Raw genomic sequence first — 72,089 nt, 5'->3', positions numbered from 1 at the left:
GTAACTTCATAAGTTATATAAATGTCCAATCACTAGGTTATACATCTGAAACTAATATAATATTGTATGTCAACTGTAATTGAAAAATAGAACATTAGTTTTTTAAAACATCACTGATCACTACTGAATGGTTAAATCCAATGATAAGTGTAAACCTTAATGTATTTGGCAGCAGCATTTAATTAGATTAATCACAACCGACCTTGGCTCCCAAACACCACACTCTCCTGGTTTCCTCCTACCCTAGGGGCTAATCCTTTGCAATTTCCTTTGCTAGTTACTCCCCTGCCTCCCTGACATCCAAATGTTAGAGTACCCCCAGGGCAAAGTCTTTGAATCGCTTCTCATCCTCACCCCCCCCCCCCCCCGCCCCTTCTCATTTCATCATTCTCTCTCACATACACATAACCTACTATATTTTTCCATGTATAAGATGCTATTTTTTTCCAAAATTGTGAGACTGAAAATTGAAGGGTGTCTTATACACAGAAGTCAGCCAAGGAGGGAGGGGGCGGGTGTGTAGCTGCCCATACCTTGTCAAACAGGCTTCCTTCAATCACGAGCCTTATTGTTACTGACAGTCAGCTGATGCCGTAATTGGAGGTGGAGGTGGAGAGTGCACAGATGCAACAGGGACCAGAGCATTCTGAGCCCATAAAGATGTCAAAAAATAAAAAGATAAATACCAGTAAGCGATTGTCTTACTCTGTAAAATTCAAACTGAATGTAATCAGCTGTGCAAAGGAGCGTGGAAATAGAGCTGCAGAGAGACAATTTGGACCTCCTCCCACTGCGTGTAGGATCAGACAGTAGAGAAAACAGGAAGAACAACTTAAGATGCCAAAAAAGAAGAAGGTCTTAAGAGGAAAAACAGCAAAATGTTTAAAATATTGATTTCTTCATTTTGAGTTGGAAAAGTGGGGGGCGTCTTATACACAGAAAAATGCAGTATATCAAAGCCACTGATATTGTCAACCTGGTACTGTTTGGTCATTAGAACTATCCCCATTTTAGAGAAGGGGAAACTGAGCTTCAGAAATGTTACATACTCTAAAGTCACACAAGTTATTAGTGGCAGAACTGGGATTTGTGCTAGCATTAGAATTTTTAAATGGCAAATTTCCTCAATTCTGGTCCTCAAGGTTTCAAAAAAATTGAGGTATAATTTCAAGAATGCTTTTGATACAGACAAAAACAAACAAATAATTTCTAATAGTTTTTTCCCAACTATACAATCCAATAACTTAATATTATACCCATAAACCAAAATAGTATGTAATAGAATTTCTCATTCAGTTTTATAATCTTTGAGTTGGTCTATGTAATTTTTTAAATTGGGGTCTTTTTACTATTTTTGTTTTATAATCTTTTCAATTCAAAAAGTATCATAACATTTTATTCATTATAATAAAAGTACCCTAGTTAAAATTAAACTTCAATTTTTTTGGAAATCTTCTTGAGTACTAGAAGTAAGGAAATTTGCCATTTTTAAACTACAAGCAGTTTTTCTGTTTCTCTGAAAACAGAGGATTAAATTCAGTGAAGGGAAGAAAAAATAATTTTCCTCCATTCTCTTACGTTTTAGGCCAAGACTTCCTGTAATGAAAAGACAAATTTAAAAAAAAAAGAGTTTTAATTATATACACGAGATCTCCATAAAGATATGAGAATTAAAAGGCAGCCAGGCAATTACATACCACCCTGAGCCAAAGACAGGGATAGGAATCTAGAGCTTCAAAGTGAGGGAAGGTAATTCACAGGAAGGTGAGGAGAGGAAATGTATGGTAAACAAAGCTTGCCCTGCCATGTAGATAAGTCTTTCCCATGAAAAAGTAATCTCTGGTAACAATTCTTCCTGGTGCAGGCCCCAACTTATGTACATCTCCCTTCTTAAATCTCCAGTTTCAGAGCTTCTCCTGTGTCTGCAGTTTCTCAAAATAATTATGCCAAAGAAGCATAGTTAGAGGTATCCCATATGCTACCCTACATCACCTTTAACACACTGATTGTTTGGGCAAAACCACACTTTCATTTTGCAAAGAGGCAAAGATCCATTTTGTCAAAGAAAATATTGACAAAATGAAAAGAATATTGCTGGAAAACTGACGACACTTCATCTAATCTGATTTCATCACTGTCCCAAGGCTGACTTGAGGAAAGTGGTATTTTGGGAGACCCTCAGAAAAATCCTGACAACTTTCAACATCTAATATTTCTTTTCTGAGAGAGAGATGAAATTAGCAGACTATGGTTATTATCTTCAGTTATAGCAATACTTGTGAGCTTCTTTTCCAAATAATATTCTACACTTAAGGATGAGAAAACTAGCACCCCAAAATGGCTAACTCAAGGGCCTTTCAGTCACCACAAGAGGAGGGAAGGAGCCAGCAAAAGACTGTGAGTCAATCCCAATTCCTCCTTACGGTGTCTGCATCCTGAGGTCAGATTCCTTCTTCCCCAGACCCCTAGATGCAGCTGTACAGGAGACCTAGTCCTGCTCTACAGAGAGCTCAACTTCCAGGCCAAACACCCTCACTGGGTGATTTTTCTTTAATTAAATCTTTATTGTTGAAAGTATTACATGTGTCCCCTTCATTCCCCATTGACCTCTTCTAGCCCACCCCACCCCCTACTCCAGGCCTTCACCACCCTGTGTCCATGGGCTATGCATATATGCATACAGGTTCTTTGGCTGACTTCTCTCAATGCACCCACCCTCCCCTGTCTTCCCTCTGAGATTTCACATTCTGTTCCAATGCTTCTGTGTCTCTGGATCTATTTTGTTCCTCAGTTTATTTTGTTCATTAGATTGCACCTATGAGTGACAGCATATGATACTTGTCTTTCTCTGACTGGATTATTTCACTTAGCATAATACTCTCCAGTTCCCTCCATGCTGTCTTAAAGGGTAAGAGGATCTTTCTTTTTTATTGTTGTATAGTATTCCATTGTGTAAATGTACCACAGCTTTTTATCCACTCCTTTACTGATGGGCACTTGGGCTGTTTCCAGATCTTAGCTATTGTAAATTGTGCTGCTATGAACATAGGGGTGCATACTTTCTTTCTAATTGGTGCTTCAGGTTTCTTAGGATATATTCCTAGAAGTGGGATCAAATGGCAGTTCCATTTCTAATTTTTTAAGGGAAATCCAAATTGTTTTCCATAATGGCTTCATCAGTCTACATTGCCACGAGCAGTGTACTAGGGTTCTCTTTCCGCCACATCCTTGCCAGCACTTGTTATTTGTTGATGGTAGTCATTCTGACAGGTATGAAGTGGTACCTCATTGTCATTTTAATTTGCATCTCTCTGATGATCAGTGACTATGAGCATTTTTTCATGTCTCTTGGCCATCTGTATGTCCACTTTGAAGAAGTGTCTATTTATGTCTTTTGCCCATTTTTTAATTGGATTGTCTTCCTTTTGTTAAATTGTATGAGCTCCTTATATATTTTGGATATTAAACCTTTATCAGATGTATCAATATGTACTCCCATATCGTGGGCTCCTTTTTCATTTTGTTGATGGTTTCTTTTGCTGTGCAGAAGCTTTTTATTTTAATATAGATTCATTTGTTTATTATCTCCTTAATTTCCTTTGCCCTAAGAGATGTATATGTAAACATATCGCTATGAGAGATGTCTGAGATTTTGCTGTCTATGGTTTCTTCTAGGATTTTTATGGTTTCACCAGTTACATTTAAGTCTTTGCTCCATTTTGAGTTTATTCTTATGGTGTAAGTTGGTGGTCTAGTTTCATTCTTTTGCATGCAACTGTCCAATTTTTCGAACACAATTTGAATCGTGTCCAGCATGGTCAGTAGTGAACCTGAGGGGGTGGGGCACTGAAGGATTAAAGAAAACAGACAAGACAATATAGCTGGGGCCAGGTGGGACACTGTTCTCAGATGGAGAGACAGTGACAAAGCCTGTAAACCGAGTCTTTATTTTATAGTCAGATCCCACGAGGAAAAGCAAGAGCATGGTCAAGATCAGGGGTCCTCAAACTACAGCCTGCGGGCCACATGCAAATACAAATATTGTATTTGTTCCCGTTTTGTTTTTTTACTTCAAAATAAGATATGTGCAGTGTGCATAGGAATTTGTTCATAGTTTTTTTTTAAAACTATAGTCCGGCCTTCCAACAGTCTGAGGGACAGTGAACTGGCCCCCTGTTTAAAAGTTTGAGGACGCCTGGTCAAGATGTTTAAAATGTTCTCACAAATTTCAAATCTACTTAATTACATGCACCTGAGAACTCTGTCAAGCTTTGTTTTAGCAGGACTTGCTGCACCTCCTGAAGCCTACATCACTCAGCCACCTGGGACCACAGGTTTGGACCATAAGGTCAAGCTACAACCATAGCCTTTGGCTATAATTGTGCTGGGAGGGCTTTGCCATCCAAGATGGGACCTGCACGTGGCTTTGCCAAGAGACAATCATGCCCTCTCATTAGTCTGAGGCTTGAACCTGTCCAAACGCTGTAGCCACTCTCCACAGCAATTTATTGAAGATTGCCTCCTTTGTCATAGATTAATTGAGAGTAATGGCTAGGGTCAATTTCTGGGATCTCTGTTCTAGTCCATTGATCTATATGCCTGTTCTTATGTCAGTACCAGGCAGTTTTGAGTACAAAGGCTTTGTAGTATAACTTGATATCCGATATTATGATCCAACTTTGTTCTTTCTCAAGATTGCTGCAGTTATTTGAGGTCTTTTTGGTTCCATGTACATTTTTGGAGCGTTTGTGGTAGATCTGTGAAATATGTTGCTGGTATTTTACAAGAGATTGCATTGAATCTGTAGATTGCTTTGGATAGTATGGACATTTTAATGATGTTAATTCTACCAATCTATGAACACGGTATATTCTTCCACTTGCTTATATCTTCCTCGTCACTTTTTTTCAGTGTCCTGTAGTTTTCTGAGTACAAGTCTTTTACCGCCTTAGTTAAGTTTATTCCTAAGTATCTTAATTTTATTATTGCAGTAGTAAATGGTATTATTTGTTTAGTTTCTTTTTCTGAGAATTCATTATTAGTGTATAAAAATGTCATCAATTTCTGGGTGTCATTTATTGATTTGTTGAGAAATACTAGTAAATGACATAGAAACTAAAAAAAAAAAAAATACAAAAGATCAATGAAACCAAGAGCTGGTTCTTTGAGAAGATAAATAAGATAGGCAAACCTTTAACCAGACTCATCAAGAAAAAAAAAAGAGGGCCCAAATAAATAAAATCAGAACTGACACCACAGAAATACAAAGGATTATAAAAAGAAATACTGTAACAACTATATGCCAACAAATTGTACAACCTGGGCAAATGGATAAATTCCTAGAAACATATAATCTTCTAAAACTGAATCAGAAAAAATCAGAAAATCTGAATAGACCAGGGGTGGGCAACCCCCGCACGCGTGCCAAACATGGCACGCCAGTAACTTTTGCTGGCACGCGAAACCCTCTCTTAAATCTTCCATTTACAATTTTTGTGAACATTTGAATGACTTAAATGTTAAATTACAAGGAACTGGCAAGACACTTGATGTTATGTTTGGTTACATTAAGGCTTTTGAAAAGAAACTGGAAGTCTTTAAGAGGGATGTGGATGGTGAGAGATTTAGATATTTCCCAAACCTCAAGAGGCACATTAAAGACCTCCCAAAAGATGACAGAACAGACTGTCAAAGCCTTCAAAAGCTGTTTTTAAACATTATCGAGTCAACTATTGAGCAGTTCTTCTCAAGATTTGCGAAATTCAGAGAACTGGAAGAGAGAGCAAAATTCATGAGGTTTCCAGACAGCATGAAACTGGAGGAACTAAACTTACAAATGTTTTCATGGATAGACATGGCTGACTTTGAAATGCAGCTGATTGAATTTCAGAGTAGCTCAATTTGGAAGCAGAAATTTATTGACCTTAGAATTGACTTGAAAAAAAGCGATTAGAGACAGGAGTACCAGAGAGAAGTGTCAAAAACGAACTATTGAGGATTTGGAATGCCATTCCAGAAAATTTTTTCTGTTTAAAAAACTTTGCAACAGCGTTACTCTCCATGTTTTCATCCACATACGCTTGTGAATCTTTGTTCTTAGTGATGAATTTTGTTAAGTCTCATAATAGGAGTAGCCTGACGGATGAAAGTAGTAGCTCATGTATATCTCTGAAGGTCACGAAATATAAACCTGATGTAAAATCTCTGTCATCAGTGATGCAGCAGCAAAAGCCCCACTGATAATATCAAACGGAGTCATAAAGTTTTCTGTCAGACTATCAGTGTACATGTATACATTAAAAAATAAATGTATTTTTCATCACCATATACTGTGTTTTTGTCGCTCAAATGAATTTTATTATTTCTTCAAGGTTCTTCACATACGTACACCTTAAGAGATATCAAGTAGGCGTAACATGTTCTCAAAAAATTAGGGTTGGCACGCAGAAGAATTTTGAGTCAGAGATTTTGCTGGTTTTGGCACGCACTCACAAAAAGGTTGCCCACCCCTGGAATAGACCAATTACAACTAAAGATAATCATAAAATAAAAAAAACTCCCAGCAAATAAAAGTCCTGGACTGCAGGGCTTTACAGGCGACTTTTACCAAACATTCAAAGAACTAACATCTATCCTTCTCAAACTACTCCAAAAAATTCAAGAGGAGAGAAAACTTCCAAGCTCTTTTTACAAGGCCAGCGTTATCCTAATTCCAAAGCCAGAAAAAGGCACTATGAAGAAAGAAAATTATAGGCCAATATTCCTGATGAACATAGATGCTAAACTGCTCAACAAAATATTAGCAAACCAGATACAACAATACATTAAAAATATCATACAACATGATCAAGTGGGATTTATTCCAGAGATGCAAGGTTGGTACAATATTCACAAATTTCTAAACATGATACACACATAAACAAACTGAAGGATAAAATTCATACGATCATATCAATAGATGCAGAAAAGGCATTCGATAAAATCCAAAACCCACTTATGAGTTAAAAAGAAAAAAAAAAACTCACAGCAAAGTGGGAATAGAAGGAACACCTCAACATATAAAAGGCCATATATGACAAACCCACAGCCAACATCATACTCATTGGGCAAAAACTAAAAGAGCTTCCTTTAACATCAGGAACAAGACCAGGATGTCCGCTTTCACTATTCTTATTCAACATAGTATTGGAAGTCCTATCCACAGTAATCAGACAAGAAGAAGAAATAAAAGGCATCCAAATTGAAAAGGAGAAAGTAAAACTGTCATTATTCATAGATGACATTACATTGTATACAGAAAACCTAAAAAACTCCACCAAAGAACTACTAGATCTAATAAATGAATTCAGCAAAGTAGTAGGTTACAAAATTAATATTCATAAATCAGTGGCATTTTTATACACCAATAATAAACTATCAGAAAGAGAAATTAAGAAAACAATTCCCACCCTGGCCCATGTGGTTCAATTGGTTGGAGCATCTTCCTGTACATCAAAAGGTTGCAGGTTCAATTCCTAGTGAGGGCACATACCTAGGTTTTGGGTTCAATCCCCAGTCAGAGAGAATACATGAAGGCAATTGATTGATGTTCCTCTCTCTGTATCTCTCTCTCTCTCTCTCTCTCTCTCTCTCTCTCTCTCTCTGTCTCTTTCTCTGTGTGTATGTGTCTTTGTCCCCCTTCCCCTCTCTCTAAAGTCAATGAGATGTACTCATGTGAGTATTTTAAAAAGAAAACAATCCCATTTACTATTGTAACAACAAAATAAGTAAGGTACCTAGGAATAAAATTTAACCAAGGAGATAAAAGACCTGTACTTGAAAAAGTGTAAGATACTGAAAAAAAAAAAAAACTGAAGGAGACACGAATGACTGGAAGCATATACCGTGTTCATGGACAGGAAAAAATAACATCATTAAAATGTCCATTCTACCCAAAGTAATCTACAGGTTCTAGGCAATTCCTAGTATAATACCAATGACATATCTCACAAACCTATAACAAATATTGCAAAACTTGATATGAAACCACAACAGACTCAGCAATCTTGAGAAAGAAAAACAATGTTGGAGTTATCAGAATACCTGATATCAAACTATATTACAAGGCCACTGTAATCAAAACTGCATGGTATTGGCACAAGAACAGGCATAAAGATCAATGGGACAGAATAGATAGCACAGAAATGAACCCACATCTTTATGGTCAATTAATATTTGATAAAGGAGGCAAGAACATACAATGGAGTACAGATAGTCTCTTCAATAAATGGTGTTGAAAAAATTAGAAAGATACATGCAAAAAAATGAAACTAGACCACCAACTTACACCATACACAAATATAAACTCAAAATGGATTAAAGACTTAAATATAAGTCACAAAACCATAAAAATCCTAGAAGAAAACATAGGCAATAAAATTTCAGACATTTCTCCTATTTTTATTGATATATCTCCTTGGCCAAGAGAAAGAAAAGAAAAAATAAATAAATAAATGGGATTACATCAAACCAAAAAGTTTTGCACAGCAAAGGAAACCATCAACAAAATGAAAATACAACCTACTAATTGGGAGAACATATCTGCCAATGATATATCTGACAAGGAGTTAATATCCAAAATTTATAAAGAATTCATACTACTCAACACCAAAACTTAATCCAATTAAAAATGGGCAAAGGACTTGAATAGACACTTCTCCAAAGAAGACATACAGATGGTCAACAGACATATGATATGATGCTCAGTGTCATTAATCATCACAGAGATCCAATTAAAACCACAATATCACCTCACACCTGCCAGAATGACTATCATCAATAAGTCAACAAACAACAAGTGTTGGCGAGGATGTGGAAAAAAGGGAACACTCATGCCCATTGGTGGGAATGCAGACTGGTGCTATTGCAATGAAAAATAGTGGGATCCTCAAAAAATTAAAAATGGAACTGCCTTATGACCCAGTGATTCCACTTATGGGTATTTATCCGAAGGAACTCAAAACAATAATTCAAAAGAATACATGCACTTCAATGTTCATTGCAGCGTTATTTACAATAGCCAAGATATAGAAGTAACCCATGTGCCCATCAATACAGGAGTGGGTAAAAAAAGATGTGAAAAATATAAACAATGGAATATTACTCAGCCATAAAAATAAATCTTACCATTTGTGACAGCATGGATGGACCTAGAGGTTATTATGCTAAATGACATAAGTCAGAAGAAGACAAATACCACATGAGTTCACTTATATGTGGAATCTAAAAAACAGTATTTACAAACACACACAATTGAAACAGACTCATAGATACAGAGAACAGACTGATGGTTGCCAGAGAGAGGTTGGGGTGGGAGACTGGGTGAAAAAGGTGAAGGAATGAAGAAGTACACATTGGCCTGGCTGGTGTGGCTCAGTGGTTGAGCATCGACCCATGCACCAGGAGGTCATGGTTCCATTCCAGGTCAAGTCACATGCCTGGGTTATGGGCTTGATCCCCAGTTGGGAGTGTGCAGGAGGCAGCCAATCAATATTGATGTTTCTCATCAATGTTTCTATCTCTCTCCTCTCCCTTTCTTCCTAAAATCAATAAAAAAAATTAAAAATCTGTCTCTAACTTGCTTCTATTAAAAAAAAAAAAGTACAAATTGGCCTGGCCAGCATGGCTCTGTGGTTAAGTGTCAACCTATTGTTTTTTGTTTGTTGTTTTTTAATATGTTTTTTGAGCATCAACCTATGAACCAGGAGATCATGGTTCAATTCCCGGTCAGGGCACATGCCCAAGTTGCAGGCTCAATACCTAGTAGGAGACGTGCAGGAGGCAACCAATCAATGATTCTCTCTCATCATTGATGTTTCTATCTCTCCCTCTGCCTTCCTCTCTGAAATCAATAAAAATATATATATATTTTAAAGTAAGTACAAATTGGTAGTTACAAAATAGTCACAGAGATATAAAGTACAGCATAGGGAATATAGTAATATAATAATAGCTATGTATGATGCCAAGGTTCGTACTGGAAATATTGGGGGAACACTTTGTACAGTATATGATTGTCTAACCACTATTTGGTACATCTGAAACTAATACAAAATAATATTAAATATGAACTGTAACTTAAAAATAAAATTTTTTTAAATATATATAATTGTAATCCCCGCATAAAAGAAAAACAAAAGAATGTGGTATAAGATCAAAGAACAATGGAATTAAAAGCCCAGAACAACCCAATCTCTATATATGAAAACATGATATGTGATAGAAGTGGTAACACAAATCAGTAGGAAAGGATGGATTATTTATCAAATAGAGCTGGAAAATTGCATGCTCTATGAAAAACAATAAACTTGGTTCCTTACCTCATATAGTCTCCAGATGTAGATTCGAGATCAATTAAAAGCCAAAACATGAAATGCAAAATTAAAATACAAAGCTAATAAAAGGTTAGAAAGGAGAATATCTTCATGATCTTGAGAAAGAGTACGATCTCTCATGCAATATTCTCAAAGAACAAACCTTAAGGAGGAAAACTGACAACTGTTACAATAATAAAATTAAAAATCCCTGTTGCCGAAACCGGTTTGGCTCAGTGGATAGAGCGTCGGCCTGCGGACAGAAAGGTCCCAGGTTCGATTCCGGTCAAGGGCATGTACCTGGGTTGCGGGCACATCCCCAGTGGGAGATGTGCAGGAGGCAGCTGATCGATGTTTCTCTCTCATCGATGTTTCTAACTCTCTATCTCTCTCCCTTCCTCTCTGTAAAAAATCAATAAAATATATTAAAAAATAAAAATAAAAATCCCTGTTTAAGAAAGTCAGCACACAAAAAGTCAACAGATGGGTAACAGACCTGGGCCAAACAATTGAAGTAAAAATCATTGCCCTGGCCGGTTTGGCTCGGTGGATGGAGCATCGGCCTGTGGACTCAGGGGTCCCGGGTTCAATTCCAGTCAAAGGCATATACCTTGGTTGCGGGCACATCCCCAGTGGGGAGTGTGCAGAAGGCAGCTGATCAATGTTTCTCTCTCATCGATGTTTCTAACTCTCTATCCCTTTCCCTTCCTCTCTGTAAAAAATCAATAAAAATATATTTTTTTTTAAATCATAAAAAAGACAAAAAGTCCCATAGAAAAAAGGACAAAGGATACAAACAAACAATTTACAAGAGAAGAAGCAGAATTGCAGTACATGTAAAGACATCCTCAAACTGACACACCTTCAGAGAAATGCAAATTTAATAAGAAAATACTGTTTTCTGCATACAAAATGGCAAAAATTATAAATTCATGTAATTCCAAGCACTGACACAGATCTAGGATAATGGTACTATTGTATGTCTGATCGTAATTTAAACTGCTGCACTCATTTTGAAGAACGTTTTGTCAGTACTTAGGGAATTAATATAGAGCTATCCAATTACCTGGAAATCCAACTCCTTGCCATATAATTCCAAGAAAACTCTTGACAGGCCCAGGACACATGTGCAAAGATATTGATGGCAATATTGGTTGTGGTACCAATAAGTAAAATGAGGAAAGTGCCTACAAAGAAATGTTTTAAAGAAGTGAAATTTAGCCCAGTTGGCATGGCTCAGTGGGTGAGCATCGACCTATGAACCAGGAGGTCACAGTTCAATTCCCAGTCAGGGCAAGATTGCAGGCTTGATCCCTGGTGTGGGGCCTGCAGGAGGCAGCCGATCAATGATTTTCTCTCATCATTGATGTTTCTATCTCTCCCTCTCCCTTCCTCTCTGAAATCAATAAAAATATTTTTTTTAAAAAGAAGTGGTATTTAGTAAGTTATATACCTATTTAGTGATATATACAACTTCATAAACACAATATGGCATTAAAAAGATGTAAAATAAGATTTGTATCATAATACAATATATGCCAAGTTAAAATACACACATACAATATATACATTAAGAATAAAAAAGGTAGCCCTAGCCAGTTTGGCTCAGTGGATAGAGCGTCAGCCCGCAGACTGAAGGTTCACAGGTTCGATACCGTTCAAGGGCATGTACCTTAGTTGCACACTTGATCCTGGGCCGTGGGCTGGGCGCTTGTGGGAGACAACCAATCTATGTGTCTCTCTTGCATCGATTTTTCTCTGTTTCTCCCTCTCCCTTCCACTCTCTCCCTCTCTAAAAAAAAAAAAAATCCATGGAAATATATCCTTGGGTGAGGATTAACAAAACCAACCATAAAAATTAAAAATGTAGAATGGAGGAACATAGAGTTGATAAAATAGGAATTGGGGTTAGGAATGGAAGTAGAAATGAAGAATGTAATAATATAAAACAAAAGAAGGCTTTTGCATTGACCAATAATAATGTGCCATGAATGAACTGAGGGTACCTTTAATTCAATTCAGTGAATGTGGAAACCAAAAAGGAAAGTAAAAATATTTTGTAAAATCTGAACAGTACTGGTAAACAAATCTCATAAGCCTTTGAATATACAAACTGAGGAGATTAAAAATGGTGGCGGAGTAAGTGGATGCTACACTGACACACTCCCAGGACCAAACTGGAATTACAACTAAAACACACACACAAAAATCCTCAGTAATCAACTGAAGACTATCTGGAAAGAACCCTAATAAACAAGGACAAAAAGTGGAGACTGCAAACAGAAAGATCGAAGTGCGGAAGCACAAAAGGGCTGGCCGTGCTCCCACAGACAGCAGCTGAAGTTCTGGAGAGAGATCTCAGCTGGGGAGGGTGGGAGGATTGCCACCGAGAACTCTGGGTCTAAACCCAAAACTGGGCCCCCCAGCCAAGAGCACAAGAACTGAGAAAGGTGCCCACATGACATCTGGCTGTGAAAAACTTAAGAGTTGCTGTCTGCCAAGGAGAGACAGCTGGAAATGCAGGCACCCCCTTAAAGGGCCAACACCCACAATTTCGTGTGCAGGCACTCACCTCAGGTTCTGGCAGAGGTAGGGCAGTGTGGACTGGAGCTGTATGAACACAAGCCAGGGTTTGGGGCTCTAGGGTTAGCGCTCAGAAGGCAGACACCCTGGTTTCCTGTGCTGAGTCATTCCCTCGCACTGAACAGGACAACTTTCTCAGACAGACCTTTGCTATCCAGGAGGTTTTTGCCTGGGGGAAGGTAGTTGCCACATCCCATTGGAAAACACTGGCCCCTCCCTGTGGAGTTTCTGAGGCCCATTAAGAGACTAAGAATAACAGTTTGACTCCAGGCAGAAGGAATTTCCCCACCCATTTGGAAAACTCTCACCAAACCTGTGGGCGATAGCCTGAGGCTACTCACAAATGAATACAAACAGTCTGCAGGCAGAATAGAGGTCTCAGGAGGCTTTGAGTATCTGCCTGATCTAATTAGTCAGAAACACCTTTTGACAATGTCCTGCACTAGAGAATAGGAGGCATAGCAATCTACTGAACACATTCACAAACCCGAACAGGCAACCAAAATAGAGAGACAAAAAAAATAACGCCCAGACGAAAGTCCAAGAGAATTCTTCAGAAGAAGAGCTAAATGAAGTGGAGATAAGAAATTTATAAGACATGGAGTTCTGAATAATGATGGCAAAGATGCTGAACATCATAAGAAAAGATATAGTAACTATGAAGAATGACATATCAGTAATAAAGAACACAGTTGAAGGAATATACAGCAGAACAGAGGGAAGCCGAGGATCAGATCAATGAATTAGAAAAAGGGGTAGAAAAAAATCACTCAATCAGAGAACCAAAAAGAAAAAAACAATTAAAAACCAAAAGGACAGCTTAAGTAAATTGAAGGACAACCTGAAATGTAACAATATTTGCATAATAGATGTGGCAGAAGGAGAAGAAAGTGAGCAAGGGATAGAGAATGTGTTTGAAGAAATAATGGCAGAAAACTTCCCTTATGTGGTGAAGGAAAAAGTCACACAAGTTCAGGAGGCACAGAGAGTCCCAAGCAAGAAGAACCCAAACAAGCCCACCCCAAGGCACATCATAATTAAAATGCCAAAAATTAAGGACAAAGAGACTCTTAAAGGCAGCAAGAGAAAAGCAATTTGTTACCTACAAAGGAGCTCCCATAAGGCTATCAGCTGATTTCTCATCAGAAACTCCACAGGCCAGAAGGGAATGGCATGAAGTACTCCAAGTAATGAAAAGCAAGGATCTGAAACCAAGATTACTATATTCAGCAATAGATGGTGAAATAAAGAGCTTCCCAGGCAAAAAAAAAAAAAAAAAAAAGAATAAAGGGGCTTATCACCACCAAGGCAGGACTGCCACTTTTTTAATCGGGAGGGAGATCATCTCTGCAGAGGCCCCTTGTGAGGAGCAAGGGGTCCCAGCCCCACACCAGACTCCCAACCCAGGCCCCCAGAGCAGGGAAGAGAAGTCCCCAAACTATGGGCTATAAAAACCTGGGGGGATTGGGGCTCAGTGACACAGAGGATGCTGAGACCCAGCTGTTCCTCTTAAAGGGTCAGCACACGAACTGAACTTACAAGGTCACACTTCCTCTGAGCTCCAGCACCAGGGTGGGGCTTAGGGGAAAACAGACACATACAAGTAGGAACTGGATTGTCCGGCATCGGGGCAGAACTCCGGGGCAGCTTTCTCTCAGACAAAGGTGCTCCCAGGGGTCATTGTTACAATGCTGGGACCTCCCCATCACAGGGCTTTCTGTTTGCTCTGCCCTGGTGATTCCCTGAGACTCCACCCCATCCAATTTGCAGCCCCACCCAACCTATGTACAGCAGCTTTTACATATGAATGGCCTGTCCTGGCTCAGGCTTCAGACTTTCCTAAATCTCTCAAACAAGCTGCAGCTGGGTCAGGGAGCTCCAAACCTATCAATAAGGGCCCAAGACCTAGCACTAGCACCAGCCTGCCTTGCTTCACAGCTGGACCTCACCTGGGCACTTCCAAACCTGATACAAATAGGAGGAATCTGCAGATCTCTCTGTAGCTCCTGCTGGGTGGCCCAGGGAGTGGCTGATTCTGCACTTCTCTGGAGACCCAAGAGCCAGTGCACCCAGTGGTCAGCATCAGATCATACCAGATTACAACTCTACACATCCACAAGTGACATGTTCAAGGGGCAGACTCAGTGAGTACCAAGGCCCCACTGAAGCAAGTCCTGCTCCATAGGGGTGTTTCCTGCACAGCAGCTCTCCCTCTGTAGTCACAGCTGGTCCTCACAGCCAACTGGCCTGGAGGTCAATTCCTCCCAGTGACACCAACAACAATCAAGACTCAACTACATGACTGTGTGCGCAGCCCACAAGGGTTGCACTTAGAGTGCCTGGCTCAGATGACTGGGGAGGCTGAGCCCCTGGGCCCTACAGAACACCTACTACACAAGGCCACTCTACCAATTCCAGGAGATATAGCAGCTCTACCCAATACATAGAAACAAACAGGGAAGCAGCCAAAATGCAGAGACTAAGAAATATGTCACAAATGAAAGAAATGGAAGAAAGCAAACTATTGGCTATAGAGTTCAAAACCACGGTTATGAGGTTACTTGAGAATCTTCTAGAATCTCCAAGGAACTTAGTGAGACTTTCAAGGATCTTAGTGAGAATGCCAAAAATATGAAAAAGGATCAGTCAGAAATTAAGCATACACTGACTGAATAAAGAATAATATACAGGGATTCAACAGTACACTAGAGGATCCCGAGAATCAAATCAACAATTTGAAATATGAGGAAGCAAAAACACCCAATCACAAGAGAAAAAAAAAAAGAATCCAAAAATATGAAGACAGTATAAGGAACCTATGGGACAACTTCAAGCATATCAATGTTTGCATTATGGGGGTGCCAGAAGAAGAGAGAGAGCAAGATACTGAAAACCTATTAGAAGAAATAATGACAGAAAACTTCCCCTACCTGGTGAAAGAAATAGACTTACAAGTTCAGGAAGCACAAGACTACCAATGCTGAAACCCAGCTGTTCCTCTTAAAGGGTCAGCACATGAACTGAACTTACAAGGTCACACTTCCTCTGAGCTCCAGCACCAGGGGGGGAGGAATCCAAACAAGAGGAATCCAAAGAGGACCACATCAAAACACATCATAATCAAAATGCCAAGGGCTAAAGACAAAGAGAAAATCTTAAAAGCAGCAAGAGAAAAGCAGTTAGTTACCTACAAGGGGGCACCCATACGACTGTCAGCTGATTTCTGACTGCAACAGAAACTATGCAGGCCAGAAGGGAGTGGCAAGAAATATTTAAAATGATGAATAGCAAGAATCTACAACCAAGATTACTCTACCCAGCAAAGCTCTCATTTAGAATTGAAGGTCAGATGAAAAGCGTCACAGACATGAAAAAGTTAAGGGAGTCTGTCATCACCAAACCAGTATTATGTGAAATGCTGAAGGGTATTCTTTAAGAAGAAGAAGAGGAAAAAGATAAAAAATATGAACAATAAAAAGGCAATAAATGCAGATATATCAACAATTGAATCTAAAAATCAAAATAAATGAATAAGAAATATAATGAACAAAACAAACTGGCGAATAAAATAGAATCAGAGGCATGGAAATAGAACAGACTGATGATTCTAGAGGGAAGGGGGTGAGGGGGCAGGAAGAGATTACACAAAGATCTTATATACATATATGCATTACCTAATGACACATACAGTAGGGTGGTGCAGGCCTGGGGCAGGGCAGGAACTGGGTGGAGGGAAGCAATGGGGGGTGAAAAACAGGAACATCTATATACTCAACAATAAAGATTACAAATAAAAAAATACAAAATAAAAGAACTGGAAACAACTAAAAAAATAAACTGCAATGCAAAAAATAAGGACACAACTGGATTTTTCACAAAACCACACGTATTCAATTTAAAGTACCTATCCTCTATTTTGAAATATATGTTTGAAATGTCTTTTCTTTTATGAAATTGTAGTGATAGGAGATGATATTTTTTAACATCCTTACTTGGCAAAATAAAAGTTGGCAACCTCTATGGAGTATCCAACCAATGTAAACATTTTTGCTATTTATAAAACCCAACGCTGTTTCAAACAAATACTGATAGTCTGAGGAGGGAATAGGTTTCCTGGAAAGAGCTGGCCCAGTGCATAGAATGCTAATCCCACATTCTGGAAGTTCCTATTTCACATAAATAGTCGGAACAGGAGCAACCTTTGCTCCGATCTCACTCTAGGGAGGGCCAGGACTTTTCTTAATGTGTCCCTAACATCTGTCCTACTTTCTAGTTTTTCTACCAATTCTTTCTGCTGGTTGTTAAATCCTATATAATAAAAGTTTAATATTCAAATAGACCAAACAACCGAAAAACTGGTTGCTATGATGTGCACTGACCACCAGGGGGTGTGTGCGGGACATGGCAGGCGTTGGCCACGGCAGAATGGTGGAGCAGGTGAGTGGGAGCGCCAGACCAAGGTGGGGCACCAATCGCTGTCTTCGGAGGGAACCTCTAATAGTTACTGAGAATTCTTTGCTCCTCTGTGCTGCGGTACCCGCCCGGCACTCGCACCTGCTGCCGGCACTGGCCCCACTTGCACCCACTGCCAGCGCCATCCCCACTCGCACCCGCAGCCAGTGCCGGAGCTTCTGCTCACACCTGCTGCTGGTGCCCAGCGACGGTCCCGATCACTCAGTGCCATCAGCAGGTATGAGTGGCAGCTGCCAGCCCCGATCGCCCCTTAGGGCTTCTCCACCTCCCCCTGCTCCTGAGGGGCAATCGGGGCAGCAGCCGCCACTTGCACCCGCTGCTGGTGCCGGCCCCAATCACTCTGTGCCGTCAGCCGGTGCAAGCAGGGCTGGTGCCATCAGCACATGGGAGTGGCAGCAGTGGGAGTGGGGCTGCCCTGCAGGCAGATAGGGGACCAGGGGTGCGGCGTGAGGGACCAGGTGGGGGCATGGTGGATGGGCCAAGACCCGCCCCTGTGCCCACCACAGCCTCGAGGCACACAGTTCCTTCCAAGGTACATGAATTTGTGCACTGGGCCCCTAGTATAAACATAAAATGATTGGGCTAGCCCTAGCCGGTTTGGCTCAGTGGATAGAGCATTAGCCCATGAACTGAAAGATCCCAGGTTTGATTCTGGTCAAGGGCACGTACCTGGGATACAGGCTCGATCCTGGTTGGGATGCATGTGGGAGGCAACCAATCAATGTGTTTCTCTCACATCGATGTTTCTTTCTCTGTGTCTTTTCCCCTCCCTTCCACTCTCTCTAAAAAACAATGGAAAAAATATCCTCAGATGAGGATTAACAAAAAACAAAACAAAACAATTTTTTTTAAATGATTGGGCTATCATGTCAACCTATTTCACAAGACTCTAAAGACAAAATAAGGAAGTAGAAAGATATAATAAAGTACTTTAGAATCCCTAGAATGGTAAAGACAAGAGTGTGTATAAGAGAAATAAATGAGCCTGGCCAGAGTTGAGGCCATGCCAGGTCCAATTCTCGGGCACATACCCAGGTTGCAGCTCGATCCCTGTGGCGGGTATGTAGAAGGCAGCCAATCAATGATTCTCTCTCATCATTGATGTTTCTATCTCTCTCTCTTCCTCTCCTTTCCTCTCTCTGAAATCAACAAAAACATTTTAAAAAGAAAAAATAAATTATTTAAACAAAGAGCACACAACCAAGATGAATGAAAGTATAAAACTATATATAGCCTCCAATTCAACAATGAAGTCTATTGTTCAATATAAGTTGTGAGCTGGTGAGATGGAATGCAAAATGAGTAAGTTTTTTCACAGAAACAAAATAGGGCTGGGTTCCAGGGCAGTCTGCATGAGCCTGTGAACCTAGATTATCCAAGAAATACCCCTAACTCAGAATTCAAAAACATCTCTGTCCCAACAGAGATGGCTAAATTTAGAAACAAGGAGATGAGATGCTCCCAAAGGATATTAATTTGTTCAATTTCCTTTGTAGACCAAACCAGCAGTTCCTTATACCACTTTAAGCTGACACAGCAGACAGCAGTGCTCTAAATTGCCCACTTCCTTCTATTACATATTGGGAATCAAGATTCTAGGAATGCTTTCAATTCCTTGGTCTTTCCTCCTCACATTGTTGTGCAACCCAAATTATGCAACTTACTCTGGGTCCCCAAGGATTCCGTAGGCTGTTCATGGTATGTTTTCATTTGCACAAGAACATATTTTTGCTCCCCACTCCCCAATCTTCTCATTCTCTAGGGCTTATTCCTAATGAGAGACTTTTGTTTTCTGTATCATAGATTATCAGTGGTATTATAACCCACGCACAAAACTAAATGAATTAAATCATCCTGAAGACCAAGTCAAGTCTTGGGTCCTATGCATTCAACTTGACAACTCAATTATGAAAGCAACTATTATAGCTGCCTGCATTCTAGTCAAATGAAAATTTTTACTCCCTTCTTGTTAGTAGTGTTTGAAACACGTTAACAACCTTATTGAGTTATCTTTGACATACAGAAATATGTTTAAGGTATACAACTTAATGATTTTATGTAAATGTATACATTGCAGGGGAAAAAATCACCATCAAGCTAAATAACCTATCCATAGTTACCCTAGTATGGTGCGTGTGTGTAAGTGTTGAGAACATTTAAGATCCACCCTCATTGAAAACTATTCTATTCAACAGAAAATACTCAATGAGGGAGGAACGCTTTTACCAGCATGGCAATGGTTTTATCAGAAGCCACATAAAGAGGGAGTCAAAAGGTAAAAAACAAACAAACAAAACAAAACACAAAGACCCACATAAAATTAAAAGCTTTGCCAAATAACTAAAATCAATTCATTCTGACAACAGAAACACAGTATCAATAGGTAGCATAATAGCTTTTGCCTCATCAATAGACATATGGTAATATAATAGCTTTTATTCTCATTAATCTGATTCAGATGTCTTACCCTAGCAACAGCCCATTTGCTACTACTGTCCCTGCTGGAGTGTACCTATGACTTTCGTGAACTGTCACAGGGCAATCAATGTGTCAAATTTTATTTAATGACAAAATTGAACTTCAACACTATGACAAGCTATTCTTTATTTTTTTAAGACTTGCACATATAAGAACACTAGTTCTGCCAAAGGAAACTATAAATTTCCCCATAAATTTGTCAGCTGGTTTATTAATAAAGGAATATACTGTTTGGTAAACAAAAAATCACAGGTGTCTCAGGTTCCGTTCCTATCTCCTCTGGCTAAGCTGCTGACGGAGGGGGTCCATCCTGCCCAGGCACTCAGTACAATGGGTAGGCAATCATGAGCTCTGGGACACTGAGACTCACCACAGCAGACGCAGCTCCTGAGTGCAGGCAGGGAAACATCCTGGGTGATCCTAAGAATAGAGCTTGCAGGATAATTACAGCACAGACAGAAGGAACCACTGACTGAACAGCCCCCGGGAGCACTGGATTGGCAAACTCTGCTAAACAAACACTGATCATTTTTAAGGCTGCAGATATATTTAAACCAATTTGCATTGCAGTTCATTTCACAGAAATTACTTCATAGCTTCAGGAATCCCTGTGAAATCATAGTTACCTGCACTACAAATGGATATTTATATGTAAGCAAACTAATGAATAATGAACTAACCACTGAACCATCATGTCGTCACACAGACTTGCATCAGACCAGCCTGGCTTCTCTCAGAGGCCATCAATTATTTCACTAAAAATGAACATGCTCCATTAGGGGTACCGGAGAATTCTGCTGTGTAATGAAGATAACCAGAAACTTAAATCAGCTGGCCATTCACATGACACAAGATTTAAATTGAACACCAGGAGTTAAAACTCGTAAGAAAACTAAATGGGCCCTGGCCAGTGTTTCTCAGTGGTTAGAGTGTCGCTCACACACCAAAAGGTCGCAGGTTTGATTCCCAATCAAGAGCACGTACCTGGGTTGCAGGTTCAATCCCTGGCCCCAGTTGGCCAGTCGGGCCCGTGCAGGAGGCAACCAATCGATCACATCAATGTTTCTCTCTCTCCCTCCCTCCCTTCCTTCCACTCTAAGCCATCAATGGGAAAAATATCCCTGGGTCAGGATTTAAAAAAAAAAGGAAAGACAGAAAACTAAATGGTAGGGCTCAGTTAACATGACCAACAGGCCAGCTACGTGGGAGAAATCCTACAGCAATCACAGCAGTATCTGCTTCCTGTGAACCTCTTTCGCAAGCCCAGTGTTTTCATCTTTTCTTACAATTTATAGCATTCCTGAGAGTCAACTAAGGACAAAGACTATCCTGCCAAATTTTAGTGAGAAGCACTAAGCCCATCAAAGTCACACTGTTAGTGAAGTTCCTAACAGTCCTCAGCATCATACAGTCACAGGCATGGAGTGAGCCCTGACCGAGGGATCGCCCCAGCCAGCACAGCCCCTCTCAGAGGTCCGAGACTGAGACCAGCCATTACCATGACGCGTTAGCTATCTCCAGGGGCGCTCACTGTGCCAGGCACGGGGCTCAGCACTACACTACTGGGAGTAGCATTTCATCTACTTCTAACCATTCATTCTCATTGTACAGATAAGAAAACAGGCTCAGAAAAGTGAACTTGCCAAAGTGACTCTGCATGTCACGGAGCTCGGCGTGAGCCCAGAGTCTGACTGCGAGCCCGGTTCTCAACGATTACACAATCCCGTCTTCCAAAACACTGACGTCGGGACAGGGGCTGAAGCCCAGGCCATTGCAAACGGCCAGACAAGTCAGCAGACCTCTGTTTTCATCACTTCACACACACACTTGTGAACTGGGCCTGAAATTACACATTTGGGAAAAGTTACACTAAAACCTCTCTCCACTCCTGAGGCTGCTCTGTAAGTAAACAGCTTAGGAAATGAAACTGGGAGAGAACTCTGGTGTGCCATCCAGCGATTTCCGTGTAACTCTTCCACAGTAGGGTCCCACTGCTATGTTCGCTCACACAGTGGCCATCAAGTAGGAATGGAACTGGAGATCTCTACTCAAGTCTTCCAGTCCAATGGTCCTCTAGGAAAGACAGGTCACCTGTGGGCCTTTCCCAAATCTGATTTAAGAAGAAATGAGACGTGTTCCACATGATTCTAATGGACACTCCGGCTGAGGAATCACTTTAGTACTAGGCTCTTGGGAGTTAAGATATTCAAACGGAAATCCCTTCTCAAAAACTTACTGACCATCAGACCTAGGGCAGCCACCTATACATATTTACGTTCTATAAATATAGCAGAACGATAGCCATGCACATAGTATCTACTCAATAAACCTGAGTTATTACCTAGAGAATCCCTGTCGGATTACTTACTTAAATTTCTTGAACATAGTGAAGAGTAGCTATTCCAAGCCTCTGTTAATCCGATAACTGTAACAATGAACCCAAATCTGCTTCTCTGAATCTACTTCAAGTTGTTCTATTCTAGACTTGTAAAGCAAAGCAGAACAAGTTCCCTTCTTGTTTCCCTTAAGAAACTTAATCTGTCCCTAATGGCACTAGGAGGACTTAAACATTAGCCATACCAGTTAAAAAGAAAGAAAGGGTCATCATTTATTAATGATTAAACTACTAAAAAATAGATGGTACACAAAGGTTTGCATTTCAATAGAACTAGATTTATTCTTTTAAAAAAACAAAACAAAAGAAATGGTCTAAAAGCAAATGCAGATTTGTACCAAGGGGTGGACAAGACCTGGTACTTACAAAGGTGCTGCTGTGTCATAAATGAAAACGGCACGTTAGGGGAAAAGTAGTATTTCAGGTGTTGTCTGCTTGCACAACCTGGAGCTGCGGGTTAACTGAGAGAAGGTGCTCTGCCAAGCCTCCGTGTGAACAAAACCACCAGCAGCTGCTCCAGAGAACTGTGGTGGCAGCACGAACACTGGCATCAACTCACAGTCTTCTCGTTCTCCCCGTTTTCCATAATTTTCCTCTTCTTTTCATCGGTTTTTTTCTTGAAGATGTTATTTCGGTAAAACTGAAGTTCTCTGATGCTTTCGCTAATGTCATCAAGTGCCCTACAAGCAAACATACTATACTGAATTGAAATGCCCCAGAGCAGAGACAATGATCACTTTACAAAGCACAACTTTGTATTAATAACTTAAGAACAGGCCACTAGCTGACATCAAAAACTGGAACATTTTGCCCTGGCAGGTGTGGCTCAGTTGGTTGGGTGGGCATCGTCCCATGCATGGAAAGGTTGCTGATTCCTGGTCAAGGGCACATGCCCAGATTGCGGGCTGTATCCCCAGTAGGGGGCGTGCAGGAGGCAGCCGATAGATGTGTCTCTCTCACAGCCCATGGATGTATCTCTCTCATTGATGTTTCTATCTCTCTCCCTTATTCCTAAAAAAATCAAGAAAAAAAAATCTTAAAAAAAAACTGGAACATTACAGTAAAGCATATTTAAGTGCTTTTCTAAAATGTTTTTTTTTAAATCTAATATATGACATTAGTCTCCCAAAACAATTCCATAAGATGGTGATGTACTCCACAGAAAAAAAGAATTCCAGGCTCAAATAAGCTTACGAAAAACTAGATTAAAAATTTCCTTTTTGAAATCCTTTGCAAAGCATTTAATGCACAACGTGTACTGTGAATTGCCAAGAAAAGGTTGTACTATACACAGTATTTCTAAAACTTAAATGACCACATCTATGGAAAAATTAACAGCTCAGCTGGCTGGTGTGACTCAGAGGTTGAGCATCAACCTATGAACCAGGAGTCACAGTTCGATTCCAGGCTGATCAGAGCACATGCCCGGGTTGCAGGCACCGCCAAGTGCAGGTGGCAGCCAATCAATGATTCTCTCCCATCACTGATATTTCTCTCTCTCTCTCCCTCTCCCTTCCTCGCTGAAATCAGTAACAAAATATATTTTAAAAGAAGAAACATTAACAACTCATGAAGCACAGTCTGGGAGACAATGAGCAATACTTAGTGACGCCCCTGCAGAAAACACACTAACACCCTGGAACATGACTGATGACTCAATCACCACAATAACCATCAATTACCAGACAGCACCCAACCATAAAAGAGGGTCTACTCCTCTCTGGTGATGGTTTGTGCTATAATCAGGGGCAGCCTGCCTCCATCTAACGGCCTCTCTTCTCCAACAGCTGTTTCTCATCTGTCATAGTCTGAGAAATCAGGTACCAGCATTATTAAAACCGTGTGCAGGTCAATCAGTAAGCTCAGAACGATGGGCCACAGGTCTCTTCTAGAGAATAGACTGCACCAACTTCATTTATTCCTGTGGTATGGCAACAATTTTGCTTTCTTCCAGGTCCTAGATATGTGGTGGAGAGCTAAAACTATAAAAAATACCACCTCTGGCCTGGTCGATGTGGTTCAGTGGTTGAGCATCAAACCTATGAACGAGGTCATGGTTTGATTCCCGATCAGGGCACATGCCCAGGTTGTGGGCTCAATTCCCAGTATGGGGCTTGCAGGAGGCATCTGATCAATAATTGTCTCCCATCATTGATGTTTCTCTCTCTCTCCCTCTTCCTTTCTGAAATCAATAAAATTATAACACCCTATCCACAATACTGAAATCCAATAGAGATCTGAAAACCCAAAGCACTTTCATAACCCAGAATGTGGTAAAACCTGACCAGTCTTGATGTGAGGCTACTTATAGTCACCAGCAATGCCATTCAGTGAGAATGCCCATACATTTCACTGCAGAAGTATCGATGTCTGTGATTATGTGGTGCTTCCCCAGATCCTGTTAGGAGTGTTACATAATAATCACTACAGACGTACTATTACCTCTCTAAAACCTGAAAAATTCTGAAACACATCAAGCCCCAATTATTTCAGATAAAATATTCTCCCCATGTATTACTGAACAAAAACAACAACAACAAAAAAACAAAACAAAACAAAACAAAAACTAAGAATGCCAGACTCTTTAGAGCAGGGACTTTGTCTTTCTATGTTTGCCTATAACTGTTCCTGGCACAAAGTAGGAGCACAGTAAATGGATGAACCAAATGCTGCCCTTAAGCCAGCTGCTATATCCCCCACTAAGGTGTATGTTCTTCCTGAAAGATTACAGAAATCAAAAAGTAAAAGAGGACACTAAATACATAAGATCTTTAAATTCCTTATGTACTTGTTCCTAAAGCTGCAAACATAAAAGAAACAATCTGAAAAACTAAAGTGTCAAAGTTAGATACACAAAGTGTTCTCATTTTAAATGGCTACAAGTCTAGTCTTGCTGGGAAGGAAATTAATACTGCTTATTACTAGAAAAATTAGACAATTTCATATACCTACAAGCTAAGTTATCTAAAAGTTTGAAAACTGCAATAAAGACTTAAGACCCGCCCAGTCGGTGTGGCTCAGTGGTTGAGCATCAACCTATGAACAAGGAGGTCACAGTTCAATTCCCAGTTAAGGCACATGCCCAGGTTGCTGGCTCGATCCCGTTTGGGACGGGCGGGTGTGCAGGAGGTAGTCGATCAATGATTCTCTCTCATCATTGATGTTTCTCTCTCTTTCTTTCTCTCTGAAATCAATAAAAACATATATATACGTATATGGATGTATATACGTATATATATATATGACATAAGACCCTATATAACTCAGAACTAGTGGCCCCATGCACAGATTCATGCACATTGAAAGGAAATTAATTAGAAGAAATATTTTAAATATATTTTATTGATTTTTTACAGAGAGGAAGGGAGAGAGATAGAGAGTTAGAAACATCGATGAGAGAGAAACATCGACCAGCTGCCTCCTGCACATCTCCTATTGGGGATGTGCCCGCAACCCAGGTACATGCCCTTGACCGGAATCGAACCCGGGACCTTTCAGTCCGCAGGCTGACGCTCTAGCCACTGAGCCAAACCGGTTTCGGCTAGAAGAAATATTTTAATATCACTATTCGCCCTTTCTCAACATAACCCATGGCCAAAGGTGGAATCGCGCGGCCCCTCGAGGAATCAGGCTCCCTCCTCTCTGGTTCCGGGGTGCGTCACCCGAGAACCTCCGCTGCCAAGTCTCCTGCGTTGAGCGTCTGTCCCCTGGTAGTCAGTGTGTGTCATATGTACCGGCCGGTCAGACGGTCACTTAGCCTTTTATATATATAGATGGGATGCTAGAATCCTGGCTAGAATTTCTGCTGGTCTTAGCAAAAGAAAGTTCTTCTTATGTGAGTTGTCCTTTATTTTCCCCCAAGGAAAAGGAGTGGGGAAGAGACATTATTTCATGCAGCCAGGCACCTGGCATGCCCAATTGCCACGCAGCGGAAGGCAAACTTACCTGTGAGAAGCAGCCTTCTTGGGTGCAAATTCATATTCTTCTGGATACCAGCGTCTACACAGCAAAAATGGAACTCTCAAAGGCATCTCAAATATACTGAGTCACTCAAGCATCTTATTAACTGAAAAAGGCATTTGGGTTGTGACTACCAAGTTGCCTCCTTGCCTGGGCCTATCTTCCACCCTCTCTCCTCTCTTCAGTCTCTGAACTCTTTGGGCAAGCTCATCGATGCCTAAGACTCCTGCATCTGCTAACTCCAGCCCAGCGCTCTCCGGAGTTTGTCTTGGATGTCCAACTGACCGCTGCAGACAACATCTAAAAATCCACCAGACACTTACAACTCAACTATATATAACCACACCCAGCCTCCTCAAGATCTCCCTTCCCCCATCCACCAAAGCCACTCTTTCTCTTATTTCTCTGTATCTCTGAACATCTACCTAACTGCCACACTAGAAACACTAGAATCTTTTTATATCTCTTCCTTTCCCTCACTCCCCCATTCAAACATTCAATGCCAGCCAAATGACTTCATCAAATACTTTATTCCCTACCCTCTCTACCACCCAAGTGTCATTTCCCTAGCTCATTCTTCTCTCCAAGAAGATACAAGTCTCCTTTCTTATCTCCCTACCTTTTCTTGCCACCATCTAATCAGTATGATCTAATCACATCACTCATTCCTCTAAACCAGCGGTTCTCAACCGGTGGGTCGCGACCCCTTTGGGGGTCAAACGACCCTTTCACAGGGGTCGCCTCAGACCATTGGAAAACATATATAATTACATATTGTTTTTGTGATTAATCACTATGCTTTTATTACGTTCAATTTGTAACAATGAAATTGGGGGTCACCACAACATGAGGAACTGTATTAAAGGGTCACGGCATTAGGAAGGTTGAGAACCACTGCTCTAAACTTTTCAAAGGAACCCCATCCCTTACAAGAGAATTTCAACCTCCTCAGCATGGCACACAAGCCCTTCCTAATGGGACCTCATCTCTCACTTTTCCCAACCTCGTGCTTTGCACTCCAGCATTCATGAACTATTTGCAATTCTTTGAACTTTGTTTTGTCCTTATCTTCCTGCTTCCTCATATCTTTATACCTCCTCCCATTCTCTAGAATGCCCCCTCAATATCTAGAAAATTTCTACTCTTCTTTAAATCTCAACTTGAAAAGCCATTTCCCCTAGTTTTCCCAGTCCCTCACTCCAGCACTTAGAGGCTCCTTCCCTGGGGCCTTCAATGTTCTGTACGCACATTTCCATTAGAGAAGTCACCCATGGTGTATTTTTAGAGTGTGTTTTTTACACATCTGTCAACTCATTAAATTCTAAGCTACTTAAGGGCTTTTCATCTATATATATGTCCCCGGCACATAAGCCAACACGTGGCACAGAATGGGTACTCGATTTTCTGAATTAATGAAACTTATATGGAAGATTTTTGACACTGTTTCCCCCAATTCTCACCAGCACAGAATAAATTTAGGTCCTGGTCCAAGTGACTACGGATTGAGGAAGTTAAATGTCCACTTTGCATCCCAAGTTTTACAGCTCTATTCAATTACTTTTCACAAGTTCTCAATTAAACATGCTAAATGAGCCCAGAGTGTGGCTCAGTAGTTGAGCACTGACCCATGAACCTGGAGGTCACGGTTAGATTCCCAGTCAGGGAACGTGTCCAGGTTTCAGGCTAGGTCCCCAGTAGGGGGCATGCAGGAGGCAGCCAATCAATGGTTCTCATCATTGATGCTTCTATCTCTCTCCCCCTTCCTCTCTGAAATCAATAAAAACATATTTTTAAAAAAAGACAAACCCTTAGAAAAAAACAAAAACATGCTAAATGAGACAATTTAATGGTTCCTCAATATAGCCCTTACCTGCACAGTTCCTTAACAGTGCTCACATCAATTATTCTATAATGAAGATGTTTCATGAACTGGGGCATGTATTTGTCAAGAAACTTCTTATCTGCATGAACTGAATTTCCTAGAAAGACACGAAGTATACCGCATCTATGTATTTCTAGTAGCATACAACAGGATATAAAAATTCATAAACTATATTTGAAATGGAGATAATTTTTTTAATTCAAACAAATCCTAAAGGCACCTCAAGATTTGAATGTCTGATTAGGTTACAAGTGCAGATTCTGAGCATTTAGTCTAGCTCACAAATAAATTTGTAAACAAAAGGATAAATCTGGACAAAAGGGTAAATCTATCATTCCACATACTTAAAACAATGCACAAATCTATCTGTTACTTTTTTATATCAACCGGATGTGCAAATTTTCTCCCAGTGTCACAAAATCCACACCACTAACACTAAAAATTTAACTTTTAATGAATCACATAAGTTGAAACATTTATTTACATTCCAATTTTAACAAATCATATCATTCGTGTTTCCATACAGTAATTTATATTAAAAACACTAAATTTTAAATGAGAACTGTAAAACAGACATCAGCTCCATTGGCAAGAGGGAAAATTTATACAATATATGCTCTAGTACTTAATGTCAAAACTTTTTTGTGAATGTTTAAGAAAAATGTTAGTTACTTTATCAATTTACATATACAAATTCAAATACATCTCCATAAAACATTAACTTCTCTGACAAGGCACTGCTTTCAAAAACCTAGAATTAGCTTTGTTTCTTTAAAAAGTGAGTGTCACAAAGAAAAAAAACAAAGGTGGACATTTTAGATTAAGAGAAGAAACATAATAACTAAATGAAATGCATGAGCCTTAATTAAATCCTGGTTCAAAAACAATCAGACATTTTGGATGTGGACTAGATAGCAACTGTTACTGAATAATTTTAATTATCTTAATGTGATAATGCTATTGTGGTTACATAAGAAAATGTCCTTACTAATTGGAAATGTTTGATGAAGTATTTAGAAATAGAGTATTATGGTGCCTGCAATTTACTTTTTTTTTAAATATATTTTGATTTTTTTACAGAGAGGAAGGGAGAGGGATAGAGAGCTAGAAACATTAATGAGAGAGAAACATCAATCAGCTGCCTCCTGCACACCCCCTACTGGGGATGTGCCCACAACCGAGGTACATGCCCTTGACCGGAATCGAACCTGGGACCCTTAAGTCCGCAGGCCGATGCTCTATCCACTGAGCCAAAGCGGTCAGGGCTGCAATTTACTTTTAAATGTCCAACAAAAATAGACAGGTAGCCCTAGCTGGGACTTAAGGGTCCCGGGTTCAATTCCGGTCAAGCAGTCAGGGGCACATGCCCAGGTTGCCAGCTCGATCCCCAGTAGGGGGCGTGCAGGAGGCAACACATCAATGATTCTTTCTCACCATTGATGTTTCTATCTCTCTCTCCCTCTCCCTCCCTCTCCGAAATCAATAAATATATTTTAAAATGTATTTTAAAAAATGTATTTTAAAAAAGACAGGTAAAACAAACATGGCCTAAGGTTAACAATTCCTAAATCCAACTTTTCTGTACATTTGAAAATTCTCCATAATAAAAATACAGGGGAAATGTTTACTGAGTTAGTCTGAATACCTCAGACCTCTTATCAGGTTTCAGGGCATGTTCCCAATATTCATGTATAAGTTATACAAGGACACTGAAACACGAAAGTAAGATGTATAATCCAAATCAGGGTAAGCGGAAGACATGATGGTCTTGGCTGATCTTTCTGGAACGGCAGCCTCTTGAGCTCAAGAATGGAAGACTACCTACAAGGCACACAAAGGATTGAACTTTACCTGCAAGTGGACAGAGCCCCGGAGGAGTCTGCTGTCGCACAAAGGACAGAAATTCATACTCTGCCTGCTGCAATGTCACTGTACTCTCCTTCACTGCTTTGGTTAGACCGGACTGCAAGAGAGAATCCCCGCCCCGCCAAAAACACATGAAGTCGGTATTCAAAGGCATCCAAATGACACTTCACTTCTAAAATGAGCAAATACTTAGACCATTTATAGAGCCCAAGTTTAAACTGAAACTGCTATCTATCCTTGCACAGATTTTTTTCTTAAGAATCCAAGTCAAGCTATGTTCCTGATAGTTAATAGCATTTCCACACAGTCAACAAAGGTGCTACTTGAAGTCCAAGGATATAATCTCTGGGAAGAACAACTATCAACAGGAGAGCGGCATTCCCCCTTGTCTGAAAGTTGATGTCTAACCTTATCCAAAGACTGATCTGAGCAACACTTGACACTCCACAATGTGGTGGCGACAGACTGAATGCAGGAGAGGAAAAAAGAGGACCTGCGGAGAAGATGATCTCGAGAGGTCCCAGAGGTGGAAAGCAAACAAAAAAGCGGCTTCCCAGGCTCGCCAAGCAATCTTCCGCTAACCCGCTTTACAATACCATCCGACAATGGTATCGGATTCCGATGTTGCTACTGATCCCCAGGGCAGGAATCCTGCTATTTGATAGTGTTACCTTCCCGTGATGCTCCTTGCACCAATCTGACATGCTGTCCAGTAACTCATCTGGCTGTTTTATAATCAGGTTAGGACCCTGTGGATGGGAAAAGCCATTAGTCATCCAGAATCAACAGGGATCGCCTTGGTTTCTGAGGTAAAGTTGAAATTATCTTAAGGATTGAATATATATACCGGAGAAAGTAAGAGAGGAGGGTACTCTATTAACTCTAAAGTGGTCCTCATTCATTCCAGCACTGTTTAAAGTGGCAAATAGACTCAATGAACACACACATACACACACACAACTGCAACAACTGCTTATTGAGAAGAACTAGTTATCTATCAAGGGTCAACAAACTATAGCCCAGTCTGTGACTTTTTTGCTTTATTGCCAAAAAGCTAAGAATGCTTTTTACATTGGTAAATAGTTGTAAAACAAACAACCAAAAAGGAAATAGTGAGGTATATGGCACTGTAAGCCTAAAATATTTAATATTTGGTCTTCTTTAAAAAAACTTGCCAACCCCTGATTATGAGTTCATTTTGAAGTGTCTATATTGCTAACTGAAAAAAGAAAATTGCAGAACAGCATACACACGCATGTGATTTCACTTACGGTTGTTTAAAAAATATTATATGTGTGTGTGTGTGTGTGTGTGTGTGTGTGTGTATGTATATATATACACACACAAAATACCAAGAAAAATACCAAGGAAGTACATAAACTTTGGGGAATATTATAGAGCAGAAGAACAGGATGAAAAACCAATATCTTCATATGTAATACTTTCAACAATAAAAATTTTAAAAAGAAATAAAGAAAAAGAAAAACCAATATCCTAATATATGTGTGTGTGGTGTGTGTGTGTGCGCGCGTGTGTGTGTATATATGTGTGTATGTATATGTATGTGTGTATATATATATATATATATATATATATATATATGATAAAGTTATACTGTTTAACTATGTTAAAAAGGTAACTGTTTACAACTGAAAAATGAAAGTGCCTTCGAGTTCTCAGTCCCTGTAATAGAACATTCAACTGCAAGTGTCTTGGCTGAGGCCCAGCAGTAACAGCCCGACTTAAGTCGTCACTGTAAGTCACCTGGCCTTGGTTTCTCCTTCCGGACAATGGAGCTATAAGCTGGCCCCCTTCCCTCAAAGGGGTGTTAACAAGATAAAAGAAATTATAGGTTGAAAGTTCTCTGAACTCTCTAGAAGAAAGTACTATAACTCCAAGGTATTATTACTACTAAGGTGGTAAAAATAGTATGCAGTCACTGAAAGTAATGGCTAAAATTTGACTAAAATATGCCTAACTTCTACAACTAACAAGGAGTTTTAACCAAATAAGAAAACTGGTAATGGCAAACTCCATGAAGCAAAAAATGTGCTCTGATACCATTTAAAACACACACACACACACACACACACACAAACCTTATATTGTAAAAAACAGTTCTAACGAACTCTGATGGAAAAAACTACTATCAATCTAAGGCTAACTTAGACCCCAGTAAGCCACCCACAGAAAAATTTCCAGAGTAGGATATTTGTTCTTCTACCAGCATAAGACATTTTCCCTCAAACTCATATACAAAAATAAGACTTATTTTCCATGGAACTGACCCTCTAGTGCCAAAAGCCCCTAAGCATTTTTTTTTTTAACATCCTTATCCTCATCTGACTGAGTCTATTTACAAATGTCGCACTCATCTGCAGCTGGGGAACAGGCCCAAATTTCCTCCAGGGTCCACATCAACCGACCGGCCCATTAAACTGTCAGGATGTCACATTATATCAACAGTCTACGGGAAACTCTCTGCTTCAGCCAGGGGTAAGCCGGGCTGGTAAGTACAGGCACTTCTCTTCACTATTCATCTCTCGTAAATGCCAAGTGGCAGGGTAAAGCCACCAAACCTAAACCTCGGGGCTTTGTTTATTTATTTACATTATGTTATTTATTTATTTAAAGTTTTTTTTAAATTTAGTTGTTACAAGAAGAAAGTCAGTCGAATGCCTCTCTTGCAGCTGATCTCTCAGGGGGGACTCCGGGATGTATGCCTGCTGCTCTACAAAAGTAGCAATTCCTCTATAAATGCCTTCTCCCCTCTTCCCCACCCAGGAAAGTAAGTCTTAACTATAGACTTATTAAACCTATCCAGTGCCAGTAACACATCAATCCTACCCTCTGGGAACTTACTTTAACAAGACTCTCTTTCCCACAAACATACCTACTGTGTTTCTACTCTAGTCTCTCACTGCCTCTGATTATTGCTGACAACTTGAAACAGAGTTATTCCACGCCAGGGATTTCACCCTCTGCCAATCAGATGCTGTCACACACTTGTTAAATGTTTCACGAGTGCCCAAAAGGCAACAAGTGTGTTTTATTTGTTTTGTTTAATGTTTCGGTTAAAGGCATCATGTTAAAACTTTGATCAAGTCCAATGTCGACAAGAGAGTGTTTTATAATTCTGCACCAACAGACTTTCTCTAAAATCTCCATACAGATCTAGAAAAATCACATGTCCTAGTTGAAAAGGCAAAACCTGGACATATGGAGTCAAGTTAAATTTAAAGTTATGATAGAAAGATGTCAGCTTCGGCGTGAGTCACCACTCCTGGTGGCACTGAATAGTTGGTTGTCTTACTGGTTAGGGGCACGTCATTCAGACTGCCTGGGTTAAACCCCTGGCTCCTGCAGTAACTAGCCTGGTGGCCTTGGGCAAATTACCCAACATCTCTGTGCCAACATGTCCTCCTCCATAAAATGATATAACAGTACCTACCTTATAATCATTCTTCCCATTAAGAGTGAATCCATGTAAAGCACTTAGAGGGCTGTGCCTGGCACACAGTAAGTGCTCAGAAAATGGTAACATTTATGTTTCTGTAATTTGGGGCATGGCTTATTGAAAAATAATTAGGTTGTGAGATGAATTACTCTGGTTCTAGTACCAACCTTATCATGCATGACCTAGCACATTACTCTGTACCTTAATCTTATTTTTTAAATAAAGAGATAGGGGAAAACAGTCTTTGGATCTCCAATATACTCTAAACAGTACGCGGGAATAAGGGGGCATTGCGTACTTCGGCCAAAATGTTGAGATCAGAGTCGGTGATCAGACAGGCCATCTCAATAATCTGGTCCTTCTCAATGTCCAATCCCGTCATCTGGAATAAAAAATATGTATCTATTATACATAACACACACAAACCATCTTTCTGGACTATTTTACCCAAGTTCATTTAACAGGAATTCCCTCAGGCAAACTCAATTCATATCCCACAGCCAAGACAGAAGAGACAATGACGCTCCCGGGCGAGCCCTCAAAGCATTCAACATTAGTCGTCTATTCATTCACATTTACCAAAACCCTGCTCTGTGTCAGGCAGCCCGGTTCTACTCTAGGACAGATGCAAAATAAGCAACACTGCGTGCTGACAGCATCCAATTCTGGCAGCGTCAGATAACCGACATCGCCACGTCTCTGCAGAGTTGACAAAGTTTTCGTGCTGATTACACGGCTTGATCTTCATCGCAATCAAATGTAGAAAAAGTACTGTTATTATCCTCATTTCATATCTGAGAAAACCCAGGCTGCAAGGAAGGGGATGTGCTTGGCAGGAGCGTGGAAAACCCCAAGGGAACAAAAGTGGGGTCCCCTCCCAGCGCAGCTGCTCCCTCACAGCCCGGCTGGACTGAGCGGACTCCTCTTTCTGGGCCTCAGTTTCCTGGTTTATGGGATGAAGGGGAAGGCTGAGTCATCTCCGGAGTCCCGTCCAGCTCCAGCCACCCAGGGTCCCCCGAGGCTGGGGAAGTGGGGCCAGCAGAGCCGCTGGCCCACCCCAGCCCTAGCCGTGACCCTAAGCTCAACGCGACCGGACTTAGCGAGTTGGGGGGCTGGGGGGGAGGGGAGCAGCCATATGGATGACTCCTCCCTTCTGAAAGGAAACCCCAGAGTCTAGCAGAGTTCCCAACACCCCAACACCCGCAGAACTCCTGCCCCCCGACTTGCCCCGCGCCGCCCACTCCCGGGAGGCACTCAGCTACCACCTCCGAGACCCAGACCCCCGCCGCTCTCCCCGGACAGGCTCACACCAAACCGCACTCGCCTGCCCTCACCCACACCGACCTCACTCACCTCCAGGTCCACCCAGACCATCCGCTGGGCCATGCTCTCCCCCGCCGCCATGGCTGCGCCACCTTCGCGGACACCCCGCGCCCCGAACTGCCCGCGGCTCCCACCCACACCTCGCAACAGCCCGGAGCGCAGGGAGCCGCCTAGCATCGCCCGGCACGCGCAGCCGCTACCCCAGCCTCAGCCGGCGCTGGCGCAGGCGCGGTAGTCGCTAAACGTCGCAAACCCGCGGGGAGGCGCAGGAGCAAAAACCACAAGTCCCAGCATCTAGTGCGCCGGCTCGCCCTGGACAGCCCGGCTTAACTGCCGAATAGGATGATGGGACTTAGAGTCTCGCCTGTTACTGCGACCGATTTCTCCGCCCCCGCCACGTGTTTTCGGAGGTTATTGGACGCGCTTGTTTTTCAGAACTAAGTTTATTCGTTTCGAAGAGTCATTTCCTGAGTTTGGATTAGTTGTAAACTGCCTAGTTGTCAAAGAAATTCCTTACGTTGTTGGGTCAAAAAAGACCTGGTTATCTATTTGTAGGTTAGGAGGGTCAAATATATCTTTGCTTTTGTGCGCGCACCCCCTCCCCCACCCCTTTTTACTTAACTGCCCCTCCACTAGGCACACTGGGTATTTTTCTCGTTAGATACGTATTAGTTGTGGAAGTCCTTTCTTTCATTGGCAAAGAGTTATTCCATGTTTCTTCCAGAGGGATGGTGTCTGTTTCGTTCAGCTGTTGGGTATCTCTGGTAATGACGACTCTTCCACCCTTACAAGTTGTCAAAGTTAAATCTAGACCTTGTATGACGAATCCAGGCGGCAAATTAAATGAAAAAGAACTAAAAACTGCTAAATTCGCTCTGTAATCTGCTTTGCTTTTTGTTGTTTTTACAGAGAGAGAGATGGGGGGGGGGGCGAAACACCGTTGCCTTAGGCTCCAGGCTGATCGGGCAACCGGCAACATTGGCTTATTGGGAGGATGCTCTAACCAGCTGAGCTACCAGGCCAGGGTTGCTTTGGTTTTAATGAAACTATATTTACTCCATCATTTCCACAAGTAAAGATGGCCACCAACAGGACCTTTCAAGTTTCTTAAATGTTGGCTATTCAGTAGCAAATTTCTGTGCAGAGTGCAACTTTGTCACAAGCATTGGATTCAGCCTAGAATTACATCCTCTATATATTCTCCTGAAAGTGGTATTGCCACTAATTACAGAGCTTGTGATCCTTCCCATTGTGGTTTCTACCTGGTGAGCTGGCTTTGTGAGAGAGAAACTTTGTTGCCTTATGAGACTGTAACAATAGAGTGGATTTCACCTTTAACTCCTTGGTTGTACCCAACCCGCCACCAGCCCAGGCTCAGAGAAACTCTCTATGAAGGGTCATCAAATTGTGTGCACAGATTACAGTGTGAAGACTTTCATTAAGCAGAATGTGTCTAGTTGGAACCGCATTGCCTGATGAGTCACATTGTTTTGCTGTAGCTTTTTATTCATTTGTAGCCTACTTTTAGGTGAATGGCATTATAATGTAAGATTTACAGTTTACTGTTTTTTGTGTGTAGTATCATTAGATTAGTAATCTTAAATATTAATGCCCCAAAGCAGAGCAATGGATGCACCAAATTAACAAATTAAAACCGTGTAAAGAAGAGAGAGGACAGACTCAAGAAAATGGAGCCCTAGAATCTGAAAGCAGCCTTGTCCCACAGTGGACTCAATCACTTCTTTCTCTTTTCCTTAACAGAATTTATCTCAAAGCTACGCCACTCTAAGAGACTTTGTTGTGTTTGTTTAAACTGTTGTGAAACCATAAAAACTGCTTTTGTTAATTAACATCCAGTGTATAGGACCAAGAAAGCTTGCTCTTTAACATCATAGACAATGGGAAACTGCTATTTGATGTTATTTCAGTGAGAATAGAACACCTCTTATTGAAAGAAGCTGAGCCATGTAGGTCACTTTGACACAGAGAAGCTGCTTCTATTGCCAACCCAGGGGCAGAGATTCAGATAAAAAGTCTTCGGCCAGCATTCCACATTTATCTTAACTTCGTATTTTCTAGGGAAACAAGACCCTGAGTCAGCGTCTCAACACTGCGGGTAGTTGGGCTATAATGTTCCTAACAGAATCTATGACAATGTTTCTAACAGGACATGGCCACAGCCACACAAACCCTCCCTTATAATAAGTGATCTCTAGATCTTTTTCTTTTTTTTCAGTTTTTTACTTTCATTTTTTAAATTGTGGCAAAATATACATAACATAAAACTTCCCATTTTAGCCATTTTTAAGTTTGCAGTTTAGTGGCATTAAGTACATTCTTATTGTTGTGCAACTATCACTCCTATCCATCTTCGGAATTTTATCTTCCCAAATTGAAACTTCATATCCATTCAATACTAACTCCCCATTTCTGCCCAGTGCTGTTCACCGACATTCTATTTATCCCTATTAATTTAACTACACAGGTACCTCATATAAGTGAAATCATACAGTATTGGTCCTTTCGTGTCTGGCTGATTTTACTTATCACAATGTCCTTAAGTTCATCCAAGTTGTAGCATGCGTCAGAATTTCCTGCCTTTTCAAGGCTGAATAATATTTCAATGTACATATACAAATACCACATCTTATTTATCCATTCATCGATTGATGGATACTTGGGTTGCTTCTACCCTTTGGCTATTGTGAATATTTACATGGATTTTAATTTTATTTTTTTACTGTTGCTTTCTTACCAGGACTTCCCCAACCCTGCTTTTTTCCTCTCACCTCCTAAAGAAAGATTACTGTAAAAATAATCCATAGGTGATTCTTGCTTCCCTTAGTTCTTCTTTAGAATCATCCTAAAACCTATTCTTTTCTTCATTGATTTTTAGAGAGTGGAAGGGAAGGAGGGAGAGAGGGAGGGAGGGAGGGAGGGAAGGAGGGAGGGAGGGAAGGAGGGAGGGAGGGAGAAAGAGAGAGAAAAAAGACACATCGATGTGAGAGACACATCGATTGGTTGCCTCCCGTATGCACCCTGATTGGCTGGGGAGGGAACCTACAACCCAGGTACATGCCCCTGACTGGACATCGAATCCATGACCTTCAGTGCATGAGCCAATGAGCAACACCAGCCAGGGCATCCTAAACCTTTTTTTTTTTTTATCTTTCTCTATTTCTTCTTAGGAAAGGTCTCTGGTTCCTCATGCTAATTATTACAGAGTTCACAAGCCTAATATTGTTAATGTTATGTTCCTAATGAGTTTTATCTGATATAAAGCATATCAGATTCCTACTAAAATAGACTTTAATTTCCAGAATATATGTATTTTTATACTTTTACTAGAGACCTGGTGCACAAAAATTTGTGCACTCGGGGCAGGGGGGATCCCTCAGTCCGGCCTGTGCCCTCTCGCAGTCTGGAACCCCTCAGGGGATGACCACTTGCTGGCTTAGGCCTGCTCCCCGGGGGATTGGGCCTAAGCTGGAAATCAGACATCCCTCTGGCAGCCCGGGAGCCCTCGGGGGGATGTCCACTTGCCAGCGGGGAGCAGGCCTAAGCTGCAGTTGAGCATCCTTAGTGCTGCTGAGGAGGCGGGAGAGGCTCCCACCACCACTGCTGTACTGGCAGCCGTCAGCCTGGCTTGTGGCTGAGCAGAGCTCCCCCTGTGGGAGCGCACTGACCACCAGAGGGAAGCTCCTGCACTGAGCGTCTGCCTCCTGGTGGTCAGTGTGTGTCATAGTGACCAGTCATTCCCAGTCGTTCTGCTGTTAGGGTCAGTTTGCATATTACCCTTTTATTATATAGGATAGAGGCCTGGTGCACGGGTGGGGGCTGGCTGGTTTGCCCTGAAGGGTGTCCCGGATCAGGGTGGGGGTCCTGCTGGAGTGCCTGGCCAGCCTGGGTGAGGGGCTGATGGGTGTTTGCAGGCTGCCCACACCCCTTTAGGGTGGGGGGTCCCCACTGGGATGCCTGGCCAGCCTGGGTGAGGGGCTGATGGCCGTTTTCAGGCTGGCCAAGCCCCCCGGCGACGGAAGCTCCTAGCCTCTCCTTTTTTTTTATTCTGGGATTTATTTACCTTCTATAATTGAAACTTTGTTGCCTTCAGTGGCACTCAGAGCCGGCTGCGGCAGGTGGGAAGCTTGGCTTCCTCCATCACTGGAGCAACCAAGCCTCCTGCTCGCTCCAGCTCCGTGGCTGCCGGCTGCCATCTTGGTTGGGTTAATTTGCATATAGTTGCTCTGATTGGCTGGTGGGCATGGCTTAAGGCATAGTGAAGGTACAGTCAATTTGCATGTTTGTCTTTTATTAGATTAGATAGCACTAGCACAGAGCCATATTGTAATGGTAGGAGTACTAGTTAGTAGTCGCCAAAGTAATGAGACTATCTCACAACTATAAACTGTCCTGAGGTTTATAAAGCATTTTCCAATGGGCAGTAGGTACCTCACAAAGAGTTACTCATTGATGATAATATCTCTTCTTTCACTCCTTTGTGGAACTTTCTCTTGAGAAATGTTGACATCAAGTTTGTTGCCAATACTGATAACTGCTGTTTACTTCCTTCTAGAGGTCTGGGGAGGAATAAAGGATGATAAATCTTTTGCCTTTACCTTATATCACTGTAAAAAAATATAAAACAAACATAATCTTCAAAATGCAAAACAAACATAATCTTCAAAATGCACCTTGGTTAAAATGGACACCTTCAAGGTTTTCACGAAATTTGTATTGCATTTTATCCCAGTTCAGTTCAACAAACATTTACAGAATCTTAGTGTGTATCAAACACTTTGCTAGAATGCCAAAGTAAAAATACATTTATTAAGCTGATATTTATTATACCCCACACTATAGGCATTTAAGATATTAATGGTTCATTTGGGGTTTAGAATTGTTTATTTAGCAGATAAGGAAACACCTTTAATATTTCCATCTGTGAGATGAGTTGTATGATGATTTTTTTGGCATAACACGCATTTTGAATTTTATTGCACTTTTTCCACGACCATTGAATCCTGCTGGGTTCTGTGTCCAGGGCTCTGTGTCCAGAGCTCCGTGGCCTGGAAGGGCGGAGCTATGCAGTGAGCAGTTCACATGGAGGGACTGCCCGAGGAGAGCAGCGACCAATGACCTAGTCGCAATGGTTGCAAAAACCCCTTCAGGACTGAACCCTACCCGTGGTTGCTGTCAGCCATCTGTCCTTGACTGTCCCTGGGTCACAGGCAGGAAGCATGGCTGGCGGCTGCAGCTCATGTCCACAATCTTAAGGTGAAACAGTGGATCCTACAAGCCTAGCAGCACAATGTCAGGTCTTTGAACCCCTTCTCAGCACCGCCTCAATCAGGAAGGATGCTTCCCTCAATCAGGGAGACTCGAGAAGGGAGCACTTTTTGTCAAAAGCAGGTGAGTGCCACTGTCGGAGTCTGGGAACGTCTCCGGAGGCTGCTGCAGGGATTCTCAGAGAACCTGCTAGAAAATGCTGGAGATCGATGCAAGGGCCAGCCCAGATCGGGGTCCCCTGGATGAGCCCACTGGTGGTATGATGATTAAATAAAAACACGAACATCTATATGTTACATAGTAGGTAACCTTGAGAAAAATGAAAATAAGAACACAACAACACAAAATCTATGGAACACACCAAAAGCAGTCCTAAGAGGGAAATTCACAGCAATATAGACCAACCTCCAGAAGCAAGAAAAATTTCAAATATGCCATCTAAACTTACACCTAAAGGAGCTAGAGAAAGAACAATAAACAAGGCCCTAAGTAAGTAGACAAAAGGATATATAATGAAGATCAGAGTGGAAATAAATGAAATAGAGTCTTGAAAAATACAATGAAATCAATAAAACCAAGATCTGGTTCTTGCAAAAGATAAACAAGATGGACAAACCTATAACCAGACTCATGAAGGAAAAAAGATAGAGGGAGGGTTTTTTTTCTTTTTTTTTCTTTTTTCTTTTTAAATTTATTTTAAAAAGGACGGGGGCGAGAGAAAAAAAACATTGATGTGATAGAAACATCGATCAGTTGCCTTTCATACACACCCCGACTGGGGATCCAACCTGCAACCTAGGTATGTGCCCTCGATCAAGTGTCAAACCCATAACTTTTTGGTGTATGGGACGATGCTCCAACCACCTAAGCCATGCGGCCATGGCAAAAGATGCAAATCATGTGTTCATTAACTTACTGGGGGAATTCTCTCACAATGTACATCAAACCATTAGGTTGTACACTTTATTTTTATTTATTTATTTTTTTGTGTGTGAAGTCCGAATTTATTTCTATTTTTTAAAAATGCTCAAGGAGGATCCAAGATGGCAGGCCAACAGCACGGCAGTGAGGGAGACAGTTTGAGTGAGTGGTAGAGCAAAAGGAGAGTGCATGGACATGCAGGGAGTGCGTGTATGAGTGAGTGAGGGACAGTTATATTCCACAGGACTGTCAGGGACTGGTGGACTAGGCTTCCCTGGCTGGGCACCCTCTACTACTGCTGAAATCTCTCCTGGGTGGCCAGCTCTGCCACAAAGACCTCACCATCTTGAAGGGGAGAGCGGCTCTAATCAGAAACCCAGACTTACCTTCACCCGAAGAGACCTTGGATACCATCCGAGACCCTACAGCAGTGATGGCGAACCTATGACACGCGTGTCAGAGGTGACACGTGAACTCATTTTTTTGGTTGATTTTTCTTTGTTAAATGGCATTTAAATATATAAAATAAATATCAAAAATATAAATCTTTGTTTTACTATGGTTGCAAATACAGTGGGGCCTTGACTTACGAGTGTCCCGACTAACGAGTTTTTTGAGATACCAGCTGTCTCTCAGACGATTTTTTGCGTTGAGTTGATAGAGTAATTTGAGTTAACGAGCTCCTTAATGAGCTCGGTCTCGGAACGAATTAAACTCGTAAGTCAAGGCCCCACTGTATCAAAAAATTTCTATATGTGACACGGCACCAGAGTTAAGTTAGGGTTTTTCAAAATACTGACACACCGAGCTCAAAAGGTCCGCCATCACTGCCCTACAGCCACAATGCCCAGGGACCAGCTGCCTCGGCTGCGAACCCATGAATACCCAGACTCCAGCCTCCCCAGCCGCGGGCACCTAAAAAGTTTCTTTGGGGGGGGGGGGAACAAGGTGGTGGCCAAATAGGTGGACAGGTATTGCACCTTCTCACACAGCAGATAGAAGAAACAGCTGAATCGAATAACATCCACCTGGAATTGGCGAATTAAACACAGCTGGTGAGGCGATCCATGGAGGGAAAGGTCAGAGATTGCCTGGAGAGAGGTGGGATCGTGGATCTGGGCTGGAGGGAGAAACATGCACAGCCAGGACTAGAGTCTCAGGGGAAGACTGCGCTGAACCAAATCCACGTCCCTTGGGGTCAGTGTAGCCCTCAAATGTGGAAGGGGGTCCCCAGGGCTGCTGGCATCGGGGGACTCTAGATCTAAGCCCACAGCCGTGGGAGGCTGCACCCAGAAAGGCAGCCTGAAGTTCTACACCAGGCGCACAGTGCCGGGGGGAGGGGGGGAGAGGGGAGAAAGATGCGGGGTGGCACGGTTGCTCTGTCTTTATAATTTCCTTGCTTTTCTTTGCTAAACCCAGTGCATAGGATCTTTCAAATAAAAACACTCACCGAGACTGCAGGGGAAGGTGGTTTTTGTGGAAACTGGGGAGCAGAATAGGGAGAGATGATCAGGAAGCCAGCTCTGGGATAGTCTGTCCCTCCAACCCTGAACAGACATTTTTCTCTTGAAGACCAGGGTCCTCCTAACAGCATAGCTGCACCCAGCCTTGAGCTCGGCAGGGAAACAAAGATTTGAAATACCCCCAGGGAGTCCTCAGGGACTGGGTTGAAGGGCCATTTGGTCCCAGAACCTAATACAGAAACACCGCCACCTAGGGGCCATGTCAGAAATAGATGCTTGTGTAAATACAACTGAAAGCGGGCAGAAAAACAAAGTGGGCAGATTGATCCCGCCTGGCTGAAACCAAGGCTGTGGCGTCTGACACAGAGGAGTGGTGGGTCGCTGGGAACTTCAACACTGTGCTGACTACCTGACAGGAAACTGAGATGTGACAGGCAGAACAATAGGGAGGGGTCTTAAACCAGCCTCCATGGGACAATGAAGCTCCACTGAAGCTCCACTGAAGCAAACAAACTTCATTGCTTCACTTTTTTATTTTTTATCTTTTACATAAGAAACTAAAATTTTTTTCACTTTATTTTATTTTATATTATTTATTATTATTATTATTTACCTTTTAATTTTTATTTTTTTGGATTAGTGTTCTACATTCTATTTTTATCATTATTTTACTCTAACTCATTTTTTTCCTTTATGCCAACACTTTTTTCCTCACTTTTCCCTTTCTCATCTTGTTTCTCTTCTCCTATTCTTGCTTTAGTTTTTCTCTCTCCTTTCTTTTTACTCCTTGTTAAAAATTGATCTCCTTGCTCTGGCCAGGTAGCTCAGTTGACGGCAGCATTGTCCTGATATGCCAAGGTTGCAGATTCGATCCCCGGTCAGAGCACATACAAGAAACAACCAATGAGTGCATAAATAAGTGGAACAACAAATTAATGTTTCTCTCTCTCTCCCTCTCTTGCTCTCCCTCTCTCTTTCTCTCTCTCTAAAATTCAATAAATAAAAATTTAAAAAATCATTGATCTTCTTTATCTGCTTTATTGACACATTACTATTAAAGTAGTCTCTGTTGGCTTACTCATATATCTAATTTCCTCTCCCCTGCTCCAAGTCCATGCACACTTCTCTTTTCTCTTTCTTTGCTAGCCAAATTTTTTCTTTTCTTTCTTGTTGTTCTTGTTTGATTATTTATTAGTTTTTTGTTTTTTTATTTTATGCTTTTATTTTTCCTCTCCTCACTTGTTCTCTTCTTCTACTAATAGTTTAATTAGTTTCAATCACCAACTCAGGCCTATCTGCTCTCTATTCTCCTTTTCCAAAAATAGATGAATACATAAATAGATAGATTAAAGAAAGGGAAAAAATTATATATTTTTTTCTTTTATATATATATACTAGAGACCCGGTGCACAAATACATAAAAAATCTTCTGGAGGAGATCAAGGGAGAGATTGACAGAAACACAATCATAGTAGGGGACTTTAACACCCCATTATCACCATTGGACAAATCCTCTAAAGAAAAAATCAGCAAAGAAACATCAATCCTAAATGACACACTAGATCAGATGGAATTATTTGACATCTTCAGAACATTTCACCCCAAAGCCACAGAATATACATTCTTCTCAAGTGCACATGGGACATTTTCAAAGATAGACCACATATTGGGATACAGGCAAAGTCTCTTCAAATTCAAGAAATCATATGAAGCATCTTCACAATGGCATAAAGTTAGAAATCAACTACAATGAAAAAAAATCAAACACTTGGAGGCTAAATAGCATGCAATTACACAAGGATTGGGTTACCAAAGAGATTTAAAAAAAAAAAGAAAAGAAATAAAAAGCATCCTGGTAATAAATGACAATGAAAACACAACAATCCAAAATCTATGGGATACAGTGAAAGCAGTCCTGAGAGGGAATTTTATGACTCTACAGGCCTACCTCAAAAAAACAAGAAAAAATGATAATAAAATACCTAACCCTACAAATCAAAGAATTAGAAAGAGAGCAACAAGAAAAGCCCAGTAAGCAGAAGGAAGGAAATAATAAAGATCAGAGTGGAAATAAACGACATAGAGAAAGAAAGAAAAAAGACACAAAAGTTCAACAAAACCAAGAGCTGGTTCTTTGAAAGGATAAACAAGATTGATGAACCTCTAGCCAGGCTCTCCAAGAAACAAAGAGAGAGGACCCAAATAAAAAAAAATCAGAAATGAAAGAGGTGAAGTAACAACCGATCCCACAGAAATACAAAGGATTATGAAAAAATACTTTGATCAACTCTATTCAAACAAACTGGACAACCTAGACAAAATAAACATATTCTTAGAAAAATACAAGCTCCCAAAACTCAATCAGGAAGAATAAAAAAAAACCTGAATAGGCCAATAACTACCGAAGAAATTGAAGCAGTAATCAAAAATCTTCCAGCAAACAAAAGCCCTGGTCTGGACAGCTTTACAGGGGAGTTCTACCAAGCATTCAAAGAAGAATTAAACCTATCCTCCTCAGACTATCCCAAAAATTTAAGAGGGAGACATACTTCCAAGCTCTTTCTATGAAGCCAGCATTACCCTAATTCCAAAACCAGATAAAGACACCACAAAAAAAGAGAACTACAGGCCAATATCCTTGATGAACATAGATGCTAAAATCCTCAACAAAATTCTAGCAAATCAGATCCAGCATTACATTAGAAAGATCATACACCATGACCAAGTGGGATTTATTCCGGGGATGCAAGGATGGTACAATATCCACAAATCAATAAATGTGATACATCACATAAACAAATTGAGAGACAAAAATCACATAATCATATCAATGTCAAAAAGCATTTGACAAAATCCAACACCCTTTTTTGATAAAAACTCTTAGAAAAGTGGGAATAGAGGGATCAGACCTCAACATAATAAAAGCCTTATATGACAAACCTACAGCCAACATCATACTCAATGGGCAAAAATTAAATCCATTTCCCTTAAGAACAGGAACAAGACAGGGATGCCCACTTTCACCACTCCTGTTCCACGTAGTACTGGAAGCACTAGCCATAGCGATCAGACAAGAAGAAGAAATAAAAGGCATCCAAATTGGAAAAGAAGAAGTAAAACTGTCTTATTCGCAGATGACATGACACTGGACATAAAAAATCCCAAAGACTCCATCAGAAAACTACTAGACTTAATAAATGAATTCAGCAATCTAGCAGAATACAAAATTAACACCAGAAATCTATGGCTTTTTTATACACCAATGTTGAAGTCACAGAAGGAGAAACTAAAAAAAAACAATCCCATTTACCATTGCACCAAAAACATTAAGATACCTAGGAATAAACTTAACCAAGGAGGTAAAAGAACTGTACTCAGAAAACTATAGGACATTGAAAAAAGAGATAGAGGAAGACATAAACATATGGAAGAACATACCATGTTCATGGACTGGTAGAATCAACATCATTAAAATGTCCACACTACCCAAGGCAATCTACAGATTCAATGCAATCCCCATTAAAATACCAATGGCATATTTCAAAGACCTAGAACAAACTCTCCAAAAATTCATCTGGAATAAAAAAAGACCCCGAATAGCCACAGCAATACTGAAAAAGAGGAACAAAGTTGGAAGGATCACAATACCAGATATCAAGCTATATTGCAAAGCCACTGTTCTCAAAATTACTTGGTACTGGCACAAGAACAGACATATAGACCAATGGAACAGAACAGAGAACACAGATATCAACCCAAGCCATTATGCTCAATTAATATTTGATAAAGGAGGGAAGAACATACCATGGAGTCAAGATAGTCTCTTCAATAAATGGTGCTGGGAAATTTGGTCAGATATATGCAAAAAATGAAACTAGATCACCAACTTACACCATACACAAAAACAAACTCAAAATGACTAAAGGACTTAAATGTAAGATTGGAAACCATAAAAATCTTAAAAGAATCCATAGGCAGCAAAATAGCAGACATATGTAGTAGCAATATCTTTACTGATACAGCTCCTAGGGCAATGGAAACTAAGGAAAAAATAAACGGGACTACATCAAAATAAAAAGCTCCTGCACAGCAAAAGAAACCATTAACTAAACAACAAGAAAGCCCACAGCATTGGAGAACACATTTGCCAATGCTATTTCAGATAAGGGTTTAATTTTCAAAATTTACAGGGAACTCATACAACTTAACAAAAGGAAGATAAACAATCCAATCAAAAAATGGGCAAAGGACCTAAATAGACACTTTTCGAAAGAGGACATACAGAAAGCCAAGAGACACATGAAAACATGCTCAAAGTCACTAATCATCCAAGACATGCGAATCAAAACAACAAGATACCATCTCACACCTGTCAGAATGGCTATCATCAACAAATCAACAAACAAGTGCTGGCGAGGATGTGGAGAAAAAGGAACCTTCCTGCACTGCTGGTGGGAATGCAGTCGGGTGCAGCCACTGTGGAAGACAGTATGGAGTTTCCTTAAAAATGAAAATGGAACTCTCATTTGACCCAGTAATCCCACTTCTAGGACTATATCCCAAGAAACCAGAAACACCAATCAGAAAGGATATATGCACCTCTATGTTCATAGCAGCACAATTTACAATAGCTAAGATTTGGAAACAGCCTAAGTGCCCATCAGCAGATGAGTGGATTAGAAAACTGTGGTACATCTATAAAATGGAATGCTATGCTGCTATAAAGAAGGAACTCTTACCATTTGCAACAGCATGGATGGAACTGGAGAGCATTATGCTAAGCAAAATAAGCCAGTCAGAGAAAGATAAATATCACATGATCTCACTTATTTGTGGAGTATAATGAACATCATAAACTGATGAAAATAGATCCAGAGACAGAGAAGCATCGAACAGACCATCCAACTTCAGTGTGAATGGGGGGGTGGAGAGGGAGGGTTAGAGATCAATCAAAGGACTTGTATGCATGCATATAAGCATAACCCATGGACACAGACAGTAGGGGAGTTAGGGTATGTTAGGGGTGGGAACAGCTGGGCAGAGGTCAATGGGGGAAAAATGAAACATATGTAATACTTTAAATAATAATTTAAATTTAAAATAATAAATAAACAGCACATCAATGACATCAATGAGTTATGGGACATCAATCAACATCATATAAGTGTAGCTGGAGTTTCCAAAGAGGAAAGTGAAGACAAAAAAAAAAAAAATTCTTTTGGCCATGGCCAGGTAGCTCAGTTGGTTGAGCATCAAACCCAATACACCAAAGTTGTGAGTTCAATCCCTCATCGGGGCACATACAATAATCAACCAATGAATACATAAATAAGTGGAACAATAAAATTAGTGTTGTTCTCTCTCCCCTCATCTCCTCTCTCTCTCTCTCTCTCTCTCTCTCTCTCTCTCTCTCGTTTCTCAAATCAATAAAAAAAGTTTAATGTTTTAAATAATGGCCAGATTTTTCCAAATTTGATGAAAACGATAAACCATGCAGGTTAATGAATCCCAAGCAAAAGGACATGAAGAAAATAACACTAAGGCATATCACAATCAAATTGCTCAAAATCAACTGGAGAAAAATAACACATTATGTACATGACAGTAGGTTTTTTTTCCCATTGAATTTTTTAGAAAGGGTGGAAGGGAGGGAGGGAGAGAAAGAGACAGTGATGTGAGAAACATCACTTGTTTGATTCCTGCATGAGCCCTGATGGGGGCCGGGGATCAAACCCACAACCTAGGCATGTGCCCTGACTGGGAATCAAACCCATTACCTTTCGGTATACAGGATGACACTCAACCTACTGAGCCACATAGGCCAGGGTTGGAGCCACATTTTTATAGTATTGAAAGAAAAAAATCTGTCAACTTAGAATTCTTTTTTTTTTTTTTAAATATATTTTATTGAGTTTTTTTTTTTTTTTTTTACAGAGAGGAAGGGAGAGAGATAGAGAATCAGAAACATCGATGGGAGAGAAACATCGATCGGCTGCCTCCTGCACATCTCCCACTGGGGATGTGCCCGCAACCCAGGCACATGCCCTTGACCGGAATCGAACCCGGGACCCCTCAGTCCACAGGCCGACGCTCTATCCACTGAGCCAAACCGGTCTTGGCTGTCAACTTAGAATTCTACATCCAGCAAAAAGTATGTATTTTTAAAAGGTGAAAAAGACTTTTTCAGACATACAAAAGCTAAAATAATTTATCACCAGCAAGCCTGCACTATAAAAAAATATCAAGTTCTTCTAGCAGAATACCAGATGGATAAATGGATCTACACAAAGGAAAGAAGAGCTACAGAAATGACAACTATTGGAAAAATATGTATGGTTTTCTCTTATTTAAATCTCCTTAAAAGAAAATCTGTTTTTAACACTTGGAGTGGGGGAAACGAGTTAAATCGGCTCGTGTGAATTGCGCGTACTCCGCGGGAGCCGTCTTTAACTCGGTTCATATAGATTTGCGGTGGAGTGCGGGAAACGTGTAAACTCGGGCCGATTGTAACTGCGTATTACCAAATATTTGTTTGTAATCCACCCTTTTGGTGGATGGAACAAAACCAAAAGACAGAGCCATCTTATATTTTGGCGGGAAATTCACCCCACACCGGAGTGTTAACACCAATGCAGTGTGGGGCTCATACATAGGTAAATGTAAAATGTATAAACAGCACAGCCACTAACAAATCTGGGTGCAGGATGGAAGGTGAAATACATCAGAAACTAAAACTGAACTATCATTAGAGATAGTCTTACAAAAATTAAAGAAATACTACATACAACACAATTAATGTGGAAAGATACAAAAAATGTTTGATTTTTTTGAAGGATGTAAGGTATCCACACTGACTTCTGAGAGAGTAGAAAACATGAATAGAATAGCTGTAAAGGAAATTGAGAAGGGAATAAAAGAGTTACTTCTAAGACCCCAATCCTATGTAATACAAGCCTAATATGCTAAGTGTCTGGTTGTCCGTTCAACCAATCAAAGCATAATATGCTAATGATATGCTAAGGACGCTCAACCACTCACTATGACGTGCACTGACCACCAGGGGGAAGACGCTCTGACTGGTAGATGAGCTTGCTGCTGGGGTCCGGCTGATCGGGACTGAGCAAGATGGGCAAGACACACTCTGGAGCCCTCCTCTGGTCCCTCCCTGGCTGGCCAACCTCCCGTGTCCCTCCCCAAACCTGATCGTGCACTGGTGGGGTCCCTTGGCCTGGCCTGTGCCCTCTCACAATCCAGGACCCCTCAGGGGGGTGTCAGAGAGCCAGTTTCGGTCTGATCCTGCAGGGATCCCATTGGTGCACGAATTTGTGCACCGGGCCTCTAGTAGGTATATAAATGAATTCAAGTCTTCTAGAAACAGAGAATTCCTATATTATTCAAATTTTTCCCAAGGCACTGAAAAAGATAAGCTTATCAACTTGCTCTACAAAACTAGCAGAACTGTAATTCCAGAAACAAATTAAAATAAACATTTTTTAAAGAAAGCCTAATGAATACAGATCAAAAAATTCTTAAAAACTTGAAAACCAAATAGAATTCTAGAGTGAATTAAATGCACAATATATTGAGATACATAGTTTTAATAATAAAATGCAATAATGGTTCAAGGTTAGCAAATCTATTTTAAGAAAGTTTTCTATGTTGAAGCCTTCTTTTTAAATTCAATAATTTGATAAATGTTCCTTCATCTATTCATCAAATATTTACAAAGTAGCCCTGTCTGGGTGGCTCAGTTGGTTGGAGTGGCATCCCATACACCAAAAGGTTGCAGGTTTCCCAGTCAGGGTACATATCTAGGTTCAGGTTCCATCCCCAGTTGGGGTGTGTACAGGAGGCAACTGATCGATGTTTCTTTCTCACAGGGATGTTTCTCTCTCTCCCCTTTCCTCTCTCCCTAAAATCAAGAAAAACATATCCTCGGGTGAGGACTAAAATAAAAAATTTGCCTGGTCAGTGTTTCTCGGCGGTTAGAGCATCAGCCCATGGACCTAAAGGTCTCGGGTTCAATTTCTGGTCAAGGGCATATACCTGGGTTTCAGGTTCAATCCCGAGCCCCATTTGGGGCCCATATGGGAGGCAAGCAATCAATGTTTCTTTCTCTCTCTCTGTCTCCTCCCCCTTCCTTCCACTCTCTCTAAAACTCAATGGAAAAAAAAATATCATCTGGTAAGGATTAACAAACAAACAAAATAGAAGGAAAAAATTTGCCAAGTATATATATACTGAGTGGCCAGATTATTATGACCACCCCATCAGTACTTCGTTGGGCCACAATATTGAAGGCAAAAGATGGCCCAACGAAGTACTGATGGGGTGGTCATAATAATCTGGCTGGTCATAATAATCTGGCCACTCAGTGTACATGCCAGGCACTGGACACTGTAAATTCAGCAGTGAATAAAATATGGTCTCTGCTTTCATGGAGCTTAGATACACAAATAAAAAGAATGAAAATACAGTATAAAGGCTATTAAAGAGAAATACAGAGTAGTACGAAAATACATAAACTGATACTGAAACATTAGGGTACTGTTGGAATAACCCTGTTGTGATGATTGCCCAGTCTAAGATGGTGGCAGTTGGTAAAAGGAACATGGGTCTGTACAACATAACTAGAAAGTGGTATAAAATGTTTACGGTTGATTGGATGGAGAAGGGTAGAGTCAAAGATTCTTTGGGGGTGGTGTGTGTGTGTGTGCCTTAATATACATCCTATATAATAAAGAGCTAATATGCTAATTAGACCAAACAGCAGAACGACTGTCCATACATTCCGGACGACTGTCTTGACAAAGCCAAGGCTGTGAGGACCGGCTGAGGCTGCAAGGGGCTGTGAGGGCCGAGCCCCTTGCACAAATTTCATGCATCAGGCCTCTAGTTATGTATAAAAAGATAAAATAAGGGTCAAGCAAATTTGGAAAATATGAGGTTAAGTATAAGCAGATTTCTTTTTTTATTTGTTAATCCTCACCCAAGGATGTTTTTCCATCGATTTTTAGAGAGCAGAAGGGAGGGGGAGAGAGAGAGAAACATCGATGTGAGAGACACAATTGATTGCCTCCCATATGAGCCCCAACCAGGGCCAGGGATAGAGCCTGCAACTGAAGTACGTCATTGACCAGATTCGAACCTGGGACCCTTCAGTCCATGGGCCAACTCTATCCACTGAACCAAACAGGCTAGGGCAGTGGTTGGCAAAGTGCGGCTTGCGAGCCACATGCGGCTCTTTGGCCCCTTGAGTGTGGCTCTTCCACAAAATACGTGCGGGTACGCACATACAGTGCAATTGAAACTTCGTGGCCCATGTGCAGAAGTTGGTATTTTGTAGCGAGCCACACTCAAGGGGCCAAAGAGCCACATGTGGCTTGTGAGCCGCAGTTTGCCGACCACTGGTCTAGGGCATAAAGCTTATGCCATAAGCAGATTACTGGAGTACCGGTCAATAGCTTTATGGTGCTGTTCTTTATCATTCTCTAACAGAAAGTCAGTATTAGTACGTTTGCCAAACATTTGATTATAGAACCCTTATTTCATAGAACATCACGTGAGAGTATTTCATGGAACACTGGAGAAGCTGCTCTCCTGCAATCTCCTTCTTACTCCTGCACTCTCAACACTTACATAAATTGTCCACCAACTAGACTCAACTCTTCAGGAATGTCTTGTTCTATCCCTTAACACAGTACATAGTTTAGTTACTTTCAATGAAGTGAGATTAAAGTGAAAAAGATGATCTGGACCCTCACAGGTGTGCCCCAAAAGCACTGGAAAAGGATTATTCTGAATCAGGATCACCTATGAATCAATATGAAAGAAACTGACCCACAGATAAGTGGCAATAGAGCAGCATTAACCTTTGCTAGTATCTACAAATGCTACTGAATTGTCATGACACTTGAAAAGAACAAGTATATTAGAAACAAATCCTATTAAACTGCTTGAGATGAAAAACTTGATCTTAATATTCTCTATGCTGAATGGTTTACCTAGACAGAAAAATGTGTGCATTTAGAAAGAGGAAACTTGAATGTACATAAACTCCGAGAGACCAGGGAGTTTAATACTTGGAACAATAACCCATGTGTCACTGGAAGTCTTACTCTAAATATTAAGTTCAATATGTACAAAATGTATATTTCTAAGATGCTTGAAAAATTGATATTTTTTTCTCTTTAATTTCATGTTTTTTTAATTTATTTTAGAGAGGAAAGAAGAGGGATAGAGACAAAAACAAGGGAGAGGGACAGAAAGATAGAAACATCCATCAGCTGCCTCCTGCATGATCCTTTTGAGGATCAAGCCCACCACCCTAGCATGTGCCGTGACTGGGTATTGAACCAGTGACCTCTTGATTCATGGGTCCACGCTCAAGCAGAGCCACACCAGCCAGATGAACTGATATTTTTACAACCAATCACTGAATAAAATGTATGTTGCTAACTTTTTGTGTACAATGCCTCTATAGTGACATTAAAAAAAAAATTAAAAAAATAAAGAGCCCTGGCAGGTGTGGCTCAGTTGGTTAGGTATTGTCCTGTCCACAGAAAGGTTGCTAATTTGATTCCAGGTCAGGACACATGCCTGTGTTGAGGGCCCAAGCCCCAGTCAGGAAGCATGCAGGAAGCAACCGATCCATGTTCTTCTCTCATCGATGTTCCTCTCTCTCCAATCTTCTCTAAAAATCAATAAAATACTTTTAAAAAGAAGACACATACTCCTTTTTATGTTTTCAATATATTAAAAAGTAACAGTATAAAAATGCTATAGTTATTAAAAAGGATCCAAATATATCAAGGAGTGAATTTGTATAAACAAGCTCTACAATTAAAGGGAAACATCTTGATACATAAAAGTTTTAACAGGATTTAAACATTTTAAAATCAGAAAGTGTGTAAGACTTAACTCTTTCAAATGTTCAAACAGAAAGACAACATGTACAATCCCTATAATAAAACGTGTCCTTGCACACATACCCTGGGCACTTTAAAAATTGTAAATTTTTAAAGTTTGAGTAATAGAGGCAGCACTTAAAGGCTTTGTGAACCTTTTCCCAAACAAGCATACTTTCATAAATCATTTTATCTGACTCTGCATTTGCATTTTTGTTCTTCCTAAAAAGGAGAATTTACGCTAACACTGAATTTTTAATTAAAATGAAAACACATTTACAGATATTTAACTTCCTGAGTGACTTCAGTTATTCAGTCAAACATGATTTAATGAGAAAATTCTAATATTTTAGAATGAAAAAGGAAGTGTAGATTTACACTTGATATCCAATTAGGGCAAAACTCAGAGCATGTCACAGACCTTATACACCTACATTCTCTATGAAATTAAACAATATGATTATTCTCAAACTTTATCAATAATCTTTCTCAAATGTTAGTGAAACAAATCATTGAAATTACATTTTCTCATTTGTTTACAAAATACTACTGTATTTTGGAATACCAACTTGAATGTTTTCTATTATATACACAAAATGTGATTCACTAATAAGCAGGTTCTTGAGAATAGATCATTAAAATATTTGCCTTATGATACAACCAATACATATAACATGTGCCTTCCTCAATTTCTAAAACGATTAGAAATTGCGGAACTTTCTTTTGCGCATTGAACGCTTTCCTCTTCATGAAACCCTGAGGTGAAAGGTTATTAATGTAAAAACAGTAATCACAAGTCTTCTCATTTCTGTATTAGACTATAGATCACTACATGCTTTAAAAATTTTTATAAAGAAATGTGGGATCTTATAAAACTGCTCTGTACAGTTTTAACAAAACATTTCCAGACCAACTTAGTCCAAAGGGCCTAGGATGACCCTATAAAAACAATGTCCTTTGAACACTTGTTAGTTTCGAGATGAATGCCACTTTCCAGCTCTACTGCTGTCTCTTCTGTTATCGTGGTCATGGCTCCAGCCATCGTGATTCCTGTCTTCATAGAAGTAATCATCCCTGTGTCCTCTGTAATGCTGCTCACGGCTATAGTGTCTGTCTACTATGTAGGGATGAGAACTCTGCCTGGCTTTACGCAGTGATGATGGTGTATCTTGACGCCACTGGGAGCTTGAAGACTGGTTATAACTATGATTATGTGACTGAACTGATGGGGAAAATCCTGATTGATCAAGATGTGGAGAACCAAATTTCCCGCCATATGACATCTGTCTCAAAACGTTGTTCATCTGAGGAAGACAAAAAGAAGGAAATCTTAATTGCAAACATTTCTACATATCAAAGCCAATGGTTAGTCATAGTTAACTAAACTAATAATGATAGAAAAGCAAAATCACTCTTGCCTAGATGGATCTTTATTTAAACATAGCTAAAAGTAGTACAATACAATAGCTTAATTCACTCCACTGTACAGCTACAGGATATCTGTACGTAACTACTACTCCTTGCCCTCATGGAGACAGCTTAGAAGGGAAAAAATCCTACAAAGTGACTATAATATGGATCACTATGTGATGAACATATAAAGAGCCAAGAGCTCAGTATCATTAGGAAAGGCTTCAGGAAGGTGGCATATGATCTAGGTATCAAAGGCATGAATGGACTATTTTTAGAAAATTATTTTAAGGTGATAATTATGCCAAGGAAAGAAAACTGCACAAACAAAACAAAGCAAACACACAAAACAAAACAAGGAGATACTGAATGGGTTCATAGAATAGCAAATAAATTCTGACTGAAACAGGTTGAAGATCTCCTAACCAGTAAATGGACAGTAAGGCTAGAAAGATTTATTTGAATTATAAGATGAAGTGCTAATAAGTTGGCTAGAAAATTCTGATTTTATCTTGCAAACACTGAAAAGTCACATCACCAGGAAGATAAGCAAAGCAGAATTATATTAAATGTGAAAGAGTGTGTGAGATGGACAACTGAGGATAAAATGGAGACATGTACTAACTGCCTAGGCGAGTGGTTCCCAAATTCTATGTGTGAATACACATTAGCCAAAGATGATTTTCTTTAATGGCCTACAGCAAAATGAGACAAATAAAATGTATATAAAAGTTAATTCCTTTATATCGGTCTCAAAATTTTACTTTATTTCACCAATATATTTTGTAGACCTATGAAATTCGAAAGGGTAGGGACCACAAGCCAAAACTGATTTGGGCAAAGAAAATAAAAAGAAATGAGTGTAAGAAAAAGAAAAAAAAAAAAAGGAGTTGGCAACTGAAAGGAAACAAAAATGAAACATCTCATGGAGATATTACAGAAAAAAGGGGAACATTAAAGGGGCAGCTAGTTTAGAAGACTACAGTATATTAAAGTATTAATATTCAGTATTACAGAGAGTATGTGATTTTAAAAAGTTGCTCAGCATAGGGTTGCAAGAACAAGAATGAATTTCGAGTATTTGAAACACACACACACACCAACTGAAGAAAAATAAAAAATGTGAAATGCAACTCTATCTTTCTTCAATCCTTAAATATGTATTTCAGGCCAGTGAAAACTAACATGTGTGATCAGGAGGCCATGGTTCGATTCCCAGTCAGGGAAGAAATCAAAATATCTTGAAACAAATGAAAATGAGAACACAACCCAAAATCTATGGGACATAATGGAAGCAGCCTTAAGAGAGGTATTCATAGTATTTCAGGCCTACCTTAAGAAACAAGAAAAATCTCTAACAACCTAATTTTATATTTAAAGGAATAGAAAAATAACAAAGCCCAAAGTGAGAAGAAAAAATAATAAAGATCAAGTCAGACATGAACAAAATAGTTTAAAAAAGAACAAACAAAAGATTAATGAAACCAAGAGCTCATTTTTTGAAAAGACAAACAAGATTGACAAACCTTTAACTAGACTCATCAAGAAAAAAGAGGACCCAAATAAATAAAATCAGAAATGAAAGGACAAGTAACAACTAACAACACAAAGGATTGTAAGAAAATGTTACAAACACCTGTATGCAACAAATTGGACAGTCAGGATGAAATAGATAAATTCTTAGAAGTATACAATCTTCCAAAACTGAATCCAGAATAATCAGAAATCTGAATAGACAGATTACAACTAATGAAAGTGAAACAGTAATCCAAACCCCACACCTGCCAGAATGGCTACCATCAATCAACAAACAAGTGTTGGCGAGGATGTGGAGAAAAGGGAACCCTTGTGCACTGCTGGTGGTAATGCAGACTGGTGCAGCCACTGTGTAAAAATAATATGGAGTTACCTCAAAAAAATAAAAATGGAACTCTTATACCCAGCAATTTCACTTCTGGGAATGTATTTTAAGAAACCCGAAACACTAACGTGAAAAAATGTATGCACCCCTATGGTTCACTGAAGCATCATTTACAATAGCCAAGATTTGGAACCAGCTCGAGTGCCCATCGTTAGATGAGTGCATAAAACAACCTGTGGTACATTTTATGCAAGGGAAATCTTACCCTTTTTGACAGCATGGATGGACCCGGAGAGTATTATGGTAAGTGAAATAAGCCAGTGTGGGAAAGACAAGTACCATAAGACTTCATTTGTATGTGGAATCTAATTAACAAAATAAACTACCAAACAAAACAGAAACAGAATCAGAGACAGATATCAGAATGATAGCTATCAGAGGGGAGGGGAGTTGCAATGCTGGGTGAAAAGGGTAAAGGGATTAAGCGAAGGAAAAAACAAACTCATAGGCACAGACAACAGTGTGACAATTATGAGAGGGAAAGGGGGATGATTGGAGACAGAAGAGAGTAAAGGGGGCATAAAACGTGATGGAAGAAGACGTGGTTTGGGGTGGTGAAAACACAATACAATATATAGATGATGTTTTATAGAACTGTATACCTGAAACCTATATAATTTTATTAACAAATGTCACCCCAATAAATTCATTTAAAAAAAGAATTATCTGAACATTTTAAGTATTTTGTTTTGTTTTGTTTTTTAAGTAACAAGTTGAAAAATCAGCCTACCACTGCTTGTTTCTGAAAATTTTCTGGAGAAGAGAAAGATCTCTGAATTATCTGTGGTGATGGAGTCATGTTATCCACAGTTCTTTCATGTCTGCAAAAAATAAGAAAACAAAATATAATCATTCATTCAACAAGAATTTACTACATACCAATCATGAGCAGACACAGCTCTCAAAGGAATGAACAAGACAAGGTTATTTGCTCTCATGTAGCTGGGGAAAGGATTCAGACAATAAGACAGCTTCACATAGCTGTAAGTGATATGCTGAATGACTAAAGAGAAAGTAGAGGTGAGAGAGAGAGGATTCTATTTTTGCTTATCTTGTCAGGGATAGCCTTTGTAAATGGACATTTGAAGTGAGAGCTGAATAACAAGGTTATCTGGGAGAAAAACATTCCAGCTGAGGGAAGGAGTAGTAAGGTGTCAGCAAACTATAGCCCATGACCAAATCATTTTTTGTAAACAGTTTTACTAGAACATAACCACGCTCTTTTGTTTTTGTATTATCTATGTAATGCTACAATGGCAGAGCAAGAAACTGTATGACCTGCAAAGTCTAAAATATTAACTACCTGCTCCTTTATAGAAAAAAAAAATCAATCCCCTGGATTAGTGGAAAGGCCTAGATCAGTGGTCGGCAAACTCATTAGTCAACAGAGCCAAATATCAACAGTACTTCTTTAAAATAGACTCGCCCAGGCCGAAAACCGACTTCTGCGCATGGGCCACGAAGTTTCAATCACACTGTACGCGGGCCCGCAGGTGGTATTTTGTGGAAGAGCCACACTCAAGGGGCCAAAGCGCTGCATGTGGCTCATGAGCCGCAGTTTGCCAGCCACGGGCCTAGATGAAGAACTAAAATGTAAAAGATCTGATGGTGCCCTGGCCAGTGTGGGTCGGTGGTTAGAACACCAGCCTGCAAACTGAAAGGTGTGGTTTGATCCCCAACACTGGTCAGGGTGTATGTTGGAGGCAACCAATTGATGTGTCTCTCTCACATTGATGTTTCTCTCTCTCTCCCCTCACCCCTGCAATGCAAAAAGAAACCCTCAGGTGAGGATTAACAACAACAAAAAAAGAAACAGGTTTGATCAATTAGATATGACAGATGAGGGAACAGAAGAATATAAAAATCTAGATATTTAAGCAATTAAGTAGAAAGACTGAGACAGGAGAGAGCAACAGGTTTTGGGGAGTAAGAATTTTAAGGGCTTATTCTTTATCCCTCACTTCCTGAAGAAATAACTTGCTCTACAGAAAATCTCACTTAGATTAACTGTATTTTAAAACATGTCTTTGGAATCAAACCACCAACTTATTTGTCTTATAGTTTAGATCTTTTTGAGTTTTCTTAAATCAGTTATATATCTGTATGCTAAGTGGGTGAAGTGTATAATTTCATTTATAACAATATAAAAATAATGTACACTCTAGCCTTTGATGAAAAGTAAAGTACTTACATATCTCCCCCCCCCAAAAAAAAAATTCTAAGGAGGATAAAAGCTCTTTTTTTCTCCACCTAAAATGCCTTTGAAGGTTCTAAAAGTGGGCAGAGATGATTTGAATTCCAACTGTATTGAGAAGTATCTAAAGACAACTTCAGCAGGCAAGAAAGGACACAAAGAGGGTACCTTTTTTACACTGCTATTTTCTTACAAGTTCCTCTTCCAATATATTTTCATATCTATCCATTTCTCTCCAGCTCTTGGCACTACTCAAATCCAAACCAACCTCGCCCCAAGAACTTCCCTATCTTGCTACCAATAGCTTTTTAATTGGTCTATTTTCACCCCTGTCCTTCCAATCTATTTTCCCATTGCAACCAAACAACTCTTTAAAATAGAAATCTAAAATAAAATTAAAAAACCTATTCCTATTACTATCCTACAAAAAACATTTCAACGTCTTCCTACGGTTTTTAAGGTAAAAATCACAAAATCCAAATTATAGGTTATAAGAAAGACTGTATCATCGAGCCTCTATGTACTTCTCCAATATCATGTACTCTCCATTTTTCACTCATTAGATCTCAGTACATTGTCCTCTTTCAGGTCCTCAGTCATTTATATCATCTTCCCTTGTTACAACTTTCTCCAAGCACTTTCTACTCCTTTTTAAAAATATATATATTTTATTGATTTTTTACAGAGAGGAAGGGAGAGGGATAGAGAGTTAGAAATATCAATGAGAGAGAAACATCGATCAGCTGCCTCCTGCACACCCCCTACTGGGGATGTGCCCGCAACCCAGGTACATGCCCTTGACTGGAATCGAAACTGGGACCTTTCAGTCCGCAGGCCGACGCTCTATCCACTGAGCCAAACCAGACAGGGCTCTACTCCTTTTTTAGAGAACTAGTTATGAGTAATTAAATGGGTAGTCACAAAATACATATATTATGTGTCTTCATCTAGACTTTAGCTCCACTAGGCAGCACATCATAGTGGCTGGGCTTGATCATACTGCCTGGGTTTGACTCCCAGCCCACAACTTAAGAGCAGTTCAGACTTAAACAAGTTAACCTCCAATCCTCATTTTCTTCATATACAAGGAAGCGATAATAAAAATCCCGACCTCATAAAACTACTGTGAAACATAAAGGAGATAATAAATGCAAAAAACTTGGTAAAGAATATGACACATGACAGGTATTTGATAACTCTTTCTTGAATAAAGCCCATATGATTGATAAATAGCTCTATGGATATACCAGTGAAAAAACTATCCCTGGTAAAATTTCTGCCTCCCCAAAGCAAATAAAATTATTTAAGTAAATATAAATATGATACCTTTCCTAACCCCCAGGAGCTGGAAGGCATTTTAGAGATCATTTAATTCAACTTCTTTTCCTTACAAATGGAAGGATAGGAGCAGAGAAATGAGCCTGGTCAAGATTACACAATTTGTAGAGGCAGACCTAGAATCCAACTCCATGAACTCTTAGTCCAATAGCCTATTTACTGACACGTATTTTTAAACTGCAAGTAACCAATTAGTGGTATAAACTAATTTGAATTTTAAAAGATAGAGTAAAATGTAAATTGAGTACATTGCAAGTAGTAAGTATAAGTAATATTTTGAGAAATTTTGTTATATAGATGTATATTTGAGTGTGGGTATGTCTTTACAAGGGAACATAAATATAGTTATATATATTTATAAATATATGTATCTGTTTTAAGGGTATTATATATAATTTATATATCTACAGTCCCCTTAGAATAGATATATAAATAACTATAATCCAACATAGCAAATAATATAGCACAATAAAGAGATAGGAGCATTAAAAAGAAAACCAAACATGCATTCTGAGATCATGACCTAAGAAAATTCCTAATAAAGGCTTTAACAATAGGTGAGAAATATTACCTGTTAGGAGATGTGGAGGTAGGGCTTGAATTTCCAACATGATGCTGGGAATATGACAAACTAACATCCTGTGAGGCATGGCTACTTCCTAAAATAAAATAATTTGAGAAATTCTTCTTGATAGAAAATTTAGTTGGAATTTTTGTCTCTCCCACCCCAAATCACTCCAAAAAGGTAGACATAAGCTAAAAGCCTCAAATTTTAACAGACTGCTTTAGAGTTTCATCAGAGTGAAAATTCTAAATGTTCATTAGCAGACATATCCAAAACAAACGGTCCCAAATTGGGAATATCTGGTGTATAAATATCCACTCTGGATATTCTCTATCATAATATTCTGATCCTCACACTAAATTGTAAGACTGGACACATGCAAAGTTTCATTCCCACATGATCAAGAATCAAAACTTACAAAAGTAAATTACAAAGCAACCAAGAAAAGTATTTTCACCTGGCGGGTGTGCTCCGTGGTTTGAGTGTCGCCCATGCGGCAATGGGTCAAGGACTGGACCCGGGTTCGATTCCTGAGCCCCTACTGGGGCTTGTTAGAGAGGCAACCAATGGATGTATCTCTCACATGGCTGTTCCTCTGCCCCCTCCCCCCCACCTCCCTTCCTTCCTTCCACTCTCTCTCTCTGAAAAGCATTGGAAAAAATATCCTCTCGTGAGGATTAACAACAACAAAAAACCATTTCAGAAAATAATTCTTGTTTATTTCGGAGCATGGACCCAAGACCCAAGTCTTTCTAACAATAAAGTTTATGTTCTGTTAACCCAAGCTGAAATTTTAAACTAAGTTCTTAAATTACAACTTTCAAAATCCATGTTGTCAGTGTTACCCACAAAGCTTAAAGTATTTTCATCCATAAATGTTTTTTAAAACTGAATAAAATTAAAAACAAAAAGCCAAAGCAGCAAATAATCCCTCTCCCCAAACAACACCGATTTAAATATCTTCGTGCTGCAACTGAATAGTGAGTTACCTGATCTAAACTGAATTTTGATGGGCCTTCCAAAAAGTTTTATTCCATTAAGTAGATTCATTGCATAAGGAACAGACACTTCATGTTTGAAATTCACAAATGCAAACTGCTTGGGTTTACCATCCTTATCTTTTGGAATTTTCACTTTTATTACTGGCCCCGCCTATAGACAAAAAAAGAGTTTACAACTTAAATAACAAAATTTCAGGAGAATACTTAAAAGTTACAAGATTAAAAACAAAAGAAACGCAACCAGGAACTCTTAACAAACAGATACCCACAGATTTCCGTCTCGATTGGAATAAAGCTCCTACAGATACATTACCGAAGATTAATTTATTTGGGGTGGGGAGCCCTTGAGGAACTACCGACAGAATCACTGAATTTACATTTCTCAGCACTTTTTCACTGTAAGGAGGTGACCAACAACCAGCGGCGTCCCCTCTGTGGAAATCAGTGTTTACCACCGGCAGTTTCTTTGGACCGAAGTTCAGCTTCATCAAACTTACAGCGGCCGGAGGGAACAGGCTCCTTCACATTTTTAACACTTTTTAATACAGAAACACCACAATGCTACTTTTCCAGGGAGCACTTATGCCTCTATTTTAAATATCTTAATGCCGCAATTTTATAAGAAACCGAGTGGAAAAGACAGACTGACAAGGAAATTGAAGTGTAATTTGCCAGACAAACCAAAGACAGTGTCTTACGGGGAAGACGAGAAAAGGGGGGACAGGAAAAACACTGTTCTCTATAAATGTCTAATCACGGTGCTGTACACCTCCAACTAATATAGTATTGTTTGTCAACTGTGATTTAAAAACTAATTTAAAAAAAACAACAACACTGCTCCAGAGAGAACCCGTATGTATTATTACCTCCCTGAGACCCCCGAGCGTTCGCCTCGGAAAGGCGTTACTGAGGGTCCTTCCACCACCTTCAGGCCTCACTCCCGCGAGAACTAACGAGGGTTCGCTCAACGAGGGACGCCCGCCGACGCCGCAGGAGGCCCAGGCCCTCCCGGCCCACAGGTAGGGTGCCCGGCCCACCAGTAGGGTGCTCGGCCCGACAGCCCAGCTGGCGCGAAAGAAGCGGGGAGCCGCGGGGCCCGGCCCTACGCCAGCGGAAAACGGAAGAAGGCCGGTCCCGGCCGCTTACCTGGTGGAAAAGCTCGAAAAGGAGCTCCTCGGTCACTTTAGTTTCTAGGTTGCCCACAAAGAGAGTGCAATCCGCCTCCGCCGCCCCCATCTCGGCGTCGCCCCCTCCCGTGCGAGGCCGAGGGGTCGTCGCCGACGCTCCCACTGCGCACGCTCCAAAGCCCACGTCCTCGCGCAACCAGGCGTCGCCGACGTAAACGTCAGTCACGCTCGCTCCCGCCTGCGTCGACGTGCGCTGACGGAGTGCGCACGCTCGCGAGGGGAGCGCTCGTTGAAGGCCGCGGCTCCCGGGATGGCTCGCGGAGCGGGCGGTCTCCGCGCCCGACACGGGCTGGACTGACCCGCGGAGCGCGGCGGCCTCCCTGGACGGACCGAGGGGCGTGAGGCGGACACCGCGGCCGCTTTGAAGATGGCCCTGAACGACGTGTCCCTGAGCGCCGGCGACCGAGGGAACACGGTGGCCCAGCGCGCTCCCCGCGGCGGCCTCAGCCCGCCGGCGTCAGCGCTGGCGACGGTCTCTGGAGACAGCGCCCTCGTGGCCAGGCCCGAGGCGACCCACCCGGGACCTCCCCTTCGGCAGGCGACCCAGCCGGGTGCTCGGCCCGAGAGACGTCGGGCAACTGGCAGCGGCTGGGGCTCGCCGCGCTCCGTGAAGGGAAGGGACCCGGACGGGAGGCGCCGGTGTCATGCGGCGAGGTTCTCCCCGTACCCGGCCCCCGGCGCGGAACTGGACCTGCTGCGGGGCGCGCGCGCGGCGTTGCGACTATGACTCTGCAACTGCGAGTGACTGCGGCTGTGACTCTGCGACTGTGATCCCCCGCCCGCCTTTCGGCTTAACACGCGTACCGCCCCGCCCCTCAATTAGTATGTGAACAGGCCTCTTAAAATGCTTTCTCGGTGCAGCCGTAATCTTATTCCCAAGGGGAATATAAAAACAGCTGCGAGTCTTGTTACTGTAGCCTCGCACAAGGAAGATATTGCTGAATTCAGATGGGTTTACGCCGCTAAAATGATTAGTTCGGGAAGGAGGTGGAAGATTGCTTTCTTAGTCCTAAAACTGAGCTAATGGGAACACCCTTCCCAAGGTCAACAGCCCTTGTGTTCACCCTCTGTGCACGCCATCGCCATCGCCACAATGGCCCCACACCTCTCTCCACAGTCTTAACTCCCTTCCCTGGCAGAGCACCCTCCTGTGAGGCTTGTAATCGAGCTTCCCAACCGGCCCGCCTTTCCTCACGTGATTCCCTCTGCCTTTACTTCTGTTGGCGAAAAGGAAATGCTTCAGTTTATTACTCTGCTTATCTTCGCCCCGCCCCCATGGCCCAATAATCCTATTATCTTGCCCTTGGCTTTTACCCTCTTCCATCTCCCTCCTTCATCATCTTAAGGAATATTTACAAACTTGCATCTCAGCCATACTAAAAACAAAAGCAAAACGTAAACCTCGAAACTCTCAAATGTTTACATCCGTTTACATTTCTTTGCCAAAAGCTCCACATGATTTTTTTGCACTTATATTTGTCATTTTAACATTTGTATCCAATCCCAGTTTCCTTGGTCAAAACCCGTTGTCCCGAAATTACTGACATTGGTCTTACAGCCTCTGTTAGGAAGCTGTTCACCTACGTACTTAGCATCTTCCTTGGGCTTTCTTGTTTGCCCTTGCTCATTCAGACATCCCACAACATATGAAGATCTCTTTGATAAGCATGTGGTGGACTTGACCCGGTTGTGCCATGGAGGAGCATACTCTAGACCAGTGGGTCTCAACCTTGGCTGCACATTAGAATCACCTGGGAATCTTTTTAAAATCCTGATTTCTGGGCTTCATCCTCCGGAAATTCTGTTTCTTTGTTACTAATGTTGTTGGCCCACCCCATAACGAAGGTACAGAATTTCCGGAGGATGAGGCCCAGAAATCAGGATTTTAAAAAGATTTAAAATCAGGATTTTAAACGCCAGGTGATTCTAATGTGCAGCCAAGGTTGAGAACCACTGCTCTAGATGGAGAGCCTAATGAATCAATAGGTAGTGTGCACACTAGGCTGTTGATTAGGTGCAGTGATAATAAGCACTGGTGGTGATGGCTTTCTGTAACATTTTGCTATAGTGTTCTCTTGGCTGATTACTCCTTATTGGCTAATGGTTTTGTTTCCTAACCATACGTTTCTCAAGGTTTAAAAAGGATGGTAATGGGAGAAAGTGGGTTTTATAAGAGCCAACTCTATGCAAGCAAGTAGACTAGCTTTTTCCCAGTGGACTCTTCAGACAGCTAAATTACCACACACCACACAGAACTGAATTGTTAGAACTACATCTTAAGGGAAATGTTGATAAACCAGGGAGCTTCCATAAGAGGGTGATTAATATAGCAAGGTCAGAAAACCAGGTCATAGGAAAAATGAGAGAATTGTAATAGGTGCCATTTATTGAGTACTATGTGCAAGGCAGTGCGCTAAGGACTTTTATTCAGTGTTTATTGAAATGTTCATTGAGAACTTAATGCTGTGCCTGTTACTACCTGTGCTAGGCACTTAGAATAAAGTTATGAACAAGATAGATAAGGTCTCTGCCTTTATGGAGCTTTATATATGTCATTTAATTCTTACAACAGCCCATAAGAGAGGTATTATACTTTTTTTCCTTTTTGCTGAGAAACAGGCACAAAGAGATGAAGTAAACTTTCCAAGGTTATACAGCTAGTAAATGATAGAACCTTAAGCCTTTCAACCTGTTTCTCATTTGACCCATGCAACCCAAATATGATTTGAGTAACTATTTTCTCAATTCTCCCAAGGATAGTATATAACATACTCTTCTAGATATCTAAAAAGATGTTAATTTATATTATATGATAAATACCTTAAGCTGGGCATTATGATAACCCATGGTTGACAAAGGAATCCCAAAACTATAAGTGGAGAGTTTTAGACTGGGAAAGGATAATAAAATTAAGGCTAAAGATAAAAGATTTTCATAAAACTTAGAGATAAATTAGGAAAATACCACATCATAAGGTAATGAATTAGCTGTCCAAAGTTCAGACAAAGGCTAAATCCAGTCAATTGTAAATAGGACTAGCTGACTTCAGTTCTTTCCCATTTAACCTATAATTCTATACTCTAAAAAATGAATAATTAAAATTAGAAATGGAGAATTAGGGGGAAAGATAAAAATGAGTTATAATATGTAGGATGACCATATTTACTGTGCAAACTAGGACCTTTGAGAGTGGCAGTGCTATCACTTGAGCTGGGCAACAGGCATATCAGGATTACCCCAGGTAGATTCGGTGGGTGATAAAACCCAAGGAGAAGATACAGCATTAGATATGCCTTTGAAGCATATTCTTCAGCTTCAGGGAAAGGGGGCTGAGATTTGTGAATGAAGGAACAAAGTCTGGCAAAAAAGTGCATGAGGAAGGGAGGACCCAGCGGGAGTGACTTCATTTCTGTCCTGGCATCAAGAGTAGAGCTTTGATTGGATGATAGTGTACATGTGCAAGGAAAAAAAAAAGGTGTGAGAAAAGAAAATTAATGTGGCTCAATTGGTAGGAGAGTCATCCTGTACACCGAAGGGTCTTGGGTTCCATTCCTGGTCAGAACGCATACCTAAGTTTCAGTTTGATCCCCAGTCCTGGTTGGGGCAAGTGTAGGAGGCAAGCCATCACTGTTTCTTTTTCTCCTTGTTCTTTTTTTGTTAATCCTCACCCAAGGATTTTTTTTTTCGTTGATTTTTTTTTTTTTTTTAGGGAAAGTGGAAGAGAGAAGGAAAGACAGAGAAACATTGATGTGAGAGAAACACATCTATTGGTTGCCTCCCGCATGAGCCCCAACCAGACACCGGGCTGGGGAGGTGCCTGCAACCAAAGTAAGTGCCCTTGACTGGAATCAAACCTGGGACCCTTTGGTCCACAGGCCAACAAACTCTAGGGCTGTTCTTTTCTTTTTTTTCCTTTTTTTTTTAAGAATAGTTTATTGATTTTTAAAGTTTATTTTCAGAGAGAAAGGAAGGGAGAAGAGAGAAACATCCATGTGAGAGCATAACATTCATCTGCTGCCTCCTGCACGCCTCATACTGGGGATCGAGCCTGCAACCCAGGCACTGGGTCCTGATCAGAATCAAACCAGCACCCTTTTGTTGCATGGGACAACGCCCAATCAACTGAGCCACACCAGCCAGGGCTCTCCTTATTCTTAACATCTACACTAGTGTCTAAGTTAGAATGTATTTCTAGATTCACAAAGAATGTATTGTAGAAGCAAGAACCAACATAAACCTCTTTCAATGGAATTACATGAAGCAGGGACAAGTTTCCCAAGAGCAGTATTTGTTATTAAGAATTTGTATACAAAGTGAATTCTTATTTAATGTCAGTGATTGAAAATAACATAATGTCATTCTAAAATAGATGACTTTTCTAAGATTAATGCAAAACTAGTCCAAAAAATTAATTCTCCTGTAAGTTTTTCAAAACCATTGTAATTTCCTGTTTGTTTTTATTGCCCCTTAAGTGTTAGACCATACTAAGCAACTGACCAGTATGTGTTGAAGTGGAGTCCTATTAGAATATTACTTCCTGTACTCATCAGCACTAAAACTCTTAAAAAGAATGCCCATTGAGGGTAGAGAAAAAAAGGAGGCCAATGAAACTGTTTACCTACAAAGGAAGGAAGAAGGAAGGGAGGGAGGGAGGGAAGAAAGGAAGGGAAAAGAGAGAGAGAGAGAAACTGTTTACCTCATTAGCCAGATTTAATGATAAGCCTAATTCTAAGAGGGGTAACTTGGAAGGAAAAAAGGAAAGGAGGGAGAAAAGTCCTACAGGGGAGGGGGCAGTAAGTAGACTTCTCATGGTCAAAGTTCAACTGCCTGGTGAGCAAAATTAATTATGTCTGTCATTCCTTTGGGGAATCCATATCCCACTCAGATGCAGATTTTATCTTACCATTTTCCATGAAAAGCACTCTGATTTTCCCAGTGGACCAAATGTATAAGCTTGAATACTTATGACACCATACCACCTATTATTACCTGTGTTCATTGCCTACATCCATTCAACTGCAAAGTCCTGCCCATTTTATCTTTACAATGTATTTATCCTATATAATAAAGTCTAATATGCAAATCGACCAAACCCTGGAATGACCAGTTGCTATGACGCACACTGACCACCAGGGGGAAGACGCTCAATGCAGAAGCTGCCCCAGCCTGCAGGCCCAGGCCAGCCAAGGCGGGTGCCTGCAGGGGCCCCCACGATCGCCCCGCTGGTCACCCCACAGATCGGCCCTGATTGCCGGCCAGGCCTCGTGACCCTACCCATGTGCGAATTTCATGCACCGGGCCTCTAGTGTTTCTATAATCACATCACCTGTACTGTATTTACCTGGACATCGAGCCTATTTTGTTTGCCTCTGTCTCTCTACAGGCTAAATGTATATAGTGTCCAGACTAATGAGCCTTTTAAGGCATGTTTCTGATCACATAATTTCTACTCCAGTGTTTCCTATAGTCCATAGAACCTCCACTAGAAATGCAAGATACTCCTTTGAAAAAAAGAAGTCCATAAATTTGAAAGGGATGTATGTTTCATCATCATCTTAGGGAGACATAATTTATAAATAACATGTTAAAAGTTTTGATAATACTTTTACAAAAGGAAGCCCTTGATTTGTATCTTAAGTTCATTTTAACCGGTGTTTCACAAATTTATTTGTCCATAAGTTAAATTTTTTTTCATACTACCTATCTTCCTGAGGAATCTCAGTTCCTCAGAAATAATTAGAAATGCTGCCTACTTAAAAAGTTCCATTTGCTCCCCATGTCAGTTATTAGAAATGGATTTTTATATAGTATGGTAGAATTTAGTGAGCTTTCAGAATGTTATCAATTAGGCAAATTAGTTTCCTCACTCAAGGTTTGACAAGGTTCAACCCCATCTTTATTCAACATGATGTCTTTGGTGAGTAGGTGGGAAGAAGGAGGCAAGCATGCAGCTGAGAGTCCCTAACCACTGAAGTCACGACTGGCATTGTTACTAATGAAAGGCATTAGGAACATCCTCTGATGAATACAGATAGGTGCAATTATTAATATGCTAATGTAATGTTAAAAAAAGGTAATGGTCTACTTTATTATTGCACTGGAATATTTGAAGGCAGACCTTCAAAATACACTTGTAAATCAGAGGGGAGAAAACATTGCCTTCAGCTTCCCAAAGACCTGAGAGTAATTGAAGTAATGCAACTCTAAAAAATTGCACACTCCATAAACAGACTTTCAAGACTTTCCATAATCTGACCAAGTTGTATTGGCATCCTTCTTTCTTATTCATTATTTTCCCCAGATGGTTGATGCTTGTTTCTGCCTGTGTCTATGCCTATTTTAGTCCCTTTAACTAAATTGCTTGTCTCATTTTTTGCCATCCAGATTGGTCAAAGGTCTTTACATTGCAAAGCACACACCCATTTTAATCAGGTTAAGCAAAAAATGGGCTTTATTGACTTATAGAGCTGGAAAAGTGTGGTGAATGTCTGATAGTCTGTCTACCTGGCAACTGTCTTTCATATATAATACTTCAGTTTTTCCTTTCTTTGGAGCCTCCTCCCTCATGTATTTGAGGTGAGACTTCATACCTAGGGATAGAGGTATAATCTACGTTTTATCTTCCCTACTACATTGAAGCTCCCCAAGGGCAGATGACATATTTAAATTTATCTTTATACTGTACTAGAGGCCCCGTGCACAAAAATTTGTGCACTCAGGGGGCGGGGGCGGGGGGGTCCTCCAGCCCGGCCTGAGCCCTCTTGCAGTCTGGGACCCCTCGGGAGATAACGACCTGCTGGCTTAGGCCTGCTCCAGGGTGGCAGAGGGCAGGCCCAATCTCTAAGTGCAGCCCCTGGTCAGGCTCAGAGCAGGGCCGATTGGGGAGTTGGGGCGCTGCCCCGTCATGCACAGAGCAGGGCAGATCGGGAGGTTGCGATGCCACCCTCAGTCACGCTCAGGGTAGGGCTGATTGGGGGGTGGGGGCACTGCCCTCTGTCACACTCAAGGCTGGGTCGATGGGGAGGTTGCGGCACCACCCCCTGTGACGCACAGAGCAGGGCCGATCAGGGGGTTGGGGCGCTGCCCTCTGTCACTCACAGAGCAGGGCCAATCAGGGGGGTTGGGGCGCTGCCCCTTGTCACGCTGATCCTGGTGCTGGGAGCCTCACTGCTCCGCTGATCCCGATGCCGGGAGGCATATTACCCTTTTACTATATAGGATAGATGCCTGGTGCATGGGTAGGGGCTGGCTGGTTTGCCCTAAAGGGTGTCCTGGATCAGGGTGGGGGTCCCCACTGGGGTGACTGGCCAGTCTGGGTGAGGGGCTGTTTTCCGGCTGGCGAGTGACCTCAGCTTCCAACCGCTCCTTGTTTTCTTTTCTTTTTTTTTTTTTTTTTTATTCTGGGCCAGCTTTAGCTCTGAAGCCTCGCTGCTGAAAACATCGATACAATGTTTTGGTCCTCTGGGGTTTTGTTTAGCTTCTTATTTGCAACATAGTACATAGTTGCTTAGAGTTGCAGCTGAGAGGCCGGCAAGTGAGGTGGGGAACCTTGGAGTCCGCAGCAAGCAAGCCTCATGCTCGCTTCAGTGCCTGGCTGCGGGTCGCCATCTTGGCTGACAGTTAATTTGCATATACTCACTGATTAGCCAATGAAAAGGGTAGCGGTCGTACGCTAATTACCATGTTTCTCTTTTATTAGTGTAGATTTGTTTGTACCTATTAAGTGCCTAAAGAGTACATGTTAATGAATGCCTGTTAAATGAATGAATGAACTTTACAGATAGACTATCTCTTTAGAATCAAAATCCAAAAATGGAACATTCCAGGAAGACAAGGGCAGGAATTGTAATCTCTTTAAGGATCTAAATTTAACTAGTTGCCGGGACAGACGTGAGTAATATGGTAAGACAAGTGAAGTTTACTTCTATTGAAATGAATCTGCCTCTAGGAACATACCGTAAAGACAGATCCCAATCAAAGACAAATACTTAAAGCACGTAAGTATTTAATGCATTTTAAAATTTACCTACATATTATAAAAAATATGGAAACAACTTATGTATCCAAAATAGATGATGGATAAAGAAAAAAAATGAGTGCTTACTATATGTCAGTTTGCTACTAACCACTTTCATAAGGATTATTTTATTTAATCTTCACAATCATTTTGTGATGGGTTAACAAACTTTTTCTGTAAAGAGCCAGATAGCAAATATTTTAGACTTTGTAGTTGTCAATGTAAGAAATGTCCAAAACTGTAGGTAACTTTTTTGCTGTTAATCCTCACCCAAGGATATTTTTGCATTTATTTCTAGAAAGAGAGTGGGAGAGAGGGAGAGAAAAATCAATGTGAGAGACACGTTGATTGGTTGCCTCCCACCCAGGCCCAAATGGGTGAGATTGAACTTGGAATCAAACCTTTGGTGCATGGTCCCGTGCTCTAACCACTGAACATGTTGTCCAGGACTGTAGATAACTTTTTTTTAAATATATTTTTTATTGATTTTTTACAGAGAGGAAGGGAGAGGGATAGAGAGTTAGAAACATTGATGAGAGAGAAACATCGACCAGCCGCCTCCTGCACACCTCCTACTGGGGATGTGCCTGCAACCAAGGTACATGCCTTTGACTGGAATCGAACCTGGGACCTTTCAGTCTGCAGGCCAACTCTCTATTCACTGAGCCAAACCAGTTTGGCACCTTTTTAATAAGAGTTTATTTGAGCCAAACTGACGACTCATGCCAGGGAGCAAGTGTTACCAGAAAGGTTCCACCCTGGAGCGTATCTGCCTTGGACCGGCCGGTAATGTGTGGGTTTTTAATTTCATGCAGGAAAGATCTTACATGAGTCCAGATGATTTTAAGAGTATGTTTATCAAAGCTGGGGACAGTGAACAAGGAAAGGCTTGGGATAGAAGCAGCAGCAAGGACAGAAATGAGCCAAGTCAGTTCACTAGAAAGTCAGAGAAAAGGAGGTCTTAGAGATAGGTTCAGGGGTAAGCCTGGACAAGTGGCCACTGCCTGCTGATTCCCTGGGTGCAAGTCTTGTGGGGATCCTTAGAGTTTAGGAGATGCACACCTGTGAGAGGTGGAAGGAAAAGGCATGGGCCTGCTCCTGGGAGGGAGA

At 40.8% G+C, this 72,089-nt stretch overlaps 3 protein-coding genes and 1 long non-coding RNA gene across 6 annotated transcripts; 1 reads left to right on the top strand and 3 right to left on the bottom strand.

Annotated features, from left to right (window-relative positions):
- Positions 1–22,537: 22,537 nt before the first annotated feature.
- Positions 22,538–35,083, bottom strand: REXO2 (RNA exonuclease 2). 2 transcript variants are annotated; one of them, XM_006093514.1, is made up of 7 exons: positions 34,800–35,083; positions 33,745–33,828; positions 30,661–30,738; positions 29,975–30,086; positions 28,112–28,220; positions 26,227–26,280; positions 22,538–22,961 (listed from the first exon to the last, which is right to left on the bottom strand). In XM_006093514.1, exons 1-7 carry the CDS (start codon positions 34,944–34,946, stop codon positions 22,832–22,834), a joined length of 714 nt encoding a protein of 237 aa, XP_006093576.1. In that variant the 5' UTR covers positions 34,947–35,083; the 3' UTR covers positions 22,538–22,831. The 2 variants fall into 2 exon arrangements, with proteins under 2 accessions (XP_006093576.1, XP_023613685.1); XM_023757917.1 differs by having other exon boundaries at positions 34,791–34,993.
- Positions 35,084–39,172: 4,089 nt separating this feature from the next.
- Positions 39,173–41,498, bottom strand: LOC106697927. Its single transcript, XR_001349195.2, has 2 exons — positions 39,694–41,498; positions 39,173–39,346 (listed from the first exon to the last, which is right to left on the bottom strand). It is a non-coding gene; the product is annotated as an uncharacterized LOC106697927 (long non-coding RNA).
- An 11,677-nt stretch (positions 41,499–53,175) lies between these two features.
- RBM7 (RNA binding motif protein 7) lies at positions 53,176–63,150 on the bottom strand. Of its 2 annotated transcripts, XM_023757915.1 has the most exons (6): positions 62,922–63,150; positions 61,764–61,926; positions 61,232–61,321; positions 60,781–60,868; positions 57,408–57,498; positions 53,176–54,650 (listed from the first exon to the last, which is right to left on the bottom strand). In XM_023757915.1, exons 1-6 carry the CDS (start codon positions 63,009–63,011, stop codon positions 54,315–54,317), a joined length of 858 nt encoding a protein of 285 aa, XP_023613683.1. In that variant the 5' UTR covers positions 63,012–63,150; the 3' UTR covers positions 53,176–54,314. The 2 variants fall into 2 exon arrangements, with proteins under 2 accessions (XP_023613683.1, XP_006093575.1); XM_006093513.3 differs by lacking the exon at positions 61,232–61,321.
- A 10-nt stretch (positions 63,151–63,160) lies between these two features.
- Positions 63,161–63,895, top strand: CUNH11orf71 (chromosome unknown C11orf71 homolog). The gene has a single exon (XM_023757916.1). The coding sequence runs from the start codon at positions 63,330–63,332 to the stop codon at positions 63,687–63,689; it is 360 nt and encodes a 119-aa protein (XP_023613684.1). The 5' UTR covers positions 63,161–63,329; the 3' UTR covers positions 63,690–63,895.
- Positions 63,896–72,089: the final 8,194 nt, after the last annotated feature.

This window comes from Myotis lucifugus, unplaced genomic scaffold (assembly GCF_000147115.1).
Source record: "Myotis lucifugus unplaced genomic scaffold, Myoluc2.0 scaffold_117, whole genome shotgun sequence".
Taxonomy (NCBI): Eukaryota; Metazoa; Chordata; class Mammalia; order Chiroptera; family Vespertilionidae; genus Myotis; species Myotis lucifugus.
Note: the sequence above shows the minus strand (reverse complement) of the source record. Positions and strands in the feature narration are given on the sequence as shown.

Excerpts from the sequence above, each read along its gene's own strand:
- CUNH11orf71 (XM_023757916.1), top strand. The coding sequence starts at position 63,330 with ATGGCCCTGAACGACGTGTCCCTGAGCGCCGGCGACCGAGGGAACACG.
- RBM7 (XM_023757915.1), bottom strand. The coding sequence starts at position 63,011 with ATGGGGGCGGCGGAGGCGGATTGCACTCTCTTTGTGGGCAACCTAGAA. Across the intron at positions 60,869-61,231 it reads CCACGGAGCACACCCGCCAG|GAAGTAGCCATGCCTCACAG; the intron begins GTGAAAATACTT and ends ATTTTATTTTAG. Across the intron at positions 54,651-57,407 it reads ATTTTCAGAAACAAGCAGTG|ATGAACAACGTTTTGAGACA; the intron begins GTAGGCTGATTT and ends TGTCTTCCTCAG.
- REXO2 (XM_023757917.1), bottom strand. The coding sequence starts at position 34,946 with ATGCTAGGCGGCTCCCTGCGCTCCGGGCTGTTGCGAGGTGTGGGTGGG. Across the intron at positions 30,087-30,660 it reads GCAAGGAGCATCACGGGAAG|TCCGGTCTAACCAAAGCAGT; the intron begins GTAACACTATCA and ends TCTCTCTTGCAG. Across the intron at positions 22,962-26,226 it reads AAGAAGGCTGCTTCTCACAG|GGCACTTGATGACATTAGCG; the intron begins GTAAGTTTGCCT and ends GTTTGCTTGTAG.